Here is a 72,089-nt window from a genome sequence, read left to right on the forward strand (position 1 = left end):
TTCCTTGATGGCTGACAGGAACTCTTTGGAGATTAGCGGGTGACATCACAAGTGAGGCCCGGGAAGCTTGCCACCTAGGGACATTTGACCTAACTATGGGGTAGAGCTCCAGATCCTGAGAAGGGAATTGATCAGAAAGAGCAATCTGCAGTGTTTTTTGTCATTCCTAGCATGCCGTTTTGCCTTCTCCTCTTGAGTAATTGAGAGGGATGGAATGAGCATCTTCAGCTGACATGGCAACAGGACTTGGAAGGGAGAGTAGGGACATCATCAAGTCCCAAAGCAAGCACAGATCAAAGTCAAGCCAGAGTCACTGGACTTTCTGTTCCCCTGTTGAGTCAGCAGTAACATCAAGGATCTTGGTAAAAATGACATTGAACTTGCCTTTCTCTTGAGCTTGTGTTTCACTATAGGGTGATGTCCTGGGGAGGTCTGAGGGGGATAACTTGCTCTTGGTATCTCTAAGTATAGACCTTGCTCAAATTGTGATGGGTTTAAAATTATTCGGCTTTACAATGGTGTGAAAGCACAGCTATACAAGTAGTCTGTTTTTCACTTTTGGTACAGAATTATTAAACTTCAAGAGATGTTTAATATTTAATGAAAAAAATAGGCTTTGTATTAGATGATTTTGCCCAATCTAGGCTAATGGAAGTGTTGTGAGCATGTCTAAGTTAAACTTGGTTAAACTATCATGTTCAGTAGATTAGGTGCAATAAGTGCATTGTCAATTTATTTTATTTTCTACTTACAACTGGCTAATAATTATGTTAAAAGACAAGGAACATATATGTCATCTTTGTGGATAGCCAAGTTTCTCCAGGGAAGAGTCTTTCAATGTTGTACCCAAAGGATAAAGGTCCAGCTGCTGCATTGGGGTAGAAGGGCGGGAGGGCAGGCAAGCTTAGGAGGAGCTTTGAAAGATGACTTCTTAATCCCCTCATTGAAAAGAAACATCACGACATCTGCCATGGTGAGGGAGGGGACAAGGCTCTAATTTCTTTGATAGCTTTCACTCAGGTCCTCCTTATCTTAGCTCCCTCTCCTTTTGACTGCAGTTCTAGATTTACACGGTGAAATACCTAAAGCATGCTCAGGAATTCCACCCTTTGAAGATTTTGCTATATAAATATGGCTGGTGTTCAGCCTTCACACTTGGCAGCAAGAGATTTTGTTTTCTCAAAATGATGGTTAAATGACTCACTACTGATGGATCATTTGTTCAGGTTCCAAAATGCTGTTGCTGTTGTCTTCTCTCCCATTCTAGTCCTTGTGGGTTTAGGTCTTAAAACAAAATACCTCCTATTTTTATGGGATTGGAGAAGGAAGAAAATTAAATGCTCATGTTCAAGCCTCTAACTTGAACATGAACTTGGAAGTTCAAACATATCTATTTCTTTTTTAAGGCTCAGTTTTGCTGTAAAGCATTCTTTTGATTCATCTGCCTCTTGCAGAACTAATCCTGCCCTTCAACAATTTTTAGTTCAGTGCATAACAAATTGGATCCTAATCTGTGTGCTTATGTATGCCTCTTTCCCCAGGAAAAACAAGAGTCCTAAAATGTCAAGAAAAACTTTTATTCTAATTTTCTCTAGTATCATCAGAATACATAGTAAGTACTCAATGCTTCTTACATACAGGAATGTATGATCAATGATAAAACTTTTCAAAAATTGAATGCTTATATAGATAATATTTTCTAGTGACTACAGAATCTTAATTCCTCCTTATCAATTGCTGTCTCCTCAAACACGCTGAAAACCTGTTAGCTCCTTCATCTACACAGAGAGCAGTTTATGGTACATCAAGTAGAGCAAGATATGGATTGACTGCCCTCTGGTGGCAGATCAAGAAATTAACTTCTTACACAACTTGACATATGGTGCTGTTAAACCTAAATGGAATACATCTATTTTCTTAATTTTCCCAATCGGGCGTATATGGATTTTGTAATCATAAGAAAAGTATAATTTCCAAAATAAATTTATGAGTTTCTAATATAATATAAGGCATTAGGAGCTGGGGTTGTGGCTCAGTGGTAGAGTGCTCACCTAGCACACAGGAGGCCCTGGGTTCACTCCTCAGGACCCTAAAACTAAATATATATATATTATATATATATGATATTAGGAAGTTGAACAAAAATACAAAATTTTATATACATATAATAAAAATATGTATACTTTAAAAATATAATCTATTTCCTCTGCTTTATCTATCTTCTCGGTTGGACTTAGTTGACTTATGATAGCCCCCAAATGAATAATTTATAAGTCAAATGGTAAATAAGTATGCAAAGTTTTATTATAATAGAGAAATAAAGGGTTTGTTTTCTTTTGTGTACTAAAAACCCAAATTGATTTTCTTCCATTCAACCTCAAAACAAATCTGATTTTTTTTTTTTTTTTTTTTGGGCATGGTACTGGGGATTAAACAAAGGGCACTCTACTACTTGTCTACATCCCCAGCCCTTTATTTTTTATTTTGAGATCGGTTCTTGAGGCTGACCTTGACTTGTGATCCTCCTGCCTCAGCCTCCTGAGTTGCTGAGATTACAGGTGTGGTCCACCATGCACACATTCCCATGCTGTGAGTAGAATAGAGGGCCCTGCTTGTTTTGTGATCAATGTTAGACAGGACATGAGTTACACAAGGTCACACAAATGTTTTAAGTGATTGTGCAATATCAAAAAGGAAGAGTAACTATTAGAACAAGAAATTGTTTAGTTTACCAATTACATAGATATATGTATCTAAACAAATAAAATTATTTAAACCTCCAAATTTTTATGTAGAAAAAATTTTGTGTCAAGAAAATATAAGCAAAATTGATATAATTAGATGGGATCCACGGAGGAGGAAGATAGGAGAGACACTCCTCCTATCTCCTGCCCAAAAGAGCAGAAACAGCCTTCATGGCATTAGTTAACCAGACTAGGGCCAGAGTCTCGTTAGTTTCTGCCCAACCACAATTGGTTGTTTCTGTAAACCAGTAACTATTTATGTTTTCCCTTCTCCTCCTCCTCCTCTTCCAAATAAACATTTTTATTGCTGTCACCCTGCTATTCTATATCATGTATGTCAGACACAGATAACTTGTCTTTTGGTTTTTAAGTGGCTAGACCAAGAGGAGCCCCAGCTGAGCTTGATGGAGAGAGCACAGCACATTACCCAGAGATCACACTGTGCTGGGTACATCTGCTGAACAGGCCCTGGGACTGTCTCCACTGGGGAAGGGGTGTTTCATGTGAAGGAAGAAGGGTGTGTATGCATGTGTAAGGTGACCAGGATTATAGAAGAGATTATCAGTTGTCCTAATGTTTGATCTTTCCTTCCATAGCAATGACTTTCAATTCTTCATAGATAACTATTCACAGAACTAGGACAATATCTTCTCCAGCTTTCTCTCCCTCTTTTTTTTTTTTTTTTTTTTTTTTTTTTTTTTTGCAGTGCTGGGGATTTGAACCCAGGGCCTTGTGCTTGCGAGGCAAGCACTCTACCAACTGAGCTATATCCCCAGCCCCTCCAGCTTTCTCTTTAACTAGTGTGTCGTTGTGTGGCTATGCTCCAACGGATGGGATATAAGCAGAAATAATATGCATGACTTTATGATATGACCTTAAAGAGTAACACACATTAGCCCTTTCAATGTCTCCCTCTCGACACTGGCTGGAATGCCCATGGAACGTGGAATTGTCTGAAGATGAGGATAAGGACAACATGCCAGGAATGGTGGCACAACAGGACAAAGGGAAATTAGGGCCTTAACATCTTTGCATTACAGGGTCAAGCTTTAACTGCAGAGGGAAACTGTCATCAATGCCACTCACCTTTACAGACTTTTTCATATATAGACAAATTGCTATTCTTTTTTTTTTTTTTTTTTTTTTTTGCGGTGCTGGGGCTTGAACCCAGGGCCTTGTGCTTACGAAGCAAGCACTCTACCAACTGAGCTATATCCCCAGCCGCAAATTGCTATTCTTAAAACAAACAAACAACAACAAAAAGAGAACCCACAAAGGCCAGAATCTAACAAAATCTCAGGGCTTGGGGGAAAAAGTATGGAGTGAGTAAAGTTTAATTTCCAGTCTAACAAGTGAAAGAAATTAGGCAAGAAAGCCTCTGCAGTGTGAACTAGCACAGCATATTGAGATACCGAAAGAAGTTAATCATGGGAAGAGAAAGAAAGAACGTAGTTTGCACCTGATCAAGAAACAGAAGCACAACCCAGATGATTTTGAGGTTTGTAGGCATCAAGGGAAATGAAGAGTCAAAAGGGATTCTCAGATTTTGGGTGTGATCAATTGTGCAAATGGTAGAACCATTTATTGAGAAAAGAAATATCAAAGAAGTGACAGGTTTTGTTGGGAAAACAATGCTTTCACTTTGGAATATGTTGAGTTTGAGGTATTTGTGAGTACTCAACTAGTTATTTAGGTCTAGTGTTCAGAGCTAAGTGGGATTAAGTTTCTCAGAATTAAAAAACAAAAATTTTGGAGTTGCTGGCAAGCGCATGGTAAGTAAGTTAGAGGAATGGATAAAATTACCTAGGTCAGAAGTCTGTACTAAAGAAAAACTCTAAGAGTATAGAAGAGTGCCTAAGACCCAGCCCTGAGAGAATTCCTGCATTGTGATTAAATATGGGAAGGGGAATGGACCAGGCAGATTGAGAAGGAATGACCAGAAGGAAAGGAATAAAGTAGGTAATCATGTTAGAAGGAGAGGAGCTGAAGAAAATAAGAACAGGCTAACCAGCCCTACTCAGGTATCAGCTCCTTTGTGCCAGCCCCTCCAAGTCCCAGGGCTGGTGGATTATGATCTGGGCATTGATCTGCAAAGGTGCTTCTTGCTAATGAGTAAGATAGGATAGGTAATGGGCCCTGATTAAGGCTTTTTTCAAATGTAAAGGTCAATCCATGGAAATTATAGAAAATATTCCAAATATTCTAGCCAAGTCTTTATCCCAGAGTGGTAGGAAAATGGATGTGCGGGCAGAACCAAATGGAGGTTAGAGGAAAATTCAAACTCAAAAGCTAAAAGGGCACACATGGTTAGAAGGTGATTGGGCAAAATCAATCACAATGGTATTTGCCCAATAGCTGTTTAGCATAGATTTTGACCAATAGCCTTGGTACTTTTTAAAGACCTTATTAGCATAGATTTTGATCAATGCCCCTACCCAGTAGTTATACAAGTGCTTAGATAGTACATTTAAAGGGTAACCCCTATTGGGTCCCTTCTCGCCTCTGTGGATCTGTCTCCTTTCGTCTCATTTGAAGACATCCTACTCCTTCCTGTCTTGCCTTCTATTATTGTCCATGGATTTTATTCTTTGAATTTGTGAGACAAAAATCTGGAAAGAAATTGGCGATGAGCTGCTGGATCTGCTGTGACACTGGAGGATAGCCCACCATTAAGAGCTGCAACACACCACCTGATAGTAGGGAAGAATCCAGCCTTGCTTGCCGTGACCCTCAGAGCTGACACCTGCAGGAATCCTCTGCTGTGATTAGCTGCTAACACTGGAAAAGGCTTTCTCAACTGCAGAGACCTGCAGCTTACATAGATCCCATCTGCCAACAGAAGCAGAGAAGCTAGTTTTATCTCAAACTCCAGTTTCACTAAGGGATTAAAAATGAAGCCCTGAGTAGAGTAGCTGCCTGTCCAGCAACAAACGGAGGTGATTAGCAGTCCTTCTATGATGATTGTGGCTCATTGGCTTCTCCCCAGTTCATATCACAAGACACCCCAAGAACACATGAGCTCACAGGTCAACAGAACCTGGCACCTGTGGAAGAGCAAAGAGACCCTGCCATGCAGACAGCACATGAAGCACACATACCAACTGAACCAGAGTCATTAGAGCACATGGACCAAGAAATTTTTTTAAAAAATACATGAATATACTGTAAGAGATAAAGGAAAATATTAGAAAAATGAACAAGAATTAAAAATCATTTAAAATTGGAAATAGAAGTTAAGAAAAATTAAAAACTCTGATGAGAGAAATGGTATTTGGCCTCAAAAAGGTAATGTTCTGTTGCAAAGACACCGGCAACCATGAGAGACAACCTGTTGCAGAGTCTCCCCAGTTAAATGTTCAGGGTTTAGGAAAAAATCTACAAAAGTTTTCAGAGGTTTCCTTTGAGACTCTTAGTGGTCTACTCAATCTAACAGGTTTATTCTACTCTTGTGCAAACACCACTCTTTCAAACTGTGGCTTTCTCCCTCTCTTTTAAATCCCACTTTTGTTTTTGTTTTTTAACAACAGTCTAATGACTGCCTTCCTCATGTGACTAAATTCCTGAAGAAAATTAACTGAGGGTCTCTGAGTTATTTGACTAAATAAAAGAGATGGGAAGAAAAATGGCTGGACAGATTCAGCTTAAAAAGAAGAGATTAGTAAAACCAGATTGTGGAACTTTTCTAGGAAAAAAAAAAGATATGGAAAATAGAAGAGCTTAGCAGGATTAACATAAATATATTTATATATATATTTACACACACACACACACACACACACACACACACACACACACACGGCACCAGGCAGCAATGGGAAAATGACTTAGAAACAAAAGGCATTCTACTTTGCAAAGTCACATATCTAGTGCAGCCCAGGGTAATCTGCCAATCCTGGTATCTCAGAATACACAGATCTATCATGGACTATCTATCATGGACTATCTATCAAGAGACATGATAGATCAATGAGAAACAGGTATATTTTTCCACTGGAGAGAAATCAGAGAATAGCCAATTATAAGTTTCTTCACTTCTTTAGGCTGTGCCATAAGGAAACATCTAGAAACATTTAGACAGAGCTAAGTAAGGCACATATTTGCTTAAGTGGGGGGTGCTAGTGTCACTGGGATTTCTCCTTCAGTGTTGGTGGCAAGTTACAGCAGAGTCAACATGTTAAAAAATTCAGGTCTCGGGGTGGGGATATAGCTCAGTTGGTAGAGTGCTTGCCTCGCATGCACAAGGTCTTGGGTTCAATCTCCAGCACCACCAAAAAAAAAAAAAAAATAGGTCTTCTGCATACTGATCAGTCACACACTCACAGGAAAGTACTGGACACTGTGATGTTTCCTGAACAGTACAGGCACCTTTCCAGCTCAGGGTCTTTTCACTTGTTCCTTCTGTCTGGACTTTTCTTTTAGATATTCTCAGTTTGCTCCCTCACTCCTTCAGGTCTTTGCTCAGATGGCACATCACTGGAGAGGCTATCTGTAACTATTCTATTTAAAATATCAGCTTCCTTTCACACATGGGCACTCCCCATCTCCCTTCCCTGTTTTTCTCCCTACTGCAACCATTTCATTTCTTTCTTTTGTTAATTGTCTGTATTCCACCTCATAAATGTAAACTCCTTTAGGGCAAAGAGTTTTGGTTGTTTTGTTCCCTGCTCATTCCTGGCACAGAGAAGGTGCTCAATAAATAATTGTTGAATGAATGGAGCATTCCTGTGAATACAAATTGTAGTACTAAGGCATAAAACCACATTTTCAGTGTAGATTATCAGTAGTTGATGGTGAAACTTCTTTACCTAAAAGTTGAGATATTTGTCATGTATCGATCCAAAATGTTTAGCTACAACAGTCTGTAATTGGTGCTTTTTAATGTTTGGTTAATATGGATCCTGATCTCATTCAAGACAGTCTTTTCTACCTTCTCTGAGACAAAAAATATTTTCCAGGGAAGAGAGATGAGATACCAATTCGCCTAACTTCTCTGCAGTTGTATATCAGGGGCTCCGAAGTGTTATTATCTAAAGTGAAAGTGAATAAATTTGTCCCTAGAAAACAGGTTACAAGTTCAGGAGTTGTATCTTTTTATAATTTATGTAAAACTAGTTAGTTTAATAAATGCAAAGGTTAAGTCTGTGGTTATGAGGTAAACAAGAACAACGACGACGACAAAACCCATAATCCACCTAGGAAGAAAATTGTATGAGGAGACCTCTGTGGTACATTTCTAACTGTGTCCCTCTCTCTACCAGGAAATCGTATTTCCTCACCACTGAAATGAGACAAGTGACCCTGTATTTCTCAACTATTTTTTAAAGAATGCTGAGTAACGAACCAGCCAGTGACTTACAACAATAAACTTTTTATTTTATTTTTTCCCTCACAGATCTGCAGGTCAGCTGTATTAGGGAGGAAAGGTTCCAACCCTCCTAGGGCTCCTGGCTAGGTCTGAAATAAAAATTGATAAAGATAAATTAACAGAAGAAAATGTGATATTTATTTAATCAAAATTTTACATGTCACAAGAGGAAGTCTTCAGCAGTGAAGACCCAAAGACCAAGAAAAACTGTCGCTTTTATGCTCAGATTTGGCAAAGAATGGAGAGCTGTGTAAAAATGTGACTGAACAAAGAGTATGATTTTAATGCACTAAAGGGGGAAATTTAGAAAGGCCTGTCTGTTTAGATCCTTCTAGGACTCTGTGCAGCATGTCTTCCTCCTGGGTATAGGGTAAAGACCCTGGAATGAGTGCCTTATGACCTGCTATGGGACAAGATAGGTCAGAGAATTTCCTTATGGTCCGCTTGTACACAGAAAGGTGGGACTCATTATTTCTAGGTTTTATGGCTGGTTTGGTGAGGGGGAAGCAGGGTTCTAGTTTCTTGACTTATAAGAGGGAGAAAGGAGCAGAAGAAAGAAGGTGAGAAATTGCTAATGAGCCACTTTCTGTCATTTCCAAGCATTTAACATGCAAGCACTGTACTCTGGCCTGTCACATTGGGAACCTCACCAGCTGGGATACGTTTACTTCAGGATGTGAATTTCCTGGGTTTATGGTCCACAAAAAAAGTCTTGTTTCACCCTGCTGGGTATAAAATTCCAGATTGACAGGGTTCTTTTTGATTATTTTGAAGTTTTTGGGTTTTTTCTTTTCCATAATTTTCTCTTCTCTCCTTCTGGTTGCTTTTAAGATTTTTCTTTGTATTTTTTTACCAATGTCCTTATGATATGCCAGGGTATAGTTCCTTTTTTTTTCTTTTTTTTTTTTTTTAATGTGTCTTCACCATGAACATTATGGTTTTATTTTTTTAATTTTTATTTTTATATATTTATTTTTATTGTAAACAAATGGGATACATGTTGATTCTCTGTTTGTACATGGAGTAAAGGCGTACCATTTGCGTAATCATACATTTACATAGGGTAATGTTGTTTGATTCATTCTGTTATTTTTTTTCCCCCCTACCCTCCCACCCCTCCCACCCCTCTTTCCCCTCTATACAGTGCCAGGGTATAGTTTCTTTTATGTCTATCCTACTTGGGCTTCTTTGACTTTCTGGATCTGTGGTTGATAAGATTTCATCAAATTTGGGATATTTCATTATTTCTTTGATTATCTTTGTCCACCCCCATTTCATTTCTGGGGATGCAATTATGTATATATTAGGCTTCTTTATATTGTGCCATAGGTCACTGAGGAGTCATTCATTTTTTCCCCCAGTCTTTTGCCTGGTGTGGAACATTTTGAATTTCCCATTTCCAGATTTTTTTTTTCCCCCAGTGGTACTAGGGAGAGTGAATCCAGTGTCACTTTACCACTCAATTACACCCCCAGTCCTTTTTATTCTTTGAGACAGGGCTCACTAAATTGCCCAGGCTGGTTAGAACTTGGAATCTTCCTGCTTCAGTTTTTCCAGTAGCTGGGATTACAGGCAACACCATCTACCTGGCTCCGGAAAATTCTATTGACTTCTTTTTAAAAGTCTCTCTGATTTCTCCATCAGATTTACCTTTAAATCCTTGAGCATATTGAGCACATTTATAATACATGTTTAAAACCCTTTTCTGCTTACTGAGCAGTTTGATCCTTTCAGAGTTTGCTTTTAAACTTTTGAAGGGTGTATAATATCTTTCACTCTGATTCCTACAGTCCGGGGCCAGTTTATCCCACTACTGAGGCATGACACTTCTGGGGTATCTACTGCATGTTGCATGTAGTCAGCAAAGTCTCTGGATTTGGTTGCCTGTAACTCAAATGACTCCCAGTCCTGTGCCAGCTGTTAATAGATTTACTGCTCCCCAATAATTGTTCTTTCCTGGCCTTGTGGAGTTTCGCATGATATATTCACTCATTCTTATTCAGCTAAAAATTCAGATATGCCTAAGCAGAATTCTGAAGTCCTTTTACATGTCATTCACTCCTTTCCAAAACTTCGCCCCACAAAGTCCAACCAACTTCTTCCCCAATTCCTTAAACTCTACTCCTGTCTTCCGTGCTCAGTGAGACCCTAGGTATGAGTTTCCTTTCCCTGTACCACAAACTGACAATTGCCAATCGGCAGAAAGTCAAGGTGGTATGGGCTGTGCTCATCTTGTTTTGTTTCTCTACTCTCAGGTAAAACAATCCAGAACAGTCTGTTGTCTATCGTCTCAAAAGACTTGTTTGATAGATGTTGTTCAGTTTTCTAATTTTTAGAGCGGGACACCAAGTGCAGACCCATTTCCTCTTGCTGCAAGGTAAGCAGTCTTGTAAACTGTACCATAAATAGTATGTTATGGATGAGAAGCCGTTTGTTGTGATGCCCCTGTCTAGCAGCAGGGTCTCTACTTCAACACGCCCCCTGACAGCGCGCGGTTGTCCACACCCACTTCCCTCCCGCGCGCGCCGCCGGCTTCTTCCCGCCCCCGCCCTGGGCAGCTGCGCTCTCTCCCCGCGCGCGCTCGCTCACTGCGCCTGCGCGGCGTGCGGACGCCACACGCTCCCGGAAGTGGGAGGTGTCCGCAGGAGTTTGTGTGGCCGCCGCGGGAACGCGAGCTTGGTGATTTTTCAACGGAGAAAAGCCGAGCTTTGGTTGGGGCTTGGAGGAGAGAGAGTGAGCGAGTGGGTGGCTCCAACAGCTGCCTTCTGGCGGGAGAGCCGGCATGGAGGAAGAGCAGAGTAGGCAGCCTGGCGGCGAGGCCGTGGCGCCCCCGCAGCAGGAGGCGCAGCGGCCGGAGTGTGGGGAGGAACCGCAGCACGCGCATCGCGAGGTGAGCGCTGGGCCCGCGTCCCCGTCGCTCCCCGCCGCCCCTAGGCACCCCTTCCTCCCGGTGTGCTGCAGCCCCGCGGCTGCCGGGTGACCAGCCCAGGGCGCCTGTCATCGACCCCTCAGGGCCCAATCGGGGTGGGAGTAAGTAGTCCAGAAGAGAAGTTGTGCGCACTGTGGCTTTGTAAGTTCTGAGTGGGAATTCTGCGCTCAACATTCTGCGTTCCCTGTTGCTGCTGCCATTCCATCAAACCCGTATCGGTAATGGGTAAAGTGGTTTTTTAAAACAGCACCCTGTGTTCTGGGTATGTCGCTTGAAGCCAGCCCCCTTCCTCACAGCGGGCACAGAATGTGACTGTGCTGTCTGCCTATTCTTTGGAGCTTCGCCTCCCATTTCTGCCCATTTCGTTTTATATCGTATAGACCTAGTATATGATTGATTTTCTTAATGATTTGATATCTCACTCTCAGATCCTAGTCACATTGGCCAAAATGTAAAGCAATCTTTAAACTTATGTATTGAAGATAATTATTTTTGATTTGCGCTGTACATTGTAAATAATGCTGAAGTTGTTTTTTTTCCGTGTAATAACAAACCAGTGTTGAACACTTTATAAGGTGGGTATTTGCAAGAGGCTTCCTAGCTCTTTCGCTCCTTCCATCTATCAGTTACTTTCGGTTTACAGCTATAATGACCTTTTAATAATTTGAATTTGGCTGACTTAATGCAAACCCTCCTTGGTTACCTTCTGTTTGGTGTCCCATAGGATCTGACTCCTGTTTGTTGCTAGTTGCGTCTCACACAGCTCATCCTTTTTGCTGTCTTGAGCCCCTGGCTTCATTGTCCTCTCTTACAATGGAAGGTCGTTTTCCTTAAGGGCCTTTATGTTCTTTTGCCCAGCATAGTCTTCCTTTGGAAGAGCAGTTCCTTGTGCCCTCTCTGTAAAAAAAACTCTTCCTCCCCACCTCCTCCTTTATTCGGAGATGGATTTTGTAAGTAACATCATCTGTCAGTTTTAAAAATAATTTTCAAAAGTTTATTTTTAATAAGAGAAGTGTGTTTGAGTATACTTCATTATATTTGAAAGTTTTGAAACTTTTAGCTATTTGAGGCCTGGGTTCCAAATTGGTTTTAGTGACCATCATATTTATTAAAAGCTTATTGTTGGATGCTCTAAGTAAATGAGCATACTTTTTTTTTTTTCAATCACAGGGTTTTTTTGGTTGGTATTCAGCTAGTAAATTTCCATTATTTCTACTTTTGGTTGCTTTCGTAGATTAGTAGAAGTTATTGCACTTTTACATTTTACCAAGTAGGTTCAAATTTCATCAGGACTCTTGGAAGAATTTTAATTAAGATAAGTTGTGTTTTTTAATGTACAGATGCAGATAGCTATGCACAGTTTTTTGGCAACAAAATTATGGAAACATTAAAACATCTGTTTTCAAAATTTTCTTGACAAAGAAAAAGGTTTTTTTTGATAAGCAGTTTACTTTCAAGCTTATTTTAAAACCATATTTCATTTCTTGAAACTACAGATTGTGTTCATTTAAAAAAAACAAACTTTTAAGGATCAAACTCTCATCCCCTTCTCAGTAAGAAAAGAATAGCAATTTTAGGATATTTATTGTTAACTGCTCTGTGAAGGTGAATCTTTCTCTTCGTATTGTGGAATCCATCTCCCCCTGTGGCTAGTACTGTATGTGATATTTGACAGATGGACATAAGAGACTAGGGCAAAAGGCAGTTCCAGTCTCAATATTAATTTAGTAAACAAATATGTTTTCACAATTAATAGTACACATGGGGTTTTAAATTTTTCTTTTTGCTCGTTGGTGGATTAACTTGGATCTTAGACCTGAAAGAAACACTGATCACTGAGAGGAAGACCTTGACTGGGCTTAAGAACTTCACTGAAAGAAGAGGTCTGGAGTTGGTTTTAAGAGCAGAAACAAATCTTCATGAAAGTCATAATCTGTAGCATATCTGGAAGAGGCATGTTAATTTGGAATAAGTTTTGTAGTTATGGTTTTACATAAGAATTCCAAGTTAATGAGAATGGATTAATCCAAAGAGAAAATTTATTTATACTATCTGAGTCTGTTTTAGTAGACAGACTACTTAATGCTGACCTAATTTTAACCTTACTGAAAATGAGACATAAACTTGGTGTAAGTTTAAAGACAAAGAATAAATTATGTTGTTTAATTGTAAAGACAAAGTAGCTAAGTATCTTTTATAAATTTAATGGATTACTAAAAGCTGATTATTTTGTTAGAGAGCACTGTAATAAAGTTGTTTTTTTTTTTTTAAAGATTGTTAACTAGGACCCAGTGGTTATTACTATTTATGAAAAATTCATACATTGGAATTGCTAACCCCTTCTGCAGAGGAGATGGGAATGAGTACTCTGGCACAGTATCTAGCATTACATTTCTGATATATGTACATTGCGTTAAAGTGAGAGTTTAGAATGAGAAATAGCCCCTGAACCATCAGGAGTGGTTCTAAGCCAGGGATGGCAGCCTATCAGGGCTATCCCTCCTGAATCTGTAATTAAGTTCACAAGGGAATAGTGTGGTAAATTATGACTAAGTTAACGAGCATTAATAGTATCAAAGTATTTTTGAAAATCCTGAAACATAGCTAATATTTGTAACCATGCATTGGGGAAATAAGTGGGTTATAAATGAATCTTTGGAGTGTATAACATGATTGTAGTTTGGGTCTATCTGGAGAGAATAGAATTGAGTCGTGTAACAGATTTAAAACAAGATAATAGGTTTATAATACAGTAACTCTACAGTTCTGAATTACTGGATATGTGTAATAAATTTTTTTTTTTTTTTAGTTTTAAAACTGAATACAGTTCCTTTCTTTTGAGTATTAGGAAGTTTTGAATCAGATTTATAAGATTTACAGCATATTTTTTTATGTTGGCATTGAATTAAAAAATTCTCAGGAAGTCACTGACTTACACATGCATAATATTGTAAAAGTTCATTTAAAATTGGCCTTTTTGTAAGTTTAGGAAAAGGTCTGTTTTACTGCCTGTGATGGTAATAAGTAAAGTTGCCATTTATTAATAATCACTCCTGGGTATGGTATTAGGAACCTGCTATATGTGATCTCATTGCATGCTTATAATAATTCTGCCCATATACTATTTACCATTGCCATTGCTAAATACCACTTGAGACAAATATACTTTTACTTTATGGGTAAGGAAACTTAAGATTAAAGACCAATAAGTAACCACCCAAGATCATGCTGCTAGTATATGGTCAGCTCAGATTCTGTACTCAGGTGGCTCTGACTCCAACACCTTTTTACTTAACCTCATCTCCTTTGAGGAACCTCATGACTCAGAATAGAGAAAGATAAATTATTGCAAAATACATCTTTCATCCTGTCCTTCCTCCAGTGGCTGCAATGGGCTTTTTTCCTTGAATATGTAGCATGAAGAGGCCTCAGAAGTTTGGATCTTTAAATGTAAGATGTTTATACTAATTATAAGCTATATACCCTTCCCCTGTTTTTTTTTTTTTTTTTTAAACAGAAAAAGCATCGATGTAGGTTTGATGGCCAAGAAACAAAAGGATCTAAGTTCATTACCTCGAATGGAAGTGATTTCAGTGACCCAGTTTACAAAGAGATTGCTATTACAAATGGTTGTATTAATAGAATGAGTAAGGAAGAACTCAGAGCTAAGCTTTCAGAATTCAAGCTCGAAACCAGGTAACTAAAAATAACTTTAAAAAATTACAAAACATAATATATGCTCATCTTAGAAAATTGTGAAAACACTGGAAAATTAAAAATCATCTGTATTCATACTTTAATATCAATTGATAATTCAAGTACCAATTGTAATTGTTATTATTGTACATAAATCTTTGTGTACAGCTCTTATTTCTGTTAGTCTTTTAGATGATACAGTTGGATTACAATCACAATGTTTTTAATGATCTGCTAGCATTTATAGGAGTCTAGTTAATCAAAACAAATATATTTAGAGTTTTTGTATGGTTATTTTGTTTAGTTGATGGATAATTATGTTATTAATGATGAATGTTTTTCTCTTTTCTTTTTCTTTGACTATTTGTATTGTTTTTGTAAGGAGAGTTTGTCTGAAACCAGGTAATTTAAAGAAATCATTCACTTATCAGGAATTTTTTTGTTTTACCTTCTAAAAATAATGCAGAATGATTGTATGTATTATGTTTAGCTATATACTGAAAGGAAAAAATGTAGCTTAGCCGGCTGTTTGTGTATCTGAGATAAACATATACCTAAATTTTAATACACTTTATAAAACGGTTGCTTTTTTCTTGAGGTATAGGATAGGAATGACTTGGGGTCCAGAAAAATGTATAGGTTTTTAATAAACAGTAGAACTGCCAGGCATCAAGAAGGAAATTGCATATAATAGATGAAAATGTAGTAAGTTTGGGATCCTTATTCCTGTCTAAGTAGAATTTCTCCTCTTTGCTTTAAGATAGAGCTTCACTACTCTTCAGAAGAGCACACATTTATTTTTTCCCCTTTTAGATTGTCTATATCATGATTTGTGAAGAAATTTTTTACTTCATTTTCCCCTGACTTTCTACTATGAAGGTACACCCTATAGCATACAAAAGACTTTCTGAGCAAAATTTTTGTCCTTCCCAGGTGTGAAGATCATTTGCTTGCTTCTGGCTTACATGGGAGCTAGAGATGTAGATGTATATTAATACATTTTTTCAACAATCCTGTATTGAATTCTAAGCACAACACTAGGCATTGAAGTTATAAAGGTAAATACAGATATGTTCCCCGCTTTGGAAATCTCATAGTCTTTTGGGAAAATACAAAAATAAATAATCACAATGCAGAATGGCCAGTACTATATTGGAGGTGTGGCCAAGTACAGCACAAGAATACAGGGGAGAGTGTTACTCAGGAATTCAGGAAGGTGACATTTAAGTTGTAGCAAACAGAAAATGGACAGAGAAGGATATTTCAGGCAAAAAGACTTAAAAAACTACTAATTCTGGTTTTTAGTTTTTTATTATGTGATCTTGCCTTTTTTAAAAACTACTGTAAACCAGTTACAGAACATGAAACCATACCATATATTGAGGCCATGGCCCATAGTATGTTTTATCTGCAGTCTCTGACATACTGGTATGCAGTGGGGAAGCAGGGATGTTTGACAGTGATACTGAAATGGTAAGTCATAGCACTGTGGAGGAACACTATACTGATGTTTGCATTTTACCATGTAAAAAGAATGGACATGTAAACATGGTTGGGTAGGAAGTTGATATTGGTGTTCAGTTTTTAAGTAAGGTAATGAATGAATTGGAGGGTTATGAAAGTATTTTCCATAGTCCAGGAAGCTAATGGGAGCTGTAGCAAAGACAATTCAGGAAAACCAGATTCTGAATAATTTTTTCTTTTTTCTTTTTTGGTAAAAGTGGTTGAGTATTTGGATGTGAGGGATCAAGGGAGATATTGAGGATGACAGGTTTTTATCCTGAGTATTTAGTTACATATTTGCATTACTGTTACATTTTCAGGTAGCCCTTCAGCTAGTATAATTTCTCCCCCCTCAAAAACAAACGAACAAAACAAAAAGGAAAAGAAATTTTAAGACAAAGTACTCTGAAGTAGTCACATGACAGTGCCTTAATGTGACAGAGGTTGAGGGATTTCCTTGTTAGGTTTCAGTGATTTGGAAAATCTCATAAGACATTTTGTCTTAAAATAACTAGTGTTTTCATGGATAGGATTCCTTTTCTATGCTTCATTGAAGTTGAGAAAGGAATACAAGGCAAAAAAGAAAACAAAAATACAAAAACCTTTCTTAAAGTCCCTAATTGGCAATGTGACCAAAATACCTTACTTGTCAACTAAATATTCATTACAAGGTAGAGGCTTTTATTTTTACTACTGTTTTGTATTTGCAAGCCAATATATGATTGAGCCAAGTAACCAAGCCCTGGCTGTGACATTTTTAAGTTGTTGAAGAAATACATATTGTTTGAAGAATGTGATCACCATTTCCAACCATTGTTGTCTGTGTCCTCTCCCCTACTTATTTGTAGAATATATATTTTAAAGCTTTGTGAAATATTGAAATTTCCAAATTTTATGTTACCCAAGGTAATTTAAGGACCTACTATGATAATGTTCTGTGGACATAGTTTACTCCTAGAGTGGTATTGGTAAATTAGTTACCCAAGTAGCTAATAGATATTTAACTTTATGTTTTAAGTTTATAATGTTTTCATAATCATACAGAGTTTTTAGTTGTCTAAACTACAAATGTAAAAAGAAAAAAAGAGATAGTACAATATGTTCAATTTACTTCAATTTTTATCTCTCAAAAGTGGCCAGTAGAATAATTCAGTATTAGTTGTTAATTTTCATATCTTTTGTCATCTTAATATATAGGGCAATATGACTGGGTTAGACTGACAGAACTTATAGTTTGAAACACAAAGTGTATATTGGAGAAATGCTCTTCCATACCACTAAAACGAAATGTTACTTGTGAAGGAAAATGTTGATGTTGTTTTATACATTTTATTTTCATTAGCTCTTTGCCAATTTAGCTTTGAGTCTTGCTTTCTAGTTTAGCTAAATTATGCCATGACTGTCAGTGATCAACCCATTGCCAGCAGGTAAGAGTTCTGAATCTTGACCATAAAATTCACCTAAGTAAATTTTTTATTCTTTTACTTAGAGGAGTAAAGGATGTACTAAAGAAGAGACTGAAAAACTATTATAAGAAACAGAAGCTAATGTTGAAAGAGAGCAGTTGTGCTGATAGTTACTATGACTACATTTGTATTATTGACTTTGAAGCCACTTGTGAAGAGGGTAATCCACCTGAGTTCATACATGAAATAATTGAGTTTCCTGTTGTTTTATTGAATACTCACACCTTACAAATAGTAAGTGAATTGTTATATATTTATTTTATTTTTAGCAGCAACTATTTTGGTGTTCACTAATAAGTTGGAGGATCTCATTTGCCATTTTAGCTAGAATTAGAATTTTAAAGTGAGCTTTTTGCTCTTATATTAGCTTGGTTAACAGAAAAAAAAAAAAAAAAACTGTAATCAAACAATAGTGGTAACAGCTTCTCCCCTTTTCCAGTAACTAACATTATAATAGTGTTCTTTGTTCACTTAGAACATCTGGATGTACATCAAAATCATCTGAGGAGTAAAAAAACAAAATAAAAAAACAGATGTTTGGTCTTGGTCCCAGAGGTGCTAGTTTAGTTGTTCTGTTGTAGGGCCCCTGACATTAGCATACGTCTTTTAAAGCTTCACGGGTGGTTTTAATATTCAGTCAGGGTGGGGGACCAGTACTGTAGGCATTAATAATGAGGACACTGATCTTTAAGAATGACAGTTATAGAAATAACTGGCCATCTTTCTGATGGAAAGTTTACTGGGAAACTGCTCTTATAACCCTGGTTTCTAAGCAACATAAAATGTATACTTGAGATAATTATTATTAGTACATCCTTAGTTCAAGAAATCATAGAATGAATTCCCCAGAATAGTGCTGTTACAAAATCTGAGTGAGGATATGTCAGAACATCTCATCTATCTGAAAGTTAGTTCTGTGATAACCCCGTTGCTACCAACACACTGGCAGTAAGTGTAAAAAGACTTTGCATGAAAATGAATAGCTTATTCTGTTCAAAGCACTTCCATAATCCCAGTGACTTGGGAGTCCCAGGAAAGAGGATTATAAGTTCATGGCCAGCTTGGGCAACTTGTCAAAGTCTTGTCTCAAAATAAAAAAGACTAGGGGTGTAACTCAGTGATAGAGTGGCCCTAGATTCAATCCCCAGTACCGCACACAAACAACTGCTTGGTAATTCTGGTGACTTAATTTGTTGTGTATGATGTGTCATATATTTTAAGTCATATTTTTAACTTGTTCTCCTTCCCTTGTAGGAAGATACGTTTCAGCAGTATGTGAGACCAGAGATTAACACGCAGCTTTCTGACTTCTGCATCAGTCTTACTGGGATTACTCAGGTTATAATTCTGTGTTCTTTTTTCTGAAGTTTGAAAGAAGTTTTTTAATTTCAAATTTATTTTATAGATTGTTTTGAAAAATCATTGTTATGAATAATTTCTGACGAGTTTTTCATCCTAACTGTATTGTGACCACTGGCTTATTCTGCCCATCCTCTTGACTCACACAGACTGTAAGGATGCTAAAGACAGACTGACTAGACTATCTATGAATGTATTCCTTGCTTGGTAAAGATCTTTCATATTATAATAAAAAGACTTAGAACTGTGCATGAACACCTATAGCCCCAGTTACACAGGAGCCGAGGTATGAGGATGCTTGGGCTCAATTCTCATTGGCCTGGGCAAGGCTGTGAGACCCCTATCTCAGAAACAAAAAGCACATTTTACACGTGGTAACTTTTATTCAGCCTTTTCTTTTATGGAGTTGTAATGGTGCATCTAAAAGATTTCATGTGTAAATGGAGCATTGGCAAAGTAAGTGTTATGGTACTGTGTTTGGAGGTAAGTTTTAGAATGTGTTTATGGAGGCTGGGGAGATAGCTCAGTCGGTGGAGTGCTTGCCCTGCAAGCACGAGGCCCTGGGTTCGATCCCCACTACCACAAAAAAAAAAAGAATGTGTTTATGTACAACTTGGTTGTATATGTACCTTTATTTTTTTTCATCTGATTTTTTTTTGTTGTTTTATTGTAATATGTAGGCTTTTTGTTCATTTATTTAATTCATCCATTTATCCACTCCACACACATTTGAGTATCTGCTGTAATATATAACATTGAACTAGGGAATCAGTCTAGTCAGTCTCTGGCTTCAACTTTCTTAGAATCTGTAAGTAAGAAAGAAAGAATAAGCTAGTAGGTTAGGAAGAGTGACAAATCAGTGTTTTATTAAGGGATTGTGGGCATTTATTAAAAGGATTTTTGTATGTGTAGAGGGCTGTCCTAGGAAAAGCTTCTTCATGTTGGTGATCTTTGGCTGAGTCATGACAGGTAAATAGCTAGGAAGGAGGACTGAGCATTTCACATGTGAAATGGCAGATACATGTAGTTCAGGATGGCTCAAATGTGTGTGGGCTAGTGAGAAAATGGTCGAGGTAGCCAGAGGCAAATCAGATCATGAAAGGTCTTGAGTGTCCTTTTATCCCAAAGCCTTGAAGAGTGTCTGGAAGACAAAGTAGTAGAGTAGGTCAGATTTACATTTGAGGAAGTCCAGTCTGCCAGCAGGTGAGACTTGAGATGGGAAGACCACTTCATGGACTGTGGCTTTGAGTGGATAAGAGATTACCATTTTATCCACTCTGAAGAATCAGTAAGGTTCTACGTTGAGATCTATAGAAAGAGAACCACTGGGGATGGTCTTAGGTCTTAATTTTGGGAGAATTGTATACCTCAGTTGAAAGTAATACCTAATACTTAGCTGTAAACAATTTTTAATTGTTTAGGTGGCAGGTCTATCTAACCTAAGGAAATCATGAAGAATTTAAAACATAAATAAACCATTCTCATCTTGATAATTTTCTTCCTGTTTATGTCTGGGTATTTTGTAAGGCTGCAAGTAGTTGCCCTGATTTTCACATATTTTACTTTTATATCTTCAGGATCAGGTCAACAGAGCTGATACTTTTCCTCAGGTACTGAAAAAAGTAATTGACTGGATGAAATTGAAGGAATTAGGAACAAAGTATAAATATTGCATATTAACAGATGGGTAAGTAGGGAAATTATCTTTTCAAAATCTATTTTTTAAGATTAAAAATTTCCTTATTTAACTTTTAGGATACCACAAAAATATGTATTAAAGGCCCTAGAGTCACTCCATAGGAAATAGTATTTTCCCTTTCTTATCTACTTAAATTTGAGTCCAGTGGATCAAAGAGGAGAGAAAGGAATGATAACACTTTTATCCAAGATAAGCAGTCTAGAAAGATAAATATTAATATGTAAAACTAAAATGACTTTCCTTAAAACTGATTTTATGATATTTGCTTTCTTGCAAAAATTTAACTTGGTATTCAGAGTTTCTCATCTCATTTCACTTTACCTGTTTAGCCTAATCCACCTGCAATTATTCATTTTTAGTCAGGCTGCCCATGAATTCACATAGTATATCCTTTCTTTTAATGTTTTCCTGACTGCTGAGAAACTTTTCTTCACTATTTCTTTGTCATTATTCAAAACCTTTGTTGTCTTTTACCCTCAGATTGCAATTTATGTTGATTAAGTCTTGTAGCCTATATGATGTGTACCTTTCTGACTACAAATTCTTATGTGTAATGTTTATGTATGTAAGACTTATTTTTGTAAGGAAATTAAAAATCATTTTAGGGTAAGGACTTTTATTAACTAATAGTCTTCAACAGTTGCTTAAATGCTGAGCCCAAAGTGCATGCCCAAAAAGCATTTGAAAAATGAAAAGCTAAATGGGAAGATCAGAAAGATTAAAACCAGGATTACAGGCATTGTGCCAGAGCAACTCCTGCACCATAATGCCAGTAAGGTTGAAGAAGAAAATCCTAAACAATTTGTTTTAAATTGTAGATCGTTTGTATGCTAAAGCTGAGATGTTGCCAACTTGAGGGGTTTAGGAATCTCACATGTAAGAGAAGAGCACTTAATTTAAAAACATCATAGTTGAATTTAAAGTTTGGGAAAATGTTGATGGACCTCTGTGGAAATCTGTTACTGATTTTAAACATGAATAAGCAATATTTCTGCTAATGTTGACATGTTTCTGTCACATCACAGTATATGCAGTTCTGTAAAAACCTCAAATTCTGGGGCAAATCGTTGAAAACCTATGCAAAACGAAAACAGTAATTGATATCTTCAGAAATATTTGGACAGCCCAAGCAAGGAACTCGGGGTTAGTGGAGGTAGCTTCAGGATATTAAAAGTATTCAGAAACAGTAGGATCCTAGAAAAAGGCTATTGTTTTTACTTTTCTTAAAATACAGTTGTAAGCATCCCTGTTGTGCCAGTGTACCTGGCTTTTTTATTTCTGGCCGAAGTCTTTTTTATTTCCTGCTGAAGGTTATAATTTCTATTGCTATTATGAATTCCCTTGCCTAAGAGAAACCATGTATGAACCAACACAATTTCTACATTGCATACTCAGTATTGACCACCTTAACTAAAGCAAGTCGATTGCTATTACAGAAAGATAAAAGGTTGCAAAACAGACATTTTAACCCCTTTATCTCTAGTGTTCTATGTATTTGTTTTTGTTTTTTGTTTTATTTCAAAACATACCCTCCAAGAACTTACTAATATGATATACCTGACATTGCATAGTAATTTTAGAATTACAAAATAAAAAGAGAAGAAAAAAAATTAGTAAGACAGAAGACTGTCCATTTATCAGAACCATAAAAACAATTAAGATGATCCTGATCAAAATTAGTTTGTGGAAAAAAATTTAATATGCCCAACTTCAACCCTCCCTTTAAAGTTTATTTTTGAACTAATGTGTTGTAAGAAGTAATACTAATTTTCTAAGCTTCTGTGTTGTGTGAATGTGGGAAAATTGAAATATGTAGATAAAAAACATAAAATGGCTTAAAATACTCATTTATAAGAATAGTATAGCACTTACTTTATCCTTTTTTTCCCTGTTTCTGATTTATAAGTTCGTGGGATATGAGTAAGTTCTTGAACATTCAGTGCCAGCTGAGCAGGCTCAAATATCCTCCCTTTGCTAAAAAGTGGATCAATATTCGAAAATCGTATGGAAACTTTTACAAGGTATAATTTTTATATTTACTGTACTATTTTTTTAAATGTTTTTATTATTGCATTATAGTGATAAATAGCAGTGGGGTTCATTTTGACATATGATATGAACATGGAGTATAATTTGCTCCATTTCAGTCCTTGGTGCTTTCTCTTTACCCTCTGCCCTGATAATAGTATTCTTAATGAAAAGTTTACTCTTTTGCATGTACATTAATATGTGATTTTCTAAGTATTGACAGAGGAGTTCTATATAATTAATTGTTATTTCTTAGATTCTCATTTAGTTATGTTCAATTTAGAAAGATAAATCATTTTTCTGTTAACTTTATTTAAATAGGCAAAGTATGTGTGCCTAAAGTTTGAAAGAATGTAAGGGTATTCGTATGTGAACTGTTTGTGGAACAAATGTTCCACAATGAATTTTAATTTTACTTTACTCTCATCAAAGTTATTACATGTGCATAGTATAAATTTTAAAAATAGTACTGCAATTCGTATAACAAATGCAGTTGTCTGCCACAGCTCATTCCTCTGAGGCGTACATTTTCAATTTTTTAAAAAACTTATTTTGTGAGATATTCATTTTTGTATTTCTAAATTGCTTGTTTTTACTTTTTCTTTCATTTTCAACTTGATATATCTGCTGAATTCCAGCATTGAAAGATGAAGGTTTAGCTCCATTAACCCTCTCTCTCTTCTGCATGTCCTTACCTGCCCTGCATCTTTTGAGTATAGACATATTATTTTTGTAGTCAAATTATTATTACTTATGGTCTGTGGCTGGAGTATTCACAACTTTTCTCTAGATTTAGTAATTCTTTTTGTTTACTTATTCCATTACTGTCCATTCAAACTGAATCACTTCTCAATACTCAAAATACTTAAGTAATCTATTGGTTGTTCAAGGACTGCTTTCCTGAAGCCTTTAATCCTGTTCAAATCTGAATAATTTGTTCTTCAGCCTTCTTCTAAGATCATTCTAGGGAATTTCCTTTACTTCTCTATCATGTGTTAATTCCTGTGTGATCTTTCTCCCTTCAGTTTCATTTTGGTTAAGCATGTTCTAAAGTAGCTGCATGAGAAAAGGTGCTTTTCCTTAACAATTTTTTTGTTTTAACTTTTTTTTTTTTTGGTACTGGGATTTGAACTCAGGAGTGCTCCACCACTGAGCCACATCTCTAGCCCTATTTTGTGTTTTATTTAGAGACAGTGTCTCTCTGAGTTGCTTAGTGCCTTGCTGTTGCTGATGCTGGCTTTGAACTCATGATCCTCCTCTTTCAGCCTCCTGAGCTGCTGGGATTACAGGCATGTACCACAGAGCCCAGATTAACATTTTTTTTGTTTTTAAACTGAGAAATATTCATCAGAAGAGTAGAGTTGGACATATTATTTGAAAGTGAATACCCTTGTATCTTCCATTCTCTTAGCCTCCTCTTTCCTTTTTCCCCAGAGCTAACCATAATTCATACTTTCATGGTATCCATTTCATGTTTTTCTTCATAGCTTTAATATTAATATGTATACTGTGATTTGACTTTGTCTATTTTTGAACATGATATAATTAGTATTATAATAGCTGTAGTATTTATTTTGCTTTTTTCTTTAACTTTGTGCTTGAGAACCATTCATTGTATATGTAGCTGCATCTCATTTACTTCATTGCTCTATAGAAGTCCACTGTGTTAATATACCTGTTTATTAGTTTTACTTTTGCTCACCATTTGAGTTATTTTTAATTTCAGACTTTTTCGAACACTGCTGCTATAAACATTCTTATACATATCTTCTGATGGCTTTGTGCAATCTGTTTCTGTAGGGTATAAACCTAAGAGTAGAGTTGCTGGGCCAAATGTATTGTTGACATTGCTTGATGATTCAAAAATAGTTTTCCAAAGGTGTACCAGTTTGCACTCACATCAGCTGTGTGTGAATTTACATTTGGTCTGGGTCTTTGCCAGCATCTGATAATTGCCAGAAATTTTAAATGTTTGTAAATCTGATGGATATATGTTACCATGTCATTGACCTTCTGACTTGTATTTGCCTGTTTACTCATGAGGTTGAACTTTTTTTTTTGTATGCTTGTTATCCATATGGATTTCTTTTTTGTGAAGCCCCTGTTTAAGTCTTCTACCCAGGGGGCTAGGGAGATAGCTCAGTCGGTAGAGTGCTTGCCTTGCAAGCACAAGACCCTGGGTTTGATCCCCAGCACTGGGGGAAAAAAAAAAAAAAAAGGTCTTCTACCCAGTTTTTTTTGAAATCGATAGTTCTTTCATTATCACTTTTAGATCTTTATTTTGGAACTAGTTCTTTGATTATATTTGATAATTTTTTTTCCTTTTTTTTTTTGATTTTTTTTTTCTTTTCACTCATTTTATGATTACAAAAATTTGTTACGGAAAATTCCAAACATACGTAGAAATAGAAAGGTATAATGAACCCTCATGACCCAGTTTCAACATTCATAAATTCAAGGGGAATCTTAGTCCATCTATATCCCCACTTACTTTTCTTTTCCTTACTATTTTGAGTCACAAAGCAGACATCATGTTGTCTGACATGTAACTATTTCACAAACATATATCTCCAAAAAATAAGAAATATTTTCTGACATACCATTATTGCACTAAATAATTAAAAATAATTTCTTACTATTGTACAGTAGTCATCTTTAAGTTTTCTTTCCTCTCCCTTTTTTCCCTTAGCAGTTATTTTACTTTTTTGCTTTTTAAAGAAACTGAGTTATTTGTTTTGTTTTCAGTAGCCTAGATTTTGCTAATTTTATTCTACGTTGTAGTTTCAAAGATGCCTCTGTCCTCTTATGTAACTTTGTAGGGTCTTGATCACCTTTAGGGTCTTTTTTATTACAGCTCCCAGATGATAATGCATCCTTATATTAGAGCATTCTTTCTCAAACTTGTAACTTAGATGAATAATTTATTATAAAACTGATTAATAGTTAACTAAAACTTAAGATAATTTTTAAGTCTGCATAAAAATATCTGTAGCTTTTAATACATTATTGTAATTACACATATAATTACAATGCAATGTAATAGACAGTGCTCTTTTGAGTAGATTTTGGTCCTTTCTTTGTGTGTGATTTCCCCTCTTTTCTTAATAGATAACAACCATAATCCCAATTATAAGCATAAGTAGAAGAAAATTATATTTTTCTTTTTAAAAAATTTCTTCCTCCTTTTTTGTTTTCTTTATTCAGTTTTATCAGAAATTTCTACTGTATATGGTGGTAACTATATATGGTTGATGTTTATAGTTTATACCAGAGTTGTTTTTGTTATTTCCCTTTTCTAAAACTAAAAATGAGGTTTTACCCCACATTTCTAGAGTGTAGAGGGTAGAAATGGATAATTAAACTAGAGAGTAAATATTTTTTCTTTTCATGAATTTAAAAAACTTACAAGGTGCTGGGTGCAGTGGCACATGCCTTTAATTCTAGTGGCTTGACAAGCTGAAGCAAGAGGTTTGCAAGTTGCCAACCAGCCTTAGCAACTTAGCGAGACCCTAAGCAACTTAGCAAGACCCTGTCTCAAAATAAAACATAAAAAGGGCTGGTGATGTGCTCAGTGGTTAAGTATCCCTGAGTTCAATCCCTGGTACCAAAAAAACAAAAAACTTTCAAGGCAAACACTGTATATTTCTGTGAAAGTACTTTTAGTTAGCTTTTTGTCACTGTGACTGAAATATATGACAAGAATAACTTATGAGGAATGACTAATACTGGTTCACAGTTTCAGAGATTCAGTTCATGGCCTGCTGCCTCCAAGGAAGAAACATGGCAGGGGAAAGCTTCTTGGCTCATGGTGGCCAGGAAGCAGAGAGAGAGGGAGAAAGACAAGAAGGGGACAGGGACAAGATATTATCCCCAATGTTCTCAGTGGCATGCTTCCTCCAGCCACATCACCTCCCCAAAGTTATTACTCAGTTGTTCATTCAGATTATTAATTCATTAAATGGATTAATCCACTGATGAGGTTACAACTTTCACACTACAACCATTGCCTAAAATCCTCCTCTGAACCTTGCTGCATTGGTGACCATGCTATTTATACAAATGCCTTTGCCGGGGACATTCTAGATCCAAACCATAACACTGGCTTAAACTAAAATGAGATTTAATTTTTCTAAAAGGAGATTGAAACAATGTGAATTAAGCCTAAGACAAATTTGTACAAGATTTTAGGGAAAACTCTTAATTTATTTCTCTGCATGGCATAGCAGGCTCAACATTTATAAAATTATATGATGTGATTATTTCTTTCATAGGCCTATACATTAAAATGCTATTTTGAAGTAAAAGTGAAGAGTTTTTATACCTCTTCACTGTTAATCCTGTTCTTGTGTGTATGTATGTTTGCTTCTTCCTATACAAATATTCATTTCTGGGAAGAATTTAAGCTCACCTGAATTTCCATTTTCCGTAGAAATTAAAATTTGTCCTTTTTGTGCATGCTTGCTAGAAACAGAAAAGGCTTGTTCACACATCTAGAAATCCAAAAAATGCAGTGAAGTGTTCATTGTTTTCCTATGAGTGACAAGATACAATTGCAGAAAGAGGGTCCAAGCATTAGGTCTTAACCTGTAGTGTAAGGGTCAGATTGTACCTACAGAGCTCTTTTCTCAGTCAGATTCACAGACTGAGCAGAAGATTCAGAGGAAAGGATCTCTCACCTAGTTTCCTAGTTGAAAGGGAGGAAAAACAATTTTCTCCTACAGTTTTCCCAGATTCCTTTCAGTAAGACTTGAGACTTTGTAATCACTTTCTTCACTATGAAGCTGAAGCAAATTGTGAATATTTTAAGTTTACTTTTGTAACTTTTTATTTCTGAAGACTTGATTTCTTATTATTTGATCCACTTGTTACTTGAAGTGGATCATTTTCTCTACGGTCTTATAGGGACTTGTTTAGCTGGTTTGTGATAAAATATAAATAGGCTGAGTCTTGCAGCTCTTCTTCAAACTACTCTACAAAATTTCCTCTCTTGTTTTCCTGCCATTCACCATTCAGCTCAAACACCTTGTTGAAAATTTTTCCATCTAAGCCAGAGGAAGCAGGAGTATTATGTGTTCTCTATCCATGTTTTCACTTTTTTTTTTTTTTTTTTGGAAACAACATCATGGAATGAATTGGCCTTTGATAAAGTTAATTGGTTTTTGACACTATCCAGGACTTTTTATCTCTGAAATTTTTTGTGTATGTGTGATAAAATATATATAACATAATATTTACCATCTTAATCATTTTCCAGTTTCTAGTTCATTGACATTAAGTACACAGTTGTGCAGTCATCACCACATCCATCTTCACAACTTTTTCATCTTCTACAGCTGAAACTCCGTTCCTGTTAAACTTCCCCAATTTCTAGACCTGGTAACCAGCATCCTACTTGCTATCTTCATGAATTTATCTTCTTTATGTATCTCTTGTAAATGAACTCATACAATATTTATTCCTTTGTGATTTTACTTGGTATAATGTCTGAAGTTCTTCCATATTGTAGCATGTACCAGAATTTCTACTATTCTGAGGCTGAATAATATTTCATTGTATAATAATGTCCTCACTTTTAAATCTGAATAATATTCCATTATATGTATATATCACATGTTCTAAAAATTCATCCCTTGATAGACACTTTTTGGCTATTGTGAATGATGCTGCTATGAAGATGGATATTCAAATATCCGTCCAAGTTATTGCTTTCAATTTGTTTGGGATATGCAGAAAATTGGAGTTGCTGGTTTTATGGTAATTCTGTTTAATTTTTATTTTAAGGAATCTCCATACTATTTTCTGCAGTGGATTCACCATTTCATGTTCCTAGTAACAATTCTGAAGGGTTTCAGTTTTTCCACATCCCTGCCAATGCTTGCTCTTTTCTTCTTTCTTTTTGAAATGGTCCTTCTAGTAGATGTAAAGTGGTGCCTCATTATGGGTTTGATTTGCATTTCCCAAGTGATTAGTGATATTGAACATCTTTTCATGTGCTTATTGGCCATTTGCGTTTTATCTTCAAAGAAATGTATAGACTTATATAGCATGCATAGCAAGTTCTCTGCCTCTGTCCCCCTGCTTTTAACCATCCATAAGAAATTAACTTGTTTTAAAAAATTCAAATGCTGGCATTGTCCAGAAAAGCTTATTAACAGGTTTACTTATTATTTTTATAAAGTTAAACTGCTAAAACATTGAAATATTTTAACTTGCATTAATGTTTTATTCCCACATTTATATTCATTTATTCACAAACAAATGAAAATGGAAAATTTTCCAATATCTGATTTCTGTCACCTAATTTTCTACTCAAAATCATAAACTTCCGTACCTTTTGACCCATGGAAAAAAATAATATATTCAGAACTACCAATAATAGGAAGAAGAGAAAAAAATGTTTTTGAGAGTGAAATGTTTCCATCATAGTGGATCCATGTAAGTAGTATGCTAGCTGGATGTCTTTTTAAATAATTGTTTTACATTTGGCATGAATTACACTCAGTTTTATGTCTTCAAAAAGTCAAACCATGTAAACCTCATTGTTTAAGGCTCTTGGGGGTCTTTGAGATTTCATATGAATCTTAGGATAGAATTTTCCATTTCTGGAAAAAAAATGTCATTGGGATTTTGATAGGCATTTCATAGAATATGGAAATTCCCATGAATGATGATTATTTTGTTTGGAGACATGGTCTTCCTATGATAGTGAGGCAGATCTTGAACTTGGGATCCTCCTAACTCAGCCTCTGGAATTGCTGAGATTACACACATGCACCACCACATCTTGCTCTAATATTGATATCTTAATATTAAAAATAAGTCTTATATTTCATAAACATGGGGTGTCTTTCCATTTATTGGTGCCTTTTTTAAAAAATATTTTTATTAGTTGTTGATGGATCTTTATTTTATTTACTTTATTTATATGTGGTACTGAGAATCGAACCCAGTGCCTCACACATGCTAGGCAAGCGCTCTACCACTGAGCTACAACACTAGCCCCATTATTGGTGCCTTCTTTTTTCAGCAATATTTTGTAGTTTCATTGAACGTCTTTTGTCTCGATTTATTCCTAAGTGCTTCTTCGTTCTCCTTGATGCTATTTTAAATGGGATTGTTTTAAAATTTTTCCATTTTGGATTTTTATTGTTAGTGTTTAGAAATTCAACAGATTTTTGGGTGTTGATTTTGATCCTGCTTATTTGGGTTTTATTTTTTATTTTTTATTTTTATTTTATTTTTTTGGTACTGGGGATTGAACTCAGGGACACTCCACCGCTGGAGCCACATCCCCAGCCCTTTTTTGTATTTTATTTAGAGACAGGGTCTCTCTGAGTCGCTTAGGGCCTCACTAAATTCCTCACACTGGTTTTGAAGTCACAATTCTCTTGCCTCAGCCTTTGGAGCTTCTGGGATTATAGGCATGTGCCACTGATCTTGGCTGCTATTTTTTTTTTTTTTTTGCGGTGCTGGGGATCGAACCCAGGGCCTTGTGCTTGCAAGGCAAGCACTCTACTGACTGAGCTATCTCCCCAGCCCTGTATTTTTTATATTAGTTCTAATAGTTTTTTTGTGTGTGTGTGTGAAATCTTTATCATTTTCTATATATATGATTCTGTCACCCACAAACAGGTAACGTTCCTTTTTCCTGTGTGTGTGAGATAGGTGTATGTGTATGTATGTGTGCGTGTATATATCTCATACATACATACTGGGGGTTGAACCCAGGTGTGCTCAACCATTGAGTTACATCCCAACCCTTTTTATTTTTACACAGAATATCGGTTGCATAGGCGAGCCTCAAATTTGTAATCCTCCTGCCTCAGCCTTCTGAGTTGCTGGGATTACAGTCATGTGTCATTGCACCTGGCCCTTTTATTCTTTTTCTTACCTAATGGTTCTGGGTAGAATTTCTAATATTGTATTGAAAAAAGAGAGTGTAGTAGATATCTTGTCTTGTTCCTAATCTTGCAAGAAAAGCTTTCAGTCTTTGACCATTGAGTGTGATGTTAGATATGGGTTTTTCACATAGCCTTTATTATGTCTAGGTACTTTGCTTCTGTTAATTTGTCGAGTATTTTAATCATGAAAGGTTAATTTTGTCAAATTTTTTTTCCTTCATCAGTTCAGATGGTCAGGTGTTTTTTCTCCTTTATTCTGGTAATGTGGTAAAACATTGATTTTTGCATGCCAAACCTTCTTGCATCCCACAAACAAATCCTACTTAGTCATTGTGATGATCTTTTTAATATGTTACTGAATTTGGTTTGCTCTAATTTTGTTGAGAATTCTTTTTTGTTGGTGGGGGGGATACTGGCGATTGAACTCAGAGATACTTGACCCCTGAGCCACATCCCTAACCCTATTTTATATTTTATTTAGAGACAGGGTCTCACTGAGTTCCTTTTTGCTGAGTCTGACTTTGAACTCAAGATCCTCCTGTCTCAGTCTCCCGAGCCTCTGGGGTAACAGGTGTGCACCTCCGAACCCAGGTTGTTGAGGATTTTGTATTGTGATATTCGTAAGGGATATTGGTCTGTAATTTTCTTCTGATGCCATCTGGCTTTGGTGTCAAGGTGGTATGAACCTTATAGAATGTGTTAGGAATGGACAGTCTTCATTTTTTTTTGGAGCAGTTTGGGAAAGATTGGTGTTAATTCTTTAAATGGTAAAATTTATTAATGAAGTTTTCTGTCCAGGGTTTTTCTTTTATTGGGAAGGTCTCAATTAACTGATTCAGTTTCCTTTCTAAGTATAGATCTAGTCAAATTTTCTATTTTTTTTTTTTTTTATGATTCACTTTTGGTATTGTGTTTTTCCAGGAATCTGTCTGTTCTTACATCTAAGTTATTCATTGTATTGGAAAATTATTTTTTAGAATCATATTTTCTAAATATTTAGGGGAGGCATGGAGTATATTGTAGTTGTGTACCTTACGATGTTTATCATTGTCCTTTTGTATCATTTTTGCTTTGTGAGTCTATCAGTATCCCTTTGAATAAACAGTACAACTGTTAGTCCCATTTTACAGATGAATCTGAAGTGCCGTGGTACTTAAGTAACATAATGTACAAATCATAGAACTTTAAATTTAGGAAATCTTGATAGGGATATACAGAAAATACAAAAATTCTCAGAAGTGAAGGTGCATATTAATATGAATTTGGGAAATGTGGGGTTTTGGGTTTATCACAGTGTAGCAGTTTTTTTAAATAGGTTTAAAAATACCACATGACATCATTTTCATTCTTAAGCTTCATTATTTTTAGTCATTTAAAAACTCTATATTCTTTTTAACTATCCAAATAAGGCATTTGCAGAAGAATGTCATGCAAAAATATTAGGTTAAAAATGTGGGTCTTCAACTTAGGTGTCCAGAACAGTTCATTTCCTTTAATAAATGATTTGTTAAATTACAATACTGCAAAGGTAAAGTTTGATGTCTGAGAGTTTTATCTATATTTTCAGTTAAAATTCTAAGATTTTTTAAAGCTCTGAAAATTTGAGTTATTTATTTGCTCATTGATCAAGAATATTGTTCTTTAGCCAACATTATTTTGCTACTATTTTCAGTTTCTTATATTACAGTTTATAATACTAAAGAATTATTGTTTATATTTCAGGTTCCTAGAAGTCAAACCAAACTGGCAATAATGCTTGAGAAATTAGGAATGGATTATGATGGACGACCTCACAGTGGTCTTGATGATTCTAAGAACATCGCACGAATAGCAGTACGAATGCTTCAAGATGGATGTGAACTCCGAATCAATGAGAAAATGCATTCAGGACAGCTAATGAGTGTGTCCTCTTCCTTACCAATAGAGGGCGCTCCAGCTCCACAGATGCCACATTTTAGAAAGTAATAGCATTTTTGTCTGTGGATCATTCTAATTGGAGTTGCTACAAAGAGGTAGCAGATGGATATTCACTGACTGCAGTGCAAACTTCAAGCACCTTAAACATGAAAAATCTTATTACAATTATATATATGTTATGTATGTGAACAGATTTTGTGGGAGGATATATTGAATTCTTTCTCACCAGCACTTTTGATATGAGCAGTATTTGTTACACAGTAATGTCCTGCTTATAACTAAATTTTATAAATTGCCCAAGATTTTAAGGTGTCCAAGATGTACTCCTTTTGATTTTAAAATGCAAAATTTTATTGGATCTTCTTGAATGTCATATTTTATTGATGTTGAGATATAGAATGTATTTCTGCATTAACATCATTTCATTAAATCATTCTTAAAATGCCAAAAGATTGAAAGGTAGGCCCTATATTAACCTTTGGGTTTTATAAATATAGTCCTCTTGACTTTTGAAGTTTATATGTGAGGTTCAACTATAGTACTCTTGGAATTAGTTCCAGCACCTGATGTGGATGCCTCAAGTCACTTACATAAAATGGCATAGTATTTGCATATACATCCTCCCATATACTTTAAATCATCTCTAGCTTATTATACCTAATAAAATATAACTACTATATTAATAGTTGCTGTACTGTGTTGTTTAGGGAATAATGACAAGGAAAAAAGTCTATTCTGATACAACACTGTAGGCCAACCTACATAGTACAGGAGCAAGATGCGGAGCCAGCAATGACCAAACAAAGTGTGCTGGATAGAAACTGAGCATCTGTGGAATGGCAGGCTGTAGCAGGTTGTGCCCGCACATCACTTATTTTGTGAAGATTCAGCATAGTGCTAGGCATGTGGAAAATTCAAGTTTTGCTTTTTGGAAAAATTTTCCCCAAATATCTTGAGTCTTTTGTTGGTTGAATCTACAGATGTGGATCCCAGACTGGAATGTGGTAAGTTTTATAAAGTATTTGGTATGCATATCTGCCTTTTTTTTTTTTTTTTTTTTTCAACTTATACTTGGAAAATTGTGATGTATTATAGGGTCTGATTAAAAATTTAGTTACTAATGAGATTAGTAAAAAGTAAAATGTGAACACTATTTAAAGAAGTATCATAGGGCTGTTCAAACTTTATAAATAGTGAGTTCTTTTGGATTTGATTAATTGGTTCCCTTCCCTCTTATGGCATTTATTCGCCCTAATTCTTAAGTCTAAGATGCCACACTTGGAAGTAGAAATTTGGTATTCATATTCAGTTTTATAAATGAGGTTAAAGTCAAATAATATTTCCTACCATATCTTATGCTTTTATTATTAAAAATTCCATTGGCCACCAGTACAGTTGGTCAATACATTCTTGATTGTCAGACTTAACGTAATGTGTGACCACTAAATATCGAATAGTTCTTAATTCTGAAAACAAAGATGACTTTTGGAATTGATAAAGTAAGACTCTTTGAGAAACTAAAATATGTGTTTTTCAGAATTTCCTCCTGTGACTTTTTCATGGACATTGCTTTTCTTTTACCTTTTAATAATTGCGATTCTACTTCAGTTTAACGACTTCTGTATGGTAATCAAATGAATTTGCAAAAGTTTTCTGACACTGATGCATAGAAGCAAAGCAGGGGAGTAGATATTTTCTTGGCATGAGAATTTTCTACACAGCGTTGTGGTTTTCTTACTTGAGCCAATGAATTTCTACCTTGGAACAATAGTCACGTAATCCCAATAATGAACAATAGTGTGTAGGTGACACAAAACACAGGGGATGGATATCCTTAGTAAAACAATGAATTTAGGAGTTTTAGGTTTGTACAGTAAGCTTTTGGAGTGAGAGGGATATATAGTGAGATGTTTGTGAATGATAGCACTATATGCTATGCCATAAATTATCACTGAAAGTTTTAAAATATTTCCTGCAAATTCTTACTGTGCCAGCACAAAAGAGTAGAAAATAGCAAGTCATTATTGTTGATTCTGGATGCCAAGAGGTACTAGATATTTTCCTTAGGTGATTTTTTTCACATAGCCAACTTACTAAAGGATCAAATGTATGCCCTAGTAAAGCTAATTACTTCTCACCTACTTCCATAGTTGCTTAGGAATAGATGAAACTACAGTTAGAAAATCTTAGAATGGCAAGGAAACATTAATTGCCCTTTTATTAAGTCAAGCTGTTTATTTATTTTCTTCTTGCCAAGTACCCAAGTACTGACAAACTATTTGAAGAACTTCAATATAATACCCTTTTGGCTCAACCAAGTATTTTACTGTCTTAACTCCTTTTTTAAAAAACAGATTTATTAGTACATTATAGTTATATGTAATAATGGGGGTTCATTCTGACATATTCATAAATGGAGTTTATTCATAATGTAGTTTGTTCCATTTCAGTCCCTAGTACTCGCTGTTTCCCTTCCCTCCAACCTCCTCAATCCCCTCCTGTTATTTATTTTTAATTGGTACATTATAGTTATATAAAATTGGAATGCATTTTGATATATTCATACCTGCACATAACATAGTTTGATCGACCTTATTTCCGTTTTTTAAAACCACTACTCCCCCCCCTACAATATGAGTTGGAATTCTGAGATGAATCAGGCCTGTTCTGATGAAATGATCTTAAACTTTTTACTTTTTTCATTATTGTTGTGTTCTGATGTCTTTAAGGTATAGAATACAGATAATTCTTACAAGGTAAATGCTTAAGAGATGAATGCTATTCTAGTATCTCAATCAAGAAAATAGTGGTAATAATTTTTTCTTAATGCTAATATTATAGTGTTTGAACATTAATACTTTTATTCTTTGCATACAGCCCATTAGCTATGCTAATTTTCTTGTTTTCTATGTTTCACTTGCCCTGACACAATGACATTGGATTTCTACTTTATTTTTTCAAATTCGCTTGTTAGAACTAACTGAAATATATACTGGAGCACTGTATTTTGCCTATTTTTTTGTGTCTGTTGTACATTTTTTGGATAAAATACTTAACATTTGCTCTGAAAAATAATGTTTTCCTTTGACTAGATCAAACAGAAGAAAAAAATGAAAAATATATTTTTCTGATGTGTTTTTTCTGCGTTAAAATAGACAGACCTGTTTGTCCTACCTGGTAGGGACATGTTTCTTTTACCTGGATTGAAATGAAAATCACAGAAGTGACTAACATGTTACCTATTAAAAGGAAGGTGCTATCTCTGAAGAGTAGTTTATTTCAATGTTTATTTTTTTTAAATGGAACCAGTTGATCCTTTATAGATCATCCTGAATATCATCTCCCAAATGATAATGCTGAGCAATAATTTGGAAGAGAGGGAAAGAACTGGTAATAAAATTCCTGGGGCGGGGAGAAAGGGTGAATGGTCAATATAAATAATGCATGTTTGACCTAGTCTATAGGTGTTGGCAACCAAGAAACTACCTGTTTCATGGATGAGTGCACATGTGTGCATTGTAAAAGTCTGAGAAGGGTATATTGTGCTTGGAAGGGAGACCTGTTTCTGTGCTTCTGTAGGGAAGTATAAGCTTGAGAGCAGTGACTACATCTTGTAACATTTTTGATTCCAACAATGTGTAATAAAATGTCTTGCATAGTTGAGTGTGGTTTTTGGTAAATGAATGAAATTGTCTTTTATTTTCCCAGTATACTTCGCTTTCTCTTTCTTTTGTACCACCAACCAATATTTCAGATTTCCCTGCTCCCATGAGGCTTCCAAAGCCTTTAGATTTGTTAATATAGAGCAAGGATTAGAAAACTTATCTATGAGCCAGATCTGGCCTGTTGTCTATTTTTGTATGGCATAGAAACTTAAGTATGGTTTTTATATTTTTAAGTGATGGAATGAAATCGAAAGAATACTTGTAGCATGAAAATATATGAAATTAAATTTCAGCTTCTGTAAGTAAAGTTTCATTGGAACAGAGCTATCATTCTCATTTGTTTGCATGTTATCTCTGGCTGCTTTTTTGGTACAATGGTAAAGTTGAATAGTTGCTACAAAAATCGTCAGACCAGCAAGACTGAGACTTATAGACCTTTACAGAAAAAGTTTGCTTATCCCTGCCTTCCTGATCTCAAGCAATATTTAAGTTTCATCCATTAACTAACAAGAAATTGATTGTGCTAAGAGAACGTAGAGCAGAATGTTGAGCTGTGGTATAGTACTTATTGAGTACTATTAAAAAGTTAAATCCATTGTTTAGTATGAATCCTATCAGGGAGGGAGGCATTGTCATCTCCATTTTCCTAGTGGAAACACTGAGGTACAAAGAAGTTAATATGCCAAAATTTATGTAATGGGAGTTTTAGACGGTCTGACTGGAGCTACTGTGCTTTACTCCTGTGCTAGGCTCTGTCCACTTGTAGACATCAGCTCATTTGATAGTCTGAGAACAGACAGGTTGTCTTATATAGTACAGACATCTTCCTGTTGCAGTTTAAGCTAGATGTTTTCATTGTTTGTATTAAATGTTACATCAGGAAATAATTTGATGTTCATTCTTTGAATGAAATGTAAAATACTGTTTGCTTCAGATATAATAAGCTCTGAGGCTTTTGGAGGTTGGGGATAGGTGGGAAAGGAAAAGTATTTTAAGTTTTTTTTCCAGTGTTGTGAAATAAGAAATGTTATCTTTTTTTTTTTTTTTTTTTTTTTTTTTTTTTTTTTTTTTTGTGGTGCTGGGAATTGAACCCAGGACCTTGTGCTCACAACACAAGCACTCTACCAACTGAGCTATATCCCCAGCCCAGAAATGTTATCTTGAGTCAATAATTGGACAGAAACAAAAAAATAGAAGTTGCAGTGCAGTTTTCCCTTCATAGTATCTGTGGGAGATTGATTCCAAGAGCACTACAGATAAATAGCAGGATACTAATACAGTCCTTTGTATAAAATGGTGTAGTCTCTACATAGAAGCTATTCACATTGTCTCTCATACTTTAAATCTTCTCTAGATTACTTTATAATAAATAACCTAATATAAATGCCGCAAATTCAGTAAAATCTTCTCTAGATTACTTTATAATAAATACCTAACATAAATGCCACAAATTCAGTACGGATGAAGTTTTCACTAATTTCTATCTGGTTGGTTGAATCTACAGATGCAGAACCTATGAATGCAAGGGCCAACCAGTTGTTTTCCTGGAGTCTGTATCAAGATGGATGAGGGACTAGTGATTCTGAGGCTTTTGTACTTCCAAATGTCTGTTGTCAAGATAAATTTTTTTAAGTTTTTTCTGGAGTGAATAGTGATCGATCATTCTGGTGTCATGTAATAGTGTGATCAATAACAGTTTTAGAATACAAGTCCTTTCCTACTTAATTGAGCGAGAGAACAAAATAGCATATGATTTTCTCCTTGCTAGTATGTCATGCTGCAACATAGCTAGTGATGGCAGAGGCCACGGAGATTGAACCTTTTCCCTTCAAATGTCCATTTTTGTTTGCTGAACACGTTTCTTTGAACAGAAACCTGTTTTCCTTTTGGTTTTGTTTTTTGTCAGTGGGACTAGGACTGTAACAATTGGATAGGTTTGAAACCTTTTACTCATGGTTCTCTCCCCAAGTTAGCACAGTGTCTGTTGATTATTTGCAGTCATAGTATCCTTACATCAGTCTACTTTTGTCTTAGCTACCCAGACTATTGCTAAAATTTAGTTGGTTTTTCTCTCCTATTGTCTAATTGGCTTTTCTCTTCTATTGTCTGTCTTGGTTCACTTTATGATGCTATAACAGAATACCATGGACTGGGTAATTTATAAAGAACAGATTGATTCTCCCTGATGTGGTTAAAAACTGAATAAAAGGTGTTAATAGAACTTTTTTCTTTTGATATGTGATCACAAAATAACTCTAAAACCTACTGTTTTTACTGTTGAAATTTAAATTGTGAGATAGTTTTTAAATGTCTAGAATGCTTTTCTTGAACTGTTAGATTCTTTTAGAGTTTTTCATGTTCCGTTTGTATTTGTAAAAAAAAAAAAAAGAAAAAAAAGAACAGAAAACAAACAAAAGAATCCCCCAAATCCAAATAACAACCAGAGCAAAACTGTTGTGCCTTTTATTTATCTTTGATTCCAATCTTGGCAGTTGTTTAAAGAAAAATAATAAAAAAAATTTAGATTTGTTTTATTAGGTTCAGAGTATGTGGGGAATTGTAGAGTTCCTCTTTTCATCACCTTGTATGTCTTTTGTTAATATTTGTTATGCCTTATTCTAAAACTGAGTCTCAAACTGGAATGCCTTGGAGGACAGATACTTCTGTAGAGGTCCTTTGACCTAAATAGTTAAGCATGTGTATTAAGTTTTATTTTGGTATCTAATCAGATTTTTAATCATAGCCCATAAGAAGGAATGCGACTTAATATTGGACTTTGCTGATGTGCTTTAGTGTCTGCAATTTTTTTTTCTTTAAATCATAGCCATATGGTAAATTTTCTATTTTGTTATGGTGCCCTTTTATTGATGGGCATGCAGTGGGTGTTTCTTGGAAATGGCCAATTTTTATTAAAATATTTCTGGAAGAAAATTTAATCTGGCCAAAAAAAAAAAAAAAAAGAACAGATTGACTTCTCACAGTTTTGGAAGCTGGGAAGTTCAGTATAAAGGGGGTAGCATCTGGCAAGGGCCTTTTTGCAGCAATATAACATGGCAAAGGGCATCATGGCAAGAGAGTGTAACAATGTGCCAACTCAGGTTTATTCCTCTTACAAAACAATTAATTCCATGACCTCCCATGGAATTTCATGAACCCCCATTACCTCCTAAAGGCCTCAACTCCAGATACCATCCACATATGAATTTGGAGGTTAGGTTTCCAGCACATGAATTTTAGTGGACACATTTAAACCATAGCACTCTCTGTATGCTCCTGTCGTAGATCTTCCTAAAATGTTTGGCACACTGACTTCAGAAACTCACATTTCTCACAGAATAAAAATCAACTACACTCCCTTGACTTAAGACCCTCCATGCTCTGGTTTCTTACTGTTTTATCTTTCATAGTTGCTATCTGCTCCAAACTATTTACATTCTCCCAGCCATCACATGTGCATCACACCCCAAGAAATAAGTCGACCAACCTTGTTCTCTTGATTATGATTTTTAAAAGTTCAGCTTTTAGCCTTCTCCTTCCTAGAATTCCCTGACCTTTGGCAATATGTCCATTGTTCCTTGCACTTTTATGTACTTATTGGGCTCTTAACTTCTACACAGATTAAAATTTTCTGGGAGTTTTTTTTTTTTTTTCCCCCTTCTTCAACAACAGTGTTAATTTATTCAAGCAGGTTTTTACATGTTGTATCCCTAGAACCTAACATACCAGGTGTTCAGTGAAAGCTAGTGATGGTAAAATATATTCCATAATGTCAGTACTTTCCCCCAAAGTTAGTAGAAAGCATATGTCTTGACCATACAGTTTTAGAAGCTCCAACTTAATAACAGAAATATTTAATCCCTGTCTGTGCGTGGCTTTCCCTCTAGGTGCCAGAAAAAGCAAATAAATGTTCAGTTCTTCCTAGTTGTTCACTGAGTGTGCACTCCAAGTATCTTTGACTTTGAAAAGGGTCATTTGCTTGCCTTTTCTCTGTCTAGAGTAGTGATTTTCAAACTTTTTTGCACAAATACTCCCTAATACTTTAAAGAAAAAAATTTTAGAAGGCAGTTGCGTGCTGTATTCCATTATGCATTTAAAGTTGTTTCTCAGTTTAAATAACAAAAGATAGAATGTCCTGCCTAGTGTAAATATTGACATTTTAAAACAAAACATGCATCATTCTTTATATGTTCAGGGAGTCTGAATACCACAGAAATGTAATACCATTATCCATATAGAAAGATAAGTATTTGGTATTTTACATCTTTTTCTTTTTTCTTCTTGAACTATATTTTTCATTGCAAGTTCCCCACAAGATTTTGTCTTAATGAAATACGGGGGATCCCCACTGGAATGCCTTTGTGGAACCCACAAAATTGACTTGTGATAATGTGGGATCATGTTGCAAATACAACTTTTTAAAAAAGAGTTTGTACTATCACACAAAAGGACAAAAGTAAAGGTGGCAAAACTTCTACAAATCGATCACTTATACTTAGAAAGTCTCTAGGCAGAGTCACTTTGTAACTACCACCAACCCCTGGTACATCCAGAGGAGTCTATGGCCTTTAGCTCCTGTGTTTGAGATGGGGTGCTGGACCAGAGGACAGGGGCCAATTCCATTAGACTGAGTTTTGCTATTCTTGCAGTTTGTCGTCATAGGATTTTTAAATATATTTTTATTCCTGGAAGTCATTTTTGTACAGTCATGCTGCTGTACATCTATGCAACAAAAGTATAAACATCAAAAATTTTAAATTTATCTTTTGTGACCTTAAGGCTTCATTCTGTTGCTTCTATATTGTTATTAAAATTGTTGCAAATAATGGATCAAAATATAAATATGTTAACAATTTTGGTAGTTGTTAAATGAAATGTAAAAGTTTTGGAAATCCTTTACTGAGATTATTTTTTCTTCCAGTTAGTTTATGTAGCCTCAGATAAATATGACATTTTTGGAATGAAAGGGAGTTGAGTGTCATTTCTTATTGCTCTTTGTTTCTGTCCATATGAAAGCTGAAAGTATCCCCCTACATCAAGAGGAATTGAAGTAATTTTACTAAAGCAGTTGTGTTTTAAATTCCATACCAAAGGTCACACTGATTTGTCTTCAGAAATGATTTTTTTAAACAAATAATCCTTCAGCTCACAAAACTGTTAGTTTTTTGTTCATTTTTTTGAATACAAATTGGAAATCTGACATTTAAAGGTGTTAAACAACTTAAAATTATTCATTCTCATATTTGGGGACGTACACCCACTGGACTTTGCCAACACTATATATATATATATGTATATAAATAGTGATTGGTAATTTGACCTGTTACTTTTTAACTTAAAAAAAAAATGGACTGTCAGAAAAAGTCTTGACTTGAAAATTCAAATATTATGTTAATAATTTTTAAAATTTTAAAAATGTGTTCTTATTAGTTATACATAATAGTAGAATGCATTTTGACACATCATACATAAATGGAGTATAACTTCTCATTCTTCTGATTGCATATTTTGTAGAATTACATGTTGAGTAACCATATATGTATGTAGGGTAATGATGTCCCTTTCATTCTACTATCTTTCCTACCCCCATGTCCCCACTCCCTTCACTCCCCTCTGCCTAATCCAAATTATCTCCATTTTTTCCTAGCCCCCAACCTTAATGTGAATTAGCATCTGCATATCAGAAAACATTCAGCCTTTGTTTTTTTGGGATTGGCTTATTTCACTTAGCATGATTTTCTCCAGCTCCATTCTCTTAACCTGCAAATGCCATCATTTCATTCTTTAAGGCAAAGTAATATTCCATTGTGTATATATGCCACATTTTCTTTGTCCATTCATCTATTGAAGGGCATCTAGATTGGTTCCACAGTTTGGCTATTGTGAATTGAGCCGCTGTAAACATAGATGTGACTGTGTCACTGTAGTAATCTGATTTTAAGTCCTTTGGGTATAAATAGGAGTGGGGATAGCTGGGTATGTTAATGAATTTTGAAGATGATTATAAAAATCCTTGAGAAACGTTGTAGAAAAACTCTTGTAAAGGATTACTAAAAACAGTCACAATTTAAAATCCTGTAGATTTAACATAATAAAAGAACCCTAAGATCAATCAATATACTATGTCTCGTTATTTAACTTATAACAAAGCATCGTTATCTTTGTTTAAATTATAATTTATTTAGGAAGAAGTTAGGTTGGTAAAGACAAGATATTTTTTCAGTAAAGCCGTGTACCTGTATTGAACTAAGGTGTTTGGTAGAATTAGAAATCGAAAAATAACAGTTTTACTAATAGAATCACTGTTACTGCTAAAAGCTGTCAGTCAATGTCTAATTTGTTTTGTGCTGTGGTTGTATTTCATAAGATTTAAGTAAATTGATATTCACATTTGGAGTGTTATATTTCATGATGTGACTAAAAGTTTTGTCTATAGGTTTTATTCACTATTTTATTTTGGTATTCCTTAGAAAGATTCCAAATTACAATGAAAATAATAAGCATCATTAAGCAAGTGTAGTTAGTGGTGCATGCCTATAATTCCAGTTACTTGGGAGGCTGAAGCAGGAGGACCACAAGTCCGAGGCTTGTCTGGGCAATTTAGCAAGACCCTGTGTCAAAATTTTAAAAAAGGTGGGGGGACTAGAAATGTAGCTCAGTGGTGAAGTGCCCCTCGGTTCAATCCCCAGTACCAAAAAAAAAATAGTAGTAATAATAATCACTAAAATGTTCTTGTTTTGACTGTCCAAAGGTACTTTTCCTTTAGTCAGTGATTGTTCTAAGGTTGTTTTTTAAATATTTGAAACACAGGAGGACAGCTATTTGTCACTTTCAGTATTTCTTACAGATGCTTGCTGCCTTGGTGGAACGTCTGTCCAGAGTGATGAGTGTTCTGGCAGGAGTCTTGGAGCTGGAAGTGGCCAATTTGTTAAATAAAAATCTTTACTTCCACTTTACTCCACTTTCCCACATATCAAAATTTTGAACATCCCTAACAAGTGCCCAAACATCCTCATTTGTAAATCCTCTTAACAAAAGTTGAAAAGCAAAATTCCAGAAGCCTTGAGGCTATAAACTTCTGAGGAAACTTTATAGGAGGCTTCCACAAAACTTTGTGCCTTGTGGACTTTTAATAACTCGGGGCTAGACAGCCTAGAGTGAGTTTGGGAGGCAAGTGGTGTGCCTTGGCTTTGCAGAAGGAAAGAAACAATGTGGATGCAGTGGTTTTGTGTTTGTTTTTCAGATTTCTCAGTTTGAGGAAAGAGTATATGAAAGGATCCCATTGCTGGTGGCACACACCTCTAATCCCAGTGACTTGGGAGGCTGAGGCAGAAGGATTGCAAGTTTGAGCCCAGCCTCAGCAACTTAGTCCCTGTATTAAAATTAAAAAGGGCTGGGGATGTGGCTCAGTGGGTATAACTTCCCTGGGTTCAATCCCCAGATACCAAAGGGGGGAAAAAAAGGTATATATGAAAGGGAAGAATTTGGAGAAAGATTCCTTTAAAATCACCCTTCTTCAGGGACCCTTAGAAAGTTCTGAAATACCCCTAGTGTTGGACATAACTCACATTAAGTCTTTTGCTCTAGAGTGTTGAAATTTCCTCATTTGTGTATATTCATAAAACGTGCTTTTTTTTTTTTTTTTAAGTTCTTCCTTAGGAATTCTTTAAGGAGCACTGAGAACACTGGGATAATCTTTTATACAGGGAGTGTAAAATAAACTTGCCCCTGCCTCATTAATGTCATAAAGCCTTTATCAACCAGCCAACACCAGGTTTTGTGAGTTCCTTTTATCTGATAATATCAGGCACACCTAGGTTAGTATTATTACTGCCCCCCAAGTCTAGTCTTGTGCTTGTTCCACCCTGAGCCATGTGGAAACTGTGTAGTAGGTATAGTGTACTAAAACAGTTTTCAGTGCAGACAACCAAACCACCACTTGCTGGGCTGAGTGTTTGAGCAATTGTGCTGCACTTGTGCTACCTTGCTTAAGAAATGTCATGAATACTTTGGGTGAAGTAACCATATCTTTTGTTCATTTTGTGTGCATAGTGAGAAAAATGTTGGAACTCCAAGCACCAGCTTGATTCAGGAAATTCAGGTAAGACAGGTAAAATATAAAGAAACCTTAAGTCATAAAATGTCCATTAAATTCTACAGTGCTTACTATAGGCAACTCCTTTTGTCATAGCATTGAGTGATTCAAAAAGCAAGAAGGAAGGGGAGATTTTAAAATTAGGTGTAGGAAAGTTTCAACGTAACAATTTAAAACATTCTTGTACATGATTCTTTGTTCAAAAATACAGACTGGTGGTATGCAATAAAAATGTGATGCTGTTTTTGAAACTTGTTCTTGAGAAAGGTTATTCAAAGACCATATTCTACTGCCACATTTTTAACGACCATACTAAAGTCACTTACTCCTAGGCTCTATTTTAGATTTGCAATGAAACTTTACTATTGTGTTTTAAGATAGAAGGAAACTGAATAAAATTATCATTAGAATTTCTCAAGATTAAGAGAAATTTTTATGTAAAAAAGAGGAAGAATTTGGAGTCTGTATAACCAGAATGTTTCATTCAGTGTTTCCTTAAGCTTGAGTCCTCATCTGGCTGTATTTTCTTTCTGTGTTGGTTAGATTTATCTGTCACCTGTGTAAAATGTTCCTAAAATCTATTGTCCTGACCTCTCTTGAGTTCCAGAAGTTCTCTATATGCTTCCTAGATACTTCATGGATATCACAGCACCTTAAATCTAGTATATTAAGAAACAAGCGTGCTCATTCCCTCTCCATCCATCCCTTCTCTCCCACAACACACACAACCTGAACTTCTGTCCCCCAAGTCGGGGAGCATCTCACATTCCTCCTCAGATCTTTTCCCTGTTCTTTGCAGATGCTTGGGTTATGTGCCACACTGCAAGCATGCTTTCTGCCCTTGAGGAGGCCTGGATGTGTTTTGCCCTTTGTATCTAGTAGGAAAGTTTGCTAACTAAGGAAGCTGGAGGCAAGCGTTAATGCTTTCTGGAGGGACTACCTGAGGCTGCCTGAATCAGCCTTTCCTCTACTACTCTGAAGTATAGGGTCATTTATCTGCTTGGCACATGCTCTGTATACATTCTGTATGAGGCTCTGGACCAGTTTGCTGTAGCTCTTGAGAAAAAAGGCTTGACTGCTGCTTCATTGCAGTCTTCTCTTCATCTAATAGGTTTATTTTCTTTCACTTTTGTGTGTAAGTGCATCTAAAATTAGTCTTTTTCTAGCCCTTGAACCATGATTGTGGAGAGGGTGCATAATTCTGATTAATTTTTAATTTTTCTACTTCCCATATAATTGATGGAAACCATTCCTGATATCCCTTACACTTGTGTCTTTAAAACTCATGCTTTAAGGCAACCAGTGAATGTTTTTTTGTGCAGCCTAGTTGAGTATGCAAGTGATAGAGCTGGGAAGAAGCACCCACTTTTGAGCCTGGCTTGTGTGACCTGTGACTGTGAAAAGAGTACTCAGAGCTATGAGTGGACCCCCATCCTCCTATCTTGACACCGTACTTTATATGTTTGACCCTACCATGTTGGGACAGGCCTAAAACACTACAAAGAAAAGTTTGCTTCCTTGGGGTTCAGGAATGTCTTGTGAAAATAAGGGCAATGTGGAGAAATCTTTTCACCAGCCGTAGTAGGCAGATGAGATACAAATACTCCTAGGCACACATTTTGTTAGAAATTTTTAAGTAGATACCTCTAAGAAATCAGTCTGTATTTGCTATTCTACGAGAGAAGGCACTTTTCAAAGCTTTTTAAAAATAGTTCAGTCTCATGACCTACAGTGATAATTGTATTGTGTCACCAATCAAGAAATACTTACTAAGTATTTTATCCTGAGAAAATAAGGCATACACAGTTAGCAAAACTAAGTTTCAAAAGGGGACTAAAGTACATTGTGTTACCTAAGAATATGAGGTTGTGATCACATCTAGGTTTTGTTCTTGTTTCTGACACTGGTGGTATGGCCTCAGCAAGTTACTTGACTTTTCTGAGATCCCAGTTTTCCTTACAAAACTTACTGGGTGGTTGTAGGAGTTAAATGAGAAAACATCTAAATCATGCCAAGTGAATTGTGGCTAGTTTAGTGAATATCTTAGAGTAGAACACAAATACAACACCTTCAGAATTCACCCTGATGCTAAAGGATGTCCTAATTAGCATGATGTGCTAGATTTGTGTCTACAGGTCTAGAACTTTTTACATTTTTGTATGATTGAGGAATTAAGGACCCCAGATCCTGGAACGGTATTGAGATTGCAGACAAATGCAAAGTAACTTTGGGTAAATAAGGGAAATGTGAGGGACAGGATAAAAAAACCAGGGATGGAGTTGGTAAACACATTACTACATGGATTCAGTAGGAGAGTTCATGTACAGGTAGATTGAGTTGCCAAATTGTGGGCCACCCATCATCAAATGGGATGATGGAGAAGTAAAGTTTTTACAAAGTGTCATCAATGTGGTCAAAGTACACAGAACAGTCACAGGAGCAGAAGTGAAGATTAGGGAGTTAGAGGAATTAGGAAGTGAAGTGGAGTCTGAGTGGAAATGCAAACTAAGTCTTGAACAACAAACCAATAGACAGAAGAAATATAGGGAGTAGTTTACCAAGCAACAGGAACAGTGTATTGAAGAATTAAAAATGTGGATCATAAAACACAGCTTGATTCTGCAAGATGTTTTTTTCCCAGAAAATTCTACTTTTGCTTAGTGTGAAGAAACAGATTCTAAACCTGTCCCTGACTCACACTGTCCTTCAATACCTGAATAATCTGCTCAACTGACACTGAGCCAGATTTCACATGGTGAGAACTGTGCTTGAAATCTTGTTGAAGAGTCTGAACTATGAGACCTTTAAGAGTAGTAATATTAGATCCAGCTCTGAGCTGGCTTCTCAGATTCCCACTAGACTGGTTCTACAGCAAGAACTGTAGAGTAGGAGTTGCCACTCATGTGTATTTGCACTGAAATGAATTGCTCACTTCAGCACTATAGTATAACCTCTACAAATAGTAGGCAGCTTAAAAGGCAGCCTGTCGTTAGACCTTAGTGGAAAGATTCATGGATACCAAACACTTGTGTTTCAGTGACTCTCAGATCTAATTTATCATCAGAATCTTTTCACAAGTTCTTAATGCAGAGTCCCAGACTGTGAGAGTTTCTCGACTTGGTACCTGGTGCTTACTTACAAATGAAGAATGTCCCACAGTGACTTTTGTCATCAACCAGATCTGGAAACTGTGGTTGAGTGGACAGCCACTGCGCCACTAGCTGTTGCCATTGGCTGTGGCTGATGGTTTCTGACCAGTCAGATTCTTTTCCCTGAGAATTGGTACAGAAAGACGCTAGTCATTCTGAGCACATCTCTTGAGTGGAAGTGATGAGTGCTGCCCTCTGAGTGACAGTGACATTTCTCCTTCCAGACAGGCAGTAACAGCCAGTTAACAGGGAGAGAACAGCACACATGCAAAGCTACAAAAATGAGACGTGGCAGAGATGCCCTGGCAGCTCTCCAATTCCCAGTGCCTTCCTGAAGCCTGGCCACACTCCCCTCCTTGCTTCCATGAGATGCTCCTTCATCCTTATAATAAATTCCTCTGTATGACTAAGGCCAGCACAATCTGGTTTCTGTTACTTGGAATTACAAAGCCCAGTTACTACAAGTCTTACTAAAATAGCATCCCTAAAGAACAATCACAGTACATACTTTGAGTACTCTATGGTATGAAATACTAGCTTTCTTCCCAAACAAGCCTGGTTATGGGCTCTTACCCAGGGGAGGAGAAATTAAAACACTCTCACTGTTGACTAGTTTGTTCAGCTATTAACTCAGTACAAAGAGTATTGCATTATGAAAAAAATTAAAGACACTTTGATTGGAAGTAATGAAAGGAAGCAATGGAAGCTATACACATAAGCAGGGCTCAAATCAGTCTCCCATTGGGAAAAGGAAATACAGCCAATTTTGTGGCACAGATGAATTCAGAGACAGAGCCAATTTCATTCATACTGATCTCAATCTACCTTCTGCCTCACCCTTTGAAACAGCCTGAGGCTGGCAGAGGTGTCTGAACCAAGTTGAGATTTTCGATTGGTTGGGTTTAACTTATGACAGAAACAATCAACACTGCCAAAGAAACAAATAAAAAACAGCTGTTCCCAGATGGAAAAACAGGCAAGCCACTCTCCCAAAGGGAGTAATCCTTGCCAATCCAGGATACCCACAGGGTCTTCCTGCACAAGGCTTTAGTATTCTTCTCTTGAACAGGAAGCACGTTCAAGCCTCTGGCCATCATCACACACCTAAAATCCAAATGGAAGCATGCATCCAGCCAAGAGGCTGGAAATTTATAACAGCATCTTCTGGGTGAGTCAGTGAACTCAGTGGCTACTCATTTCTCTAATAAGCCTGAGGCCAGAGATACCACTTCGGCCAAACCCTTCCCTCATTGCTCTTGTGGCCACAGAGTGGCCTTGAGCCCAGCCAGCCAACTGGTTGGCATATGTCTGTCACTTGAAGAGAGATTAGAAATGAGCCACAGCAGTTCTGAGGCAGAAAAAGCCAGACCAGGGAGCTTCAATTTTTTTCCTAGATAGTACAGGGGTTTCTGCAGAGCATGCTTGAGAAAAGAAAGTGGGGACTACATCTCTACCTACCTCCTGGCCTCAAAAACAGCAGCTCTGCCTTTACCTGTTTATTAATTGAACTTTCAATTTTTCATTTGAAGAATGGATTCAGAAATTTTTTTTTTTTTTTTTTTTTTTTTTTTTTTTTGTGGTACTGGGGATCGAACTCAGGGCCTTGTGCTTTCGAGGCAAGCACTCTACCAGCTGAGCTATCTCCCCAGCCCTGGATTCAGAAATATTAATGTTAATCATTCATACTGGAGGAGAGGGGTGCACAAGTACATGCTTGCACATGCACCCCAGGCACCATGCCAGGTGTTTTGGATGCCTTAGCTGGTTTCTTTCAAACAAGTCTGAGGGGGGGATTGTATTATCTCCATAGCACAGCTGGGGAAGCAGAAGTCAAATATGTTGTCCACGATTGTAGACTTGGTAAGTGGGAAATCTAGGAATTGAATCTAGGACCCTCTAACTTTGGAGTCTTTACAGTGTCCTCTGGGAAGGGCCACAGGGAAAACTGTGAACAAGGGAAAGAAGAGCTCAGACTTTCTTAAAAGCAGCTCTATTCTGAACCTTGCCTGCACATTGAAATTGCCCAGGAGGCTGTAGTGACAAGAGACCAAACATTCATCTCTGGAGATTCTGGATTCATCGACATGAAGAACAGTGTGGGCATAGGGATTTGTTTTTCAAGTATTAAGAAGCACTACATTAAAGAAGCAGTGATAGGAATTCAATATTTGGCATTATATATCAGAACTGATTTGAGGGTATCAAATATAGGGATTTCTTTCATGGCAAATTACTGATTTGTATAAAAAGTGTCTTTTAAGGAAAAAAAAGAGAAGAAAAGAAAACGGGTTGGGGAGATAGCTCAGTTGGTAGAGTGCTTGCCTTGCAAGCATGAGGCCCTGGGTTCGATCCCCAGCACTGCCAAAAAAAAGAAAACTAACAAAAACTGTTCTTACTAGCCTGGGCTAGAGGAGCACACCTCTGATCTCAGCAACCTGGAAGGCTGAGGCAGGAGGATCACAAGTTAGAGGTTAGCCTGGGTAACAGCAAGACCCTGCCTCAAAATAAAAAATAAAAAGTACTGGGGATGTAGCTCTAAGTAAGTAAGTAAAACCCTCCTATAGCTCTGGTGGAAGGTGAAGAAGACATTTTCTTTCCTCCATCTCCCTCAGAGTTGGATAGAGTGAATTCTTGCTCAGCTGTAAACTTGTGTGCACCAGGTGGTCTCTTTTTTATTTGGTGTGGTAGACATGGAGAACAGCCAACACGTGGAGGAAGCAGGCAAAGACATGGGAAAATGGTACAGAGAAATCAGACCCCACCATCTATGATTTTATCTTTTATGTACCCAGTCTGATACCAGGATAGGGTGAGGACCATGAGGTACTTGTCTTGTGTACAAATTTTTAGAGGCTGCCAAAAAACTCAGTCTTCAAGATAAAGTGCCATCTTTTAAAAGAAAAATGAACAACAAACAAATATAACAACAAAATCACCAAGAACCCTTGGTATACAAAATGGTAAGAACTTAAATGTGGACAGCGTATGACAGCTGGGATTGAGTTAAGGGCATTGAAGTAGGTCGTCCAAGTATAGATTTGGATCCTGTAAATATTTAAATGAATTTTCAGAGCATTAATTTTAAATTTTGATTTTTTTTTTGTTTTTTTATTTTTGATAGAGAGCATTGAACCCAGGGTCCTGTGCATTCTAAATAAGTGTTCTATCACTGAGCTATACCCCCAGCCCTAACTTCAATTTTTAAAAATATATTGAGATATTTTTCTTAAATTGTTGTCATCTGAATCCAAGTAAACAACTTCTTTTTGACTTGAGAATCTTCTGAATTAAAGGAGGGTCTATAACAAAAACCTTTTATAAGAGTAGCAGAACACTGGGCCTCCCAAAGGCCTGATGGGATTTCATGCACTAAAAGGAAGATTTCAAGGAAGGGATAACCTAACCTAGATGTTCAGAGCTGATAGTGAGTAGAGAGGGAGGGTGGAAAACCTTCCTCAGTCTATGGGGCAGCCTGTGAAGTTCCCACCAATGCTAATTCTTATGACTGGGATGCACTCTGGACCTGAATACAACTGTCTGTCAAACAGGACAGTGCGGTAACTGCTTACGGTTACCTTGGTATTTAACCTGTTTAATGTTTAGCAGCTCCCTCATCAGTAAACAGCTAATGATATACCCCTTACAGGGATGTTTTAGGAATAAATAAGGTAGGATGGGTGGATGGATGGATGAATAAATGATAGGTAGGTAAGTAGGTCATCTTTGCTCATACCTGAACATTCTAAGTGCTTAGAAAAAAAATGGCTGCTATTCTCACATCATGATAAAATTTTCTGAGGCTGTTCTAGAAGCTTTACCTTTTTATCTTAGTCCACGTTTAGAACATTTCACTGCTCATTGATAACTTATCAGAGAATAGGCCAAAGCAGTCAATTTTATTGCTTATTAATCTATTTGGGAATCAAATGAGTGAGGGTTCCAGAAGGAAAGGAAGTCTGAATTCTGGCCTCAGCTTTAGGACTTGTGAATTTAGGTATATTGCTTAACATCTCTGGACCTCTCTTTTCTTTCTCATGAAGTGAGAATAATAGTGAAATCCTCCCAGAGGCTCTCCTGTTGTGGGGACACAAGGGATAGTGTACACTAGAGGCATGCAGTAACACACTCAGATGGATACAAGCTTTGCTAAGGTGTAACTCTTAGTGGGCTCACTTCCTTGTATGAATTGACTCACCTGAATCTGCTACTGTAATAATCTTTAGATATGGATTCTTTATTCAGGACTCTAAAATGATCAAAAGGATTAGTTGACAGTAACCTATTTGGTCTAAGGAATAAACTTATATTATTTGCTAAATTGTCACTTTAAGTAAATAGTATAGATGTTAGTTCTGGTGTTAACTATACTATTCTCCCTAGGGAATTGAGGGTACCTTTAAGAAATCTGACTAGGGGAAGTGTCTACTCCTGGTACTGCCTAGAACTACTACTTTTCTTGCTCTGAGTTTGTATACTGTATTTGAATCTTTGTAAGTGTTCCATGAAGTTACACCTTCTCTGTCTGTTTGAAAGATCACTTCTTTTTCTCAAGCTAATGCGAAAAAGTGAGACTTTTCAGGCTCTTTGACTATAATTGCTTAAAATTCAAACTCTAAAATGTAGAGCCATTTTCTAGTCATTCGGGGAGAGAGAATGATTGAGAATCCAGGCTCACTAACTGACCCTCTGTTAAATAAGGGCACAAGAGCCCCAATTTCCTAGAGTTAAAGTGAGAAATGAAAGGTTAATATTTATAAAGTGCTTAAAATAGTGCCTAGTGCATAGTGATGATTCAATAAATGATAGTCATTATTGTATTGGCCCTTATTTGTGTTGGCTTTTATTATATTGACCTCTGTGCAGTATGGAAACTTGAAGCTTGTCTGTGGGGCATTCTGTGAGTCTTCCAACTACTCCTCCCTAGTACACTTCTTGGCAATGTTCTTGTCTGTCTCTGGCTTCTATTCGCTCATTCTTCCTCATTCTTCTTCTTTTCATTGTGTCAGTGGGAAGGATTTTACAGACAAGCCACTTTAGGAAGTCTTTCTATTGGTTCAGAATAGCCTCCTCCCCTCCCACCCCTACCCCAATCCTCCCACGGGTTGTAACCACTGACAGACAGTCCCATCAATCTGCAATGCCCAATCCATCATGGATGGTCATCAGTATTTTGTAAACTCCACAGAAAGATCTCATTCAATAGTTGGGATTTGATTGATATCATTGATGTTTGGTTATTTGTGCTGTTTATTTAAGCTAAATCATTTTTATAAAAATGAAGTGATCGTGTCTCATATCTAAAAACAATTCTAAGTTTTTATTTGGTAAGTTGAGAAAACTGAGTTTTCTGTGAAGTTCTGGTATATTTGAACATGGACATTTTGGGTCAGCTGATCACAGGATGCCCAAGTTAGAAGGATGGCATCCCAACTGTGGGGAAAAAAAGATGTATCCAATTGCTAAGGGTTAGATATTGATGGGGTTCTTGGGGATACAAATAAGAATATGTCATGGCCCCACCCCTTGATATTTACTCCAAACACTTGGATATGCTAGATCTAATTTGTTGGCTTAAGTTCAGCACCATAGCAACACATTTCATGCCAGTTAGTTATTTTTATGTTTATAAAATCAGAAGATTCTACCTTTCTCTCTGCTGCTTCTCCTCAGAGGTGAATCCAATTTTAGCCATAATTGGCACAAAAACATATTTGAAGATTGTAATTGCTAACTGCAGGAGAATATTAAATTTGTAATTCTTTCATTTAAAAGTCTAATAAAGAAAAGAAGTTGTTCAGCCTTAAAAAAAAAAGGAAGTCTCATTTGCAACCATTTGAGGATGAGCTTAGAGGACATTATGTTAAGTGAAATAAGTCAGGCACCCCACCCTGTGTGATCTCGCTGCCATGTGGCATCTGAAACTGTCAAATTTAGAAGCAGAGAGTAGAATGGTAGTTGCCAGGGGTCAGCAGGTAGGAGAAGTGGAGCAATACTGGTCAACAGGTAAGCAGTTTCAGTAAGGATAAATAAATCTTTCAGATCTAGTGTATATAGCATGGTGACTGGAGTTAATGACACCACTCTGTATACTTGAAATTTACAAAAAGTAGATCTTAAATGTTCTCATCACACACATAAAATGTGAGGCGATGGATATGTTAATTATCTTGATTATGGTAATCATTTCACAATGTATACATAAATAAAAACGTAAATATATACAGTTTTTGTTAATCATACCTTGGTAAAGCTGGAAAAAAAAAACTTGTGATTATAAAATAGGAGTTGATAAATATTCCTGTGCTAATTTATTTAAATTTTTTAATTTAAAAATATATGTTAATGTACATATTTACATATTTTAAAACATATGTTAATATATAATAATGGGCATATTAACTTATTTTTAATACTGGAAAATACAGAAAAATGTTTTTTAATCAAGAATAACTTATTGCCCAAAGATTGTTAGCATTCAATTTCTGTTTTGAGTTGGAAATAAATGTTTACAAATGTCATTTAAGAAATGACAAGAAGGGGCTGGGGAGATAGCTCAGTCGGTAGAGTGCTTGCCTTGTAAGCACAAGGCCCTGGGTTCGATCCCCAGCACCCAAAAAAAAAAAAAAAAAAAAAAAGAAATGACAAGAAGTTTTCCTCATATCTTCTGTAGTCTACACAACAGGACTGTGACACAACAGGGCTGTGACATGGGCTGTCTGTATTCTGAATGGAATCATAGCCTCTGAAAAGTTGTAGCCTCTGAAAAGCTGACACCTGACAAAGTTCAGATTTGGTGAGTGGAAGGGAAAGAATTTGTACTGGAATCTTGAAATTCAGACTCATCATTCTTGCCAAACACAGAAGAATCAATATTGTGTGATTCATTTATTTGAAGTTCTCAAAGAAACAAAACTAATCTATGGAAATAGAAATCATTTTAGTGGTTGTGTGGCTGGTAGAGGCAGGGAGGCATTGTGGGGATAACTAGGAAGAGGCATGTGGATAATTTCTGGAGTTACTGGAAACGTTCTGTATCTTGAGTTGCATGCTGGTTATACAGGTATAAGCATTTGTCAAAATTCATCAAGCTGTACACTAAGAGCTGTCTGAATTATTGTAGGTAAATTATACATCAGTTTAAAAAAAATCATTTCTCTAAATTAAGTCATTTCTCATTGCTCCTGTAACAGATTACCACTAACTTGGCACTTTAAAGAAAAACAATTTGATTATCTCACAATTCTTGAGGTCAGAAGTTCAAAATGGGCCTCACTGGACTAAACTCAAGGTTTGGGCAGGACTGGGAGTGGGCTTCTTCTGGAGGCTGCAAGGGAAAATCCTTTTCTTTGGTTCAAAAAAGGAGTTTAAAAAGATGGTTCAAAAAGATTTCCAAATGAGCTGTCATACTATGAAAATGTCCTCAGTCACATTACTAATCAAAGAAAATCAAATTAAAAAACCACAGTGTCAGCCAGGCACAGTCATGCATGCTTGTAATCTCAGCAATTGAGGAGGCTGAGGCAAGAGGATCACAAGTTCAAGGCCAGCCTCAGCAATTTAGCAAGACCCTGTCTGAAAAAAAAATAAATAAATAAAAATAAAAAGGACTAGGGATATGACTCAGTGGTAGAGTACCCTGGGTTCAATTCCCATCATCACAAAAACAAAAACAGCAACAAAAGAATTCACAGTGTTCATGAACTATAGAATAGATAAGTTGTTGATGTAGTTGTGTCATGGCATACCATACAGATGTGGCAACAAATGAACTGCAAAGATAAACCATCATATGGATTGCGCATACTCTCAAATGTGTGGTTGAATGAAATAAGCCAGTTCCAAAAGACTACATATTGCATGAGTCAATTTATGTGGAGTTAAAATAAAAATGCAAAGCTAAGCACATTATTGAGAAATATACTCCAGTACAAATGTAAAGAGAAACAGGGTAGCAATTGGCATCACAGGATGTTGAGGGAGGGGTAAAAGGGAGCAGTATGAAAGGGCATTTGGGGTGCTAGCAGTTCCTGTCTATTGACCTTGGTGGTCATCTACACATGCATATTTATCTTGAGAAAATTATATGGGTTTTTTTTTTGTTTTTGTTTCGTGCATTCTTTTGTGTATGCACTTTATTTCACCATTAAAAAATTAAAACCCAAAAAAAGAAAAAGGAAAAACCAAGATTGTTCAAGACAGAAATGGAAACAGAACTCGTTAGAGACATCCAGGAACATAACCACTTATGGTTCATGGTTCTGTTTTTAAAAGTAATAAAAAGAAAGCACAATTTAGATACCCCAAGGCTAACCGTTCCCAGCCTTGTAACTAAAACTTAAGTCATCCTGATTTCCCCAGAAATGCTACCTGGAACAGAACATGAACAAACACAAAGGTAAGGATGATTCAATGAAATTCAACCAATCAGCTGTAGACAAATCAACGTGTGCAGCTCTTTTCGACTTACAAAGCAGTCTGACAGCCAGTCATGAAAAAGTTCGACACGCTCCCTCTGCATGCTCTGTGAACTGCTGATACTGCTGTTAACACTGAGACTTTATGGCATTTTTTTGGTTTCAAGGTCTCTCAGTTTGTATACTATTCTTTTGTATACCCATAAACCATTGAAATTTGAACTGGACTTTATTTTTGACAGTCCTCAGGGGCCAATGCAAAAAGGGAAATATGTGCATGTAGTTAATATCATCTGATTAAAACATCAGGTGCTCAATGGTAGGGCACTTTTCCTTTCATGTGTGAGGCCCTCTAAAAGGCACCTAGGCGCGCGCACACAACAGACTCCCATGTTGCTTGAAAAGAAATTTGTTTCCGGCTCTAAATTTGGGACAGAATACTATGCTTGTTATGAAAGAGGTTAGAACCATTTATTCAGTTGCAGATCTTCTGAAGACCCACAAAATGTTCCTGAAGTGACCATCTCTTATCTGAATCCTTGATAAAAGCGGAGAACACAATGCTAAATTGTAACTCAGTGAAGGGATTTCTGAGGGAATCTAAATTGACATCATCCTTTGGTTTTCTATGTTAAGAATGAACCAGTGCTGTAGAAACTCTGAAAGAATTCCAGCTGTTTATTTAATGAGACTTCTTCACTCTTTTGAAGAGACCCTCAGAGAGAAGTGGCTATGCCGATGCATCACTGTTTGTGAAGTGTTTCTTGGACCCTTATCCTGGACCTGGGTTTCTCCTGTGGCTCTGTTGACTCTCTTTCTTGACCTTGACCTTGATCTTGATTTGGCCTTCATACAGTCTTCTGCTAAGCCTGCCTGATCCCCAATTGGGAGTGACTGGCTTTGCACACCATGATGGGTGCAATGACTTATGCCTCTGTCCCTTCTTCTAGCACTATCCCCTATTCCCCTGTCTGTAGCACAATGGAATGTTCGAAGCTCAGGCTTTGGGTTCAGACTATGGTGTATACCCTGAACTTACCATTTACAGACCTGCTTTTGTACTTCCTTTCCTGCTCTGTAGTATGGAGATAATTATGCTAGTTGCCTCATGAATAGGTTAAAACATGAGCACTGAGGAGTTGTAACACAGGAGTTGAAGACTGGGTTCACATTCCAGCTCTAAAACTCACTAGCCATGTGATCTTGGAGAAATTTCTTAGTCTCTTCATGTCTTGAATGGGCTTATCTGTGACATAGAAGTTTGTTAACTCAAAAGTAATGCCTCGCATATATAAATTTCAATAAATATTAGATGTTTTCATTATATTTGGTGTATGTGACCTCTTCCTCTACCTTATGATGGGTTACATCCCATTAAACACTTTGTAAATTGAAAACATGATAAATGAAAAATGCATTTAATCCACCTAATCTATTGAATTTGGTAGCTTAGCAACACAGTAGGCTGTAGAATACAGGTTGTTTTTCTTCCTGATTGTGCAGCTGACTGTGAGCTGCAGCTCACTGACCTGCTCAGCATTGCAAAAGACAGTTTCTGACTGCTTATTGCTAGCCCATAAGAATATTCACATTCAAAACTTAATGCACTGTTTCTACTAAATGCACAATTCTAAAAAAAAAATAAATAAATACCCTAAGTCAGGGACCATCTATATAGTGGTTGATCAATGAATAAAGAATGCAAGCTCAAGCCTTAGATATTTCTAACTGAAGACTTGAGATGGATTGGTGGGGAGATCCTTTTCCTTTGTAGTTCCAGGTCTCTTGCTGCCAATGTCAAGGGAGAAGCTGGTTAGCAGTAGGAGAGAGAAGAAAGCAAACATACTACACTTAAAAAAAAAAAAAAAGTCAATGTTAGGAAAACTGGAGAGGGAGACACAGAGAAACAGAGGCAGAGACATAATGGCGTTGAAGGGTTGGAGAGCTGGTTCCTGTGCCTGGAGTCCCAGAAGTTTGGTTCTCTTTACTTCTGATGATGGTTAAACCAAGAGCTCTTTTTATTCTGTGAGCTGCCTCATATATTTCTTCAGTAAATCCCCTTTAAGCAAAGTTGAATTTGTGTCTCTTGCTACTAAAAGCATTGGGAAAACTGTTAGTTTGGGAAGTCACCTCTTATTCTGATTCTAACGGGTGTAACTCTCTCAGAGCACTAAGTCTTTTGGGATTCTAGCAATGTGCTCTGCTAACACCAGCAGCATTCTAGAAGAAGTGACATATACCAGTATTGACAGTTAACTAATTGAGAAATGCTCTACAAGCATGTGTACTGAGCTGCGTCCTTTGCATGCAGACCTGTGTTAGCATTGTGGTCAATCCAGAGAGGTAGAAAACTGAGTCATTGTTGTAAAGAGGCTAAATATGTTAGCCTCAGATTATGTTTTAGAAAATGGAAGTAGAGAGATTTGCCCTGAAAACACATTTCAGAACATAATAAAAAATGTTTGGTTTTTGTCCGTGGCTCCTGGTACAGAGCTTCGGATTCCTGGAACTTCCTGAGTGATGGGAATGTTTTCTGTTATTCAGGAACCCTTTCTGTGCATACCTGAGTTTATGCTAATGAGGTAACTCAAGGTGGTCTCTTATATGGTCTCAAGAGAGGGGCTGGCCATACCAGAAAGAACGTATGAGGGGCTGGAGAGATAGCTCAGTCAGTAGAGTGCTTAAGGCCCTGGGTTCGATCCCCAGCACCCAAAAAAAAAAAAGAACATATGATTAGAGGGTTGGAGCTTTCGGCCTTACCTCTCAACCTCAATTGGAGACTGAGTTCAGTCACTATTGGCCAACAATGTAATCAATCATGCCTGTGCAAGGAGGCCTCAATAAAATCTCCTGAATAAGGAACTTCCAGGTTGGTGCTCAGAGAGGCTCTGTGCTCCATCCCCAAACCTATACCTTGCCCTATGCATCTCTTCCATTGGCTGCTCATGAGTTGTGTCTATTATATAAAATCGTAATCATATTATAATCATAATCATAATCATAGCACTTTGTCCAGTTGAGTTATTCTAGTGTATTATGGAACTTAGAAGGGAGTCATGAAAACACTAGAATTTGTAGTAAGCCAGGCAGAAGTGCAGGTGGCTTCAGGATCCCTCTTAACTGGTGGTTTTATGGGACTAAACCTTTAACTTGTGGGATCTGATACAAACTCCAGAGAATATCAGAATTGATAGTGGGATACCTAGTGGGTGTTGGAGAATTGCTATTGGAACCACATAAGGACTTTGGAGAAACTGGCTATAAGAATTCCTCTGAAAAGTAGCCCAGTACTCAATGCTCTATTGCCTTCAGGAAATCATGTTTGGTCCCTTGATGGCAGAGCGCAGTATTCAACAGATGGTTTTGTAATGAAAGAAAATATATCTGTGATAGGTAAGTAAACAATATCATGAGGCATTCAAAGTTCTCAGGCAGAAATGCTGCCTTGTGTGATAATGAGCTCCCATCTCCACATCGACATCTGAAGCTTATCAGCTTTGTGATTTATTCTGCTGAAAATTCTCAGAGCAGATGCAGTTATCTGACTTTGTAAAAGCAACACCATGGAACTGGTTGTATTGAAAGTAGTATAAATTACAGTGGTTTTGGTGTTTTACAGTGTGCTTAAAATAATCTGGCGTGGAGTCTGAATGGCAGACTCCCAGTGTAGGGATGATTGAAAGGGCCAAATGATTCCCATCAAAAGGTATCAATTATGTACCCTGTAAATCTTGATTCTGATTGACTTTTTAAAAATAGGATTAGCTTCGCATCTGTACAAATACAATTGTTATCTTTTTATATTTCTATTTTGTCAATTTTGATTCATTTTTTATGAAATTAGAGTAAGGATCACTCTGGAGCCTAATTCATAGATGTCCCTCAGAAGCTCTGGGATTTCAGGGAAGGCCACTGTGTGCACATAGGCACACTTTGGTCTCTGGAGTTTTAGGATCAGATGGATAGGGGCTCTCCCTGGATTCAGAGAGTTAGTGATCTGAGAGCAGGCTGGGGCCTGACCACTTCTATTCATATTTTACCTATCTTCTTCTCATCTCTTCCATAAACTGTTTGGGCAGGAAGTCATATAGCATCACATTAGGATCCCCCCCCCTTTTAAAAATAAACCATTAATGAATCATTAAAAATAGATTGAGCCATGTGTAATGGCACTAGCCTATAATCCCAGCAGCTCAGGAGACCAAGGCAGGAGGATCGCAAGTTCAAAGACAGCCTCAACAACTTAGCAAGGCCCTAAATAACTTAGTGAGACCCTGTCTCAAAATTTAAAAAATAAATAAATAAAAAGTGCTGGAGATAAGGTTCAGTGGTTAAGTGCCCCTGGGTATCAATCCCTGGTATCAAACCAGATGGAACCAAATCAAACCTACCAAAAAACAGACTGAATTGATGAACCATGTATAGCTTTCTTAAACATGGTCTTATTGTCAGTTATTTAGGTTGCTTTCAAGATTTGCTTTTAGAAATACAACTGTAATAAAATATTTGTCCATTAAGCTTTTATTTATTTTTTTACATTTAAGGTAAATTTCCCCCAAGTTAATTCTTGACTATTTTAAGGCTTTTGATCTGTTTGCAAACAATTTTCCAAAAAGGGCTCTCCTTGCTAACAGTACATTTTTTTCTGTTCCTCTGCTAGCATTGTGTGTTATGATTTCTTTGAACCTTTGTTAACATACCAGCTGGAAAATAGTCTTATTGCTCTGATATGTATTTCCTTGACTGCTCTTTTTTTAAATTGTATATGGTGCATAATAATGATCCAGAATAGTGGTTTAATTGTGGCTTATTTGTATGTGCATGTAACATAATTTCATGAGTTTTATTCCCAGTGCTTCCCTTTGCCCTTTCTCTCTCTCCCTCTAGTCCCTTTCCTCTACCCTTCTAGTCTCCCTTCTGTTTTCATGAGTTCCCCCTCCTTTCCCACTTTTTTCTCCCTAGCTTCTATATATGAGAGAAAACATGTGACCCTTGATTTTCTGAGTCCCTGATTGCTCTTGAAATGAAATGCTGCGCCCATGTGCTTGTTTACTACCTATTTCTTTACATATAATTTACTCAGTTCTGGATGGTTCTTCCCCTCAAAGCCTCTTAATTGCAGAATGAGGCCAATGAATGTTGACTCGGATTGGCAAAAACCTCAGTCATCATATAGAAGACCCAGAGATAGGTTGGAAATATGGTACCTTTTTTTTTGGATCCAAGCTTAGAAATCTTCCATGCTAACTACTTTGTGCTTTGTAAAACAAAGATCAGGCATCTGTATTCATTCAGTTATTCAACAAGTGTTCCTTCTGTGCCCTCTAGGTACTGACACTGTTCTAGGCACAGTGAAAAAGAACAAACAAAAATCTTTCCTTTCAGGGAGTGTATAGTGAGGAAAGGAAAAAGTAAATGTAATGAAGCCTGCTGTTTAGTAAATTAGAATGTATAAGAGCCATGGGAAAAAGGAGAGCCAGGTAAGGAGGGCCGAGAGGCCTGGGGAGCAGAGCATGCTGCAAAATTAAACAGGGTCAGGGTGGACCTTTGTGAGAAGGTGACATTTGAGCAGGTATGTGAAAGAAGTGCGAGAGTGTGCAAATAGGCCCAAGGTGGATTTGCTTCAGGCAGAAGTGCCAGCCAGGGCACAGTTTCTGGGTGAGGCAAGAACAAGATCAGAGAGACCCGGGTGGACAAAATGGAGTGAGTAGGACATTCAGAATAGGAGTTGAGAATAGGGAAGAGAAGTCAAAGGGGTGGAACTTGTAGTGCTGCCAGGCCACTGTGAAGATTGGGGTGGCTTCTGAGTGAGATGGAAGGCCCTGGAAGGCTTTAAACCCACGAAGTGGTAAGATCTGCTTTGTGTTTTAAAAGAATCTCTGTGACTGGTCGCAGCAGAAAAACAGATGGCAGGGGAGCGAGGACAGAAGCAGGCACTGGAAAGAGTGCTGCCAGTACCCAGAGCCCGCCCTCCCTTGGCAGCAGAGGAGGTGAGTGAGAAGACCCAGGATGCCAGTGGATCCCTTGGGATTTCCAGTTGGCATAAATATGAGGTGTAAGAAAGGATGCAGTTGAGGGCCAATTTCTTTTTAAGACCTCATAGGTTTCTCTGTGCACAATGGTCCCTTGATTAATGTTTCTGAACATACCCAGAGTGAAAATTAGAAACAAGTTTACTCAGAGATCGTTCCAAGTATTAAAGCCATGAGAATTAATCTCTGCCTGGAGAACTTAAAAGGGTAGCGGGGCAGGGGGTGTAGCTCAGTGGTACAGCTGCTTACCCAGCATGCATGAGGTCCTGGGTTCTGTTCCCAGCACTGGGGAAGCGGGAGGGGGCATCCATTTTAATGAGATGACAAATATTATAACAAAATTGTGGCATTTGGTTCATCCTTGCATGATGGTCGTATGTCCATTTACTATTTACTATCTTGGCAACCACTTGTGGATCTTCTATAAGACTTACACCCATGTCTTTTCAACCCACCAACACTTGGCAGTGATTTGATTTAGAGCTCACATTGTGTTGGGGTTGCAAGGCAGGCTGAAAGTGGATGGCAGGCGCAGAAAGACATCACCAGGACTCTTTGGTATAGATGTCGGCCACTTGGTCATTCAGGATGTGTTCAGTTATGAATGCTAGGTACTGCTTTTAAAGGAAGACCTTTAGCATTTTAAGTTTTCTATTTTCTTATCTAAAATTTAAAAGAAAAAGAAACTAGGCATCTTGCAGACCCCTGCAGACTGAAATGTGGCCATGCCAGTTGACAGTGAAGTGCCTGGGTGAGTATCTTAGTGATTGTTCCTGTTTTATAAAATATGGAGATCACAACGCTTCCTTGCTTTGATGTTCTCAGTGATTTCAGCTGAGCTGGGGGAGGACTCAGGCTGCACTCCTTCCTGTAGCCTGGCAGTGGCCAATGGGAACAGGTGCCAGAGACCTGGGAGGATGTCCAAGTTCTGCCCATTGCTGTGCACACTTGGGGAAGTTATTTATCACTTTAAAGACTCGGTAATAAGGGGACTCGTTAAGACCTCATAGGTTTTTCTGTGCAGAGTGGTCCCCTAGTTTATGTTTTTGAACATATCCAGAGTAAAATCAGAAACAAGTTCATTCTAGGTATTCTTAGCGTAGTTGTGAGTCTCAAAATGTAAGTGATATTACATAAAATTGTTTTGTAAACACTAAAATATTATACAAATAAAGGTCTTCCTTATAAGCTTGATTATAAGATACATCATTCATACATATAAAATATTATGCCCAAAGATTATATATACATTCCTTCATTATCCTAAAATCTGTACAACTTGAGTCTCCCTATCTGAAATGCTGGGGACTAGAAGTTTTTCAAATTTTGGAATATTTTGATTTTGGGATACTGAAACATTTGCATAGAGTTTATTGGTTGAGCATTCCTAATCTGTAAACTCCAAATCTGAAATACTTTGAGTGCTGCTCAAAGTTTTGGATTTTGAAACGTTTTGGAATTCAGATTAGGGATATTTGGCCTGTATTTATTCATAGTTCATTATTATTTGGTTGTAATCTTCCCTATTGAACAGTTTATTATAAAGGTAATAGTGGGCTTTAGTCTTTAGTCTATGTATGTGTGTGTATGTGTATGTATATGTGTGTGTGTGTGTCTGTGTAGGTATCTGTGTGTCTTACTCTGTTTTGTGTTGCTATAACAAAATACCTGAGACTGGGTAAGATAAATAACGGATTTCTTTAGCTCATAGTTCTAGAGGCAGGGAAGTTAAGATCATGGTCTTGGCATCTGCTTGGCTGCTGGTGAGGGCCTTATGCTGTATCAAGTCATGGCAGAAAAGAAGGGTAAATGACTGCATGCAAAAGGAGCCAGCCTGTGTGGTGAACTCACTTTATAACAACACCCTTTCAAGGTAACTAATTCAGTTGCTCGAGGCCTAGTTTACTTACCAGAGACCTAACTCAAGAGAAAAGAAATTCATCCATTCGTGAGAACTCTGTCCCATTGACCTGATCACATCTCAAAGGCTCCATCTCTTAAAAGTTGCATCATCTCTGTTCTGTGACATTGGATCCAAGCTTCCAGCACATTGAACAAACCATATCCACACTCTAGCAGTGTGCATGTGTATGCATAATGGTAATGGTAGGGGATTAAGAAGAAGGGAGCAACCAGTCTAGTTTCCTTAGGTCAGGGAAGCCAGGAGCCATGGTGTTATATAATTGCTGAGATTACAGAGCTAGTTAGAGCAGAACCAGGACGAAACGCCAACTCGGCAGGCTCCGGGTCCAGTTGTCGTTCTGCCTCATTTTCCTTCTGCCATGTATCATTCAGCTTTTCCCTACGTGTGGGCACAGAGTTATGCTGCCTATATCCACATAGCATTCCTCCCTCCGTGTGTCCTCCCCCGAGCAAGAAGTTCTCACCACACCTTGAACAATTTCACCAAAAAATGGAGAAAGTAAAGGACATGTATTCTGAGAACAATCTCTAAATCAGATTTGCCTTTTTCTTTAGCCATTAATTGACTTCTTTTGAACTTTGAAACTTTCCCCGGGTATTTCTAACCAAAATCTTCTTATACATGATTGACCTGAGATTTACTTTCCCTTTTAAAGAAGAATTTCTTTCTTTTTCTTTCTCCTTTTTTTTTTTTTTTTTTTTTTTGGTACTGGGGATTGAATCCAGGGATGCTTAACCACTGAGCCATATCCCCAGTCCTTTTTATTTATTTTGAGATGAAGTTTAGGGCCTCGCTAAGTTGCTGAGGCTGACTTTGAACTTACGATCCTCCTGCCTCAGCCTGCCAAGCCATTGGGATTACTGGTGTGCACCAATGTGCCTCCCAGTGCATCTCATGTGGATGCCCTCCTCTTCCAGAAGCCTGAGAGAGGTGAGTTTGGTTTTGAGTTTTACTTTTGGTTGGGCTCTCTTGTGAAGGGTGAGCAGGAGACTGGATTTGGTGAGGACACTGGTATTTCTTGAGCATCAACTGAAGCAGGCTTCTCCCTCCCTTCGTGCTAATGTTTTGCTTTTCTTCCTAGGACCTATGTCTTTCTGAACTTATCTTCTTTATTTATCTGTGTACTTATTTATTCTCTTTCTCTCTCTTCATGAGAATATAAGCATCCTGAGAGCAGGAACCTGGTAGGTATGTTCATCAGAGTACTTTGAGTTATGAAGAATGGTACACAGTAGTAACTCAAATATTTATTAAAACCATTGTAGTGTTAATGAGTTGAATTTATAAGCCTGGCTTCATATTATCAAATTACCTCCCTAAAATGTCAAAATTCACAATCCTATCAGCAAGGTCCATGAGGATATTTTTTCTTTTGTATCTTTTTTGAACCTGGGTATTATAACTTAATTTCAAAAATCCTTATTAATATGGTAGGAAAATTTTAAAAATAGTTATGATTTTAGTTTATATTCTTTTGCTGCAATGTGTTTTAGAAAACGTTTAGTGGAATAGTTTTTTAGACTTGTGATAGTATAACATGAACTTGAGTTGTCCAGAAGATTCTGTTAAGTTGAGCACTTCTTTGTTCATCTTCCTGAGGGGGCAAGATTAAGGATTACTGTATCAACCTCTATCAATCACTAGGTTCACACATGTATGAAAGCACTTTGGTAAATATAAATATGTTATGTAATTGTAAGGAGTTGTTTTACTCCAGCTGGGAGTGAGGAAGACATAGATGGTTTCACTTCAAAAGCATATTTAAAGTACTCAGAAGATATCTAGTTGTATGATGTGATAAGGTGCCTAGGGAGACATTGGGAGTGTTTAGAACAAGCAATAAAGGCCAGAAAGGAAGAAATCAGTTGGCTCTTTTCCTAACCACTTGTTCACCCACAGAGCATTCATAATGAGTATGCACAAGGACTCATTGCTCATAAGGACCAATTAACCCACTTAATCAGTGGATTTCATCCTTACAAACGTACACGGAAAGAGAACACTTGGCATCTGAAAGAATCTGGCTCTGGTTGCATGTCTATGGATCAAAATGAATTTAAAAAATATTCACCACAGTTCTGTGAACTCCACTTCTAACTTAGGGCTGAAGCCCTCTTATACCCCTCTTCTCCTTAGCACATCGTGGGTCTCACATGAAGGGAAGCATGGTGGTCAGCGCAGCGGGGCTGGGAATGGGGAGGGAGCCTTTCAAGGACCACCGCTGTCTCTTGTGTCACTCTGCAGCTCCCTAGGGACTGCAGGATGACCAGGCTAAATCCTCTCTCAACCCAGTTCTTCTGGGTGTTTTGGTCTGTTGATTTTCCAGTGTCGGTAACCCAAAGCAACATATCTTTCTTGGCATGTTTGGAAAGGTAGCTGTTGCTAAGATTATTGGACTCACTATGGTAAGCTGTGTGTTTACAGTCTAATACAGGGCATTATTTTAAGCAGAAGATCTCATGGTTACAGACATCTAATAGGTCAGTTTTTCCTAACCATTTTTATAAAATATATACTAATCAGTTAAGTTGACATGGTCATTGCTCCAAAGAGTTTTAGTGTTTGATAAATACTTTTCCTTTTCTGGAATGTATATTCTAATTATTACATTTGGAATGAGGATGCATAACCATCACAAAATGCCTAACTTTTAAGCTTCCTTTTTGAAATTCAACATAATTAAAAGCAGCAAGTATCTGTTAAGTTTCTGGGAATGCTGGCACTCAGTGAGAAATCTGGGGGACACCCAAAAAGTACAAGTAAATGATGTCCTATTATGTAATGGAATCAAATCCATTCCAGTTTTCAGTTCCCAATTTGTTCTTCTAAGAAGTTGTTTCTCCAGACAGGATAAGATAATTGACTCTTTTAATTGGATCCCTTATTCTGCAGGGAAATAGGAAGGATAATGTCTTCCTTTAAAATATTTAAGCATGAACACACTCATCACACCCACATTTTGTGAGCTCCAACAGGCAAAATAATTCAACTTTTGAAATAGTGATATCTAGAGAATAATAGAGAGGCAGGATTTTCCTAACAGGAAGTGATATACAGAGTGTAGTGATTTGAGTTTCCCTGCAGTTCTTTCCTTAGCATTTGATAACACTTTTGCTTTTTGGCAGGGTCACAGTCTTTACCTTGTAGCTTCAGTGAGGTTGCTGACACAATACTTGTTCTCACACCACATTGACCCTTCCCTCTAATGGCTGTGGGTTAAAACAAAGCAAGTTTTATTGATAAATAATTCACATACCAGTTCACCATTTAAAGTATACAGTTCAATGATTTTTCCCCCACATAGTCACAGATGACTCCAGTGAACTTCAGAGTGTTTCTGTCACCTCAAGAGGAAACCCTAGTACCCTTTGGCTATTGTTTCTCTATTCCCATCCACTCCAATCCTAAGCAACCACTAATCAACTTTTCTAAATTTTATTTTTAGAAAAATCTTAAGGAGCCAGACATGGTGGTACACACCTATAATCCCAGCTACTCGGGAGGTGAGATAAGAGAATTTCTTAAGCCCAGAAGTTTTGGGCCAACCCAGACAATGTAGTGAGATCTTATTTTTTTTACAAACCAACCAACCAACCAACCAAAAACATAAAAATAAAAATTGGAAGCTGCCATGACTTAACATGTTAATATACATCTCCATTTCACTCTGCCAGTATTTTGGGTCAGTTCTTCACTGGAGTTTCACCTTATCATCCAAGGGTCCTCCTTTTCTGTGGGAGGCAATGTACCTGTGGACAGAAGGACCTGCTGACAGTGACCTAGAGAGAAAGTGAGGGCTGGGGTCAGCGCAGAGTGTTCTCAGTTAACTGGACAGACCTTGATGCAGCCTTTGGAGAACCTCCTCAGCCTGACGTGGGGAGACGTCCCTACAGATTCATCCGTTCATTTCTTCTCAAGTACAGAAGCCTCTGGTTGACTGGCTTTTCACTCTTCCTTCCCTCCATGCTTTTCTTTAATTTACTTCCTCCTTCTACTTTCCCAGCTTTGGGATTTTTCATTTTCTCGTCACCACAATCATCAGGGAACAAATGTGTCATCCTTCCTCTGACTTCGACTGTTGGGCATTTTGAGTCTTGGTTGACTTCTCAGCTGTGAGGTTTATCATCCTGCCTTATCTCTTCGGCCTCACCCTTGATTTTGGGAGCACAGTGAATCAACATTATTTATCTTTGCTGAAAACAATATGCTAATCACCTTATAGCAGCATGAATCTATCAAATCATCCCAAAGATGCAAGGCGCTATGGATTATGGAAATGGAGACTTTCCCTCTATTGAAGGCTGTTGTCTACTTTCTTTGTATGCCTGTATGAATATGTAACCAAAAAAATCCCACTGCATGTATAATTATAATACCCCAAAAAAATTAGTTAAAAAAAAAAAATAAAACCTCAACTTATTATCCTGAGCACATCCAAGAAGAGTAAGCATCAGAGAAGGTACCTGTGAGAGTGCTTCAGGGGAATGAGCCCCTCCTCACTGGTGGGCGGGTTAGTAAACAGAGCATGTGTAGAGGAGACCCAGGAAATTAGTCCTTTATAAAACAACAAGAATTTTGATGATTTTCTCTTGGTTTTCCTGTTCCATTTTTGTTTTTAAAAATTACAAGATCTTTAGCCATTCTGTATTCAGATTTTGTTTTGGAGATGCAGGAAGTCAGGCTTTTAAAAATGTCATTGAATACTTACATTCTCATGGTATGAAAAATTTTTGGTATTAGAAAGCCGCTTATTTTTTAAATAGGCTTATTTATACTCCAACTATTCTTCCTCTGATATAATCAAAACTGTAAAGACTAGAACAAAACTATATAATCCAGTACAACATTTGTGTTAGGGTCTTTCACTTATTAACAATTTGCTTCATGAAAAAATCCAAACCTGTAGTATTTTACAAAACACCATGATTTGGTAGACGTAAAAATAAACTCACGTATTTTATTGTACATATATATATATATATATATATATATATATATATGGGTACCTCCTGTACCATTTCTTTTTAAAAAAAAATTCCGAAAGACTTAATAGAACACATAGTCCTTAGATTATTGTGGTCCTCAAAAGGAAAAATCAGCATGCCTGGTGTGTTCCTAATCTGCAGAACTATCAGGGCAAACCTTTTTCCTTCAGCATCACAGGGAGGTGACAGGGAGAGTAGCAGAGGGTGACACACACTGACTTGCATTCATCTGGTCCTGGTCAAGTGAATAGTCTCCCACGGAAGTCCATTTTTCCTTTCCTGAATCATATCTGAGCCCAAGGCCCTATATGGCAAGGATTCCCTGCTTGGTGAAGAAATGCCAATGCATGACATTCCTTCTAATGAGTCACAGTCAATAAAAATTGTTTTCCAAATGAATCTGAGTATGCCTTGAACACCAAGCAGCACAGAAGACAAATCTAGTCAAGTCAGAAACATCTTGTGCCATCAGCTGAGCTCAGACAGACCCTTTACTTCTGTAAGCAACATGAAATGTGTTTTCACACAAAGTGAAAACTCAATCTGTCCTTATTTTTCCTTGGATACATATGTTATATTGTACAAGGAAATGAAAGAGACATATAGTAGAAAATATTTTCAGGGTGTAGAAACTGAGGAGAGGCTACTAAGGAGTTTTATGCACAATAATAATGAAATGTCTAAAGGTATGTAAAATACCTTTAAACCTCCAGGGCTTCTGTATAAACACTAGATGATGGTATTTGTGACTATAGCATGTTGAACGTGGCCTTGACATGGATAGCACTGACCCCTATTATTAGGAGAAGCAGGGATTTATTATTGGTGTATTTCTATTCTGTCCACCAAGGGTGGACTTGGTGAATCTTCAGGGTATGCACACATAGCCACAACGGATCAAATCTTAAGGCTCCGGAGAATGGACACGAACCGACAGAACAACCATGTAGCAATGTGCCACATTGTGGAGAAAAGGAAAGAAAGAATATCTTAGAAAATACAAGCATGCCATATATATTTTAAGGTACAGATAGAGGGTGTAAATTACAGGACAGTCTTCCTTAAAATTCTCTAAGAGAGAAATAGGCAACATAGAAGATTCAACTATAAATCAGAGCAAACCCAAGCCAGAAAGAAGGAGATGAAGGATTTAAATACAGCTAAGGTGCCAAAATAAATGACTTCAGAGACAAGTGGGAATCCACGTGGACCTTGACCTTGACTTCTCTTAAGCCCTCGCAATTAAGTTACCCAGTACGGAAAGAGTCGGGGTGGGGAGTTAAATTTTTATCCTCCCATCAAAAGTTTGTTTAAATTTTCTAAGTGCCTTTGGTAATGCCATGTGCTTTCTCTTTCCTGGGAGAAAGTAATGTATCTAGAGAAAGTAACAGGCATGGCAGAAAAGTCTTTTAAGAGAGAATAGACTGTAAGAAAAGTGGGGAGGCATGTTTAAGCACAAGAGAAATCCGAATGGAGACTAGAGGGCTGCCAAGGAAAGCTAGGGGAAGGGGCACGTGTTTACACCTTACCCTGCAGAGGTCAGGGCTGGGCTGGAGGAGAGCTGCCCGCATCTGCAATTGCTCTCCTGGAGAGAGATGATGATTCAGAGGAAAAGGAATTATAAGGCTCCCCTGGTGGGAGGAGAAGAGGTGGGCATGAAACCAGGGGTGGGCAGCGTTGTTAAGGAAGGTAGACTATTAACAGATCTCCCTGCTTCCGCTCTCCGTCCCTCCCAATCTACCCCATAGTCATAACAGTGTTAGGTATCTCCCAAGCACATTGAGTGCAATCATCCCTTGGGATCCCTGGATGGTCGGTCTAGGACCCCTGTGGATACCAAACTCCAGGATGCTCGAGTCTCTTACATAAAACAGTGGTGTATTGGTATATGACTTACACACATCCTCTCATATGCATTATTTTTTGCGGTGCTGGGGATTGAACCCAGGGCCTTTTGCTTACAAAGGCAAGCACTCTACCAACGAGCTATATCCCCAGCCCCTCATATACTTTAAATCGTCTCTAGATCACATTATATCTAACACAATGTAAATGCCAGTTTAATAGTTACATTCTTGGGGTTTGATAATGACACACCCCAATATTTTCAAACTGTGGTTGGGGAATCCCTGGATGCAGAACATGCTGATGTGGAGGGCTCACTGTATCTTCAATTACTTTTCCTGCTTTCCCAAGCTTTCTGTGGTTTTAAGCTTTTTTCCAGTTATATTGTCAGCTCCATTCCCCCACTTTCTCCAGTTCTTAAGGATGGCATGCATTTTCCCTGGGCTTCTCAATACCGCCCTTTCCCACTTAATTCCCTGCCTGCTGAAAACCTTTAGGGCCCAGGGGGGAAAAAAAAAAAAAAAAACTAAAACAAAGCCTTCCCCATTCCACCCTCGAGTGTGCCAGCCTAGGGCACCACCTCCTCCCTGAGTTTCCATGATGCTCTGGGGTCTTTCTGCCACTGACCCAGCTGTCCTTTTCCCCACAATTACGTGTCAGTATAGCAATTTGCAGTTCACACAGCATTTTCACAAACAGAGGTATGATCAACCAGGAGATTATTATTCCCTATTTTGTACATAACTCAGTCTCTGCCCATTTATGTAACTTCTCCATAATGTGAAAGCTGATATTTGAGAGAATTAGAATTCCAACTCGGGTTTTCTGACCCTACGTCCAGCAACTGCTTACCTCCTATGACGGTCCTGAGATTTTGTTTTTTAAAAAAAGTCTAATAAATACGATAGCAGTTTTCAAGTTCTAAACCACTCCTCGGATCTAAAGAGGGATTTATCCATGAGGCTGCTGTCTTTTAGGAGCCAAGGAGTAGTTCATTTTCGTCTTTGTGTATGAATGCACATTCTCAGGCCCACCCAGACCTGCCAAATCAGTGACTCCAGGGTGGGGACCAGCAGTCTTCGTCCTAACAAGCCCTCTGGTGTCTTTCACATGCTGGTGTCTGAGAACCACGACTCTACAGGAGGATTAGCCCTTTGTTGTGGGGCCCTTGTCTTCCAGAGGCTAAGGGGCATTATCGGATCATTAGCAAGTACACAAACTTCAGTTCTCAAAGCAGGCTACAGCTTATAGTGCTGAGAGAGCAAAGATTTTATCAGGATAAAATAATTTAAAGACTAAACTGGCAAGATTATGAGCTCTAAAGGGGTGTTGTCTTACCTGGAAGGCAGGTGTCAAGTGGAGCTTTAAGTGGAGAA

General features: G+C 37.2%; 1 protein-coding gene and 1 non-coding gene across 3 annotated transcripts; one reads left to right on the forward strand and one right to left on the reverse strand.

Annotated features, from left to right (window-relative positions):
- Nucleotides 1-3,888: 3,888 nt before the first annotated feature.
- On the reverse strand, nt 3,889-3,972 carry Trnat-cgu (transfer RNA threonine (anticodon CGU)). The gene has a single exon. It is a non-coding gene; the product is annotated as a tRNA-Thr (tRNA).
- Nucleotides 3,973-10,743: 6,771 nt separating this feature from the next.
- Nucleotides 10,744-39,901, forward strand: Eri1 (exoribonuclease 1). 2 transcript variants are annotated; one of them, XR_007108487.1, is made up of 8 exons: nt 10,744-10,999; nt 14,556-14,734; nt 17,727-17,937; nt 18,958-19,041; nt 20,640-20,749; nt 22,668-22,782; nt 32,413-33,611; nt 37,777-39,901. XR_007108487.1 is itself a non-coding variant. In XM_047551224.1 (7 exons), exons 1-7 carry the CDS (start codon nt 10,892-10,894, stop codon nt 32,653-32,655), a joined length of 1,050 nt encoding a protein of 349 aa, XP_047407180.1. In that variant the 5' UTR covers nt 10,744-10,891; the 3' UTR covers nt 32,656-33,642. The 2 variants fall into 2 exon arrangements, 1 of the variants encoding a protein (XP_047407180.1); XM_047551224.1 differs by lacking the exon at nt 37,777-39,901 and having other exon boundaries at nt 32,413-33,642.
- The last annotated feature ends 32,188 nt before the right edge of the window (nt 39,902-72,089 follow it).

This window comes from Sciurus carolinensis, chromosome 4 (assembly GCF_902686445.1).
Source record: "Sciurus carolinensis chromosome 4, mSciCar1.2, whole genome shotgun sequence".
Lineage (NCBI taxonomy): Eukaryota > Metazoa > Chordata > Mammalia > Rodentia > Sciuridae > Sciurus > Sciurus carolinensis.

Coding starts and splice junctions, on each gene's coding strand:
- Eri1 (XM_047551224.1), top strand. CDS start 10,892: ATGGAGGAAGAGCAGAGTAGGCAGCCTGGCGGCGAGGCCGTGGCGCCC. Junction 19,042..20,639: donor GTCTTACTGGGATTACTCAG/GTTATAATTCTG, acceptor TTATATCTTCAG/GATCAGGTCAACAGAGCTGA. Junction 20,750..22,667: donor TATTGCATATTAACAGATGG/GTAAGTAGGGAA, acceptor CTGATTTATAAG/TTCGTGGGATATGAGTAAGT.